Source organism: Moschus berezovskii, chromosome 27 (assembly GCF_049115385.1).
Source record: "Moschus berezovskii isolate FMDL1 chromosome 27, NW_MosBer_1.0, whole genome shotgun sequence".
Lineage (NCBI taxonomy): Eukaryota > Metazoa > Chordata > Mammalia > Artiodactyla > Moschidae > Moschus > Moschus berezovskii.
Window position 1 is genome coordinate 15,027,462 of NC_142486.1, and position 61,261 is coordinate 15,088,722.

A 61,261-nucleotide genomic window follows, 5' to 3' on the forward strand; every position below is an offset into this window, starting at 1 on the left:
CCAGGGGCCTTCTTCACTGGGAGTGAGGAGTCTTAGCCGCTGGACCACCAGGGAAGTCCCTCAAGCTTGACTGTTAACTTTGTCAAAAATGTGGTCACCCCATATTATAATCCCTTTCTACTTAAACTAAAAGAAATCATATCATTTGCAACTAAGAACTCCAATTTATACCATTGTCACTGCAGCAGGGTCTATGTATCAAAATATTAGAAACCACCTAAATGCTTATCAACAGAGAATCTGGTTAACTGAGTTACTATACAGCAAAATTTCGCAGTCTCAGCACTATTGGCAATTGAGGCCAGATAATTCTTTATTGTGGGGACTGTCCTGATATTGTTTCAGTTCAGTTCAGTTCAGTCACTCAGTCGTGTCCAACTCCTTGTGACCCCATGGACTGCAGCACACCAGGCTTCTCTGTCCATCGCCAACTCCCAGAGCTTGCTCAAACTCAGATCCATCGAGTCGGTGATGCCATCCAACCATCTTATCCTCTGTTGTCCTCTTCTCCTGCCTTCAACCTTTTCCAGCATCAGTGTATTTTCCCATGAGTCAGTTCTTTGCATCAGGTGGCCAGAGTATTGGAGTTTCAGCTTCAGCATCAGTCCTTCCAATGAATGTTCAGGACTGATTTCCTTTAGGATGGACTGGTTGGACCTCCTTGCAGTCCAAGGGACTCTCAAGAGCCTTCTTCAACACCACAGTTCAAAAGCATCAATTTTTCAGCTCTCAGCTTTCTTTATAGTTCAACTCTTATATCCATAACTACTGGAAAAACCATAGCTTTGACTCGATGAACCTTTGTCGGCAAAGTAATGTCTCTGATTTTTAATATTGTTTGTTGTTGTTTACTGTGTATTGTTTATTGTTGTTTAAATCCTAAGTCATGTCCAACTCTAGCCTGCCAGGCTCCTCTGTCCATGGGATTTCCCAGGCAACAATACTGCAGTGGTTTGCCATTTCCTTCTCCAAAGGATCTTCCCAACCCAGGGATCAAACCAGGGTCTCCTGCATTGCAGGCAGACTCTTTAGCATCTGAACTACCAGGGAAGTCCTGTGTTTGGTATGATATTTAGCAGCATTCCTGGCCTTTACCCACATTGGATGCTTGTAAAAACCCCAGCCCTAATAACCAAAGTCTTCTCTTGACTGGAGAGGGTGGGATACAAAGTCACCTTAGATTGGGAACCGCTGTGATATAGCTATACCATGAGATTAAGAGAAGGAGGTGAGGGACTTCTCTGCTGGTCCAGTGGTTAAGATTCCATGCTTCCATTGCAGGGGGCGCAGGTTCAATCACTAGTCAGGAACTAAGGTCCTGCATGCCTCGCATTGTGGTATGGCCAAAAATTAAAAACAAGAAAGAAAGATGGATCTAAGTGTACAGACACCACACCTTGAGACTTTTTTTTTTAATGAGGTGGATTTAACCCACAGATATAAAGACTATTTAATCTCTATTATTAACGGGAAGGGAGGAGCAAGTACTAAACAATATATGTGTAATATATTTAGGTTTTAAAGTAAGGGGGAAGCATTACTGATTTACATGTTTGTTTATGCATAAAATATCTCTGGAAGAAGAAAAACTAACTAGTAACAGTGGTTATTTCTGGCAAAAGAATATGTGAAACCTGAGATTGAATGTATGAGGAAAACTCACTTTTCCCTGGATCTTCCTTTGCCTTTTAATTAAACATTTTTTTATTTATTTATTTGGCTGCACAAAGTCTTAGTTAGGGCATGTGGGATCTAGTTCCCTGACCAGGGGTGAAACCCAGGCCTCCTGTCTTAGGAGCACAGAGTCTCAGCCTCTGGACCATCAGGGAAACGTATATTGACCAAAAAAGAGATTGACTCTTACAAAGTGACACAGCAGTAGGTGGTAAGAGGATATTTATTGTAGGGTGGGACCAGTGGTGGGTAGTAAAAGGGTGTTATAGGAGGATTAGTTTGGCAGTGGTGTGGAATGGATAGGCCTTCCATGATGACTTTTCAATTGGGAGTTTACCAGATGAACAAGGCATTTATCAGCCCAAGAATGACAGGAACAGAGGAAGGGGGAGGAGCCAACTTGACTGAGAGCCTGTCTTCTGGGCACTGTGGCTGGGTCCCTGACTATAGGGCCCCAGCAGAAGAGCAGGCAACATCTGTCTTCTTAGCGACTTTGACAGGCATGGAGTGGGGCTGTGGGCCAAACCCCGGCACCTCTCACGTGCAGTGCATCATTGTGTGAGTTGAGAAGGCATCCCTTCCTCCAGGCCAGTACAGGCCATTCCGGGTCCAAGGCTTAGGGAGTAAAGCAGGAGCTGAACTTCACTCAGGGTGGGACAAAATCCTCACCAGCCTAAGCAGAAACCCTGAGGTGTGAGAAGACCCCACTACTTCCTATAACTCACGAATGAAAGAAAGCGACCTGGTAAGTCTAATGTCAATATCAAATGATATTTCCACCTGCAAATCACCTGTACCTTGGCCTAGAACACAATTGCATGAATAAATGTCCTTTTTCTCTCTCATATGTCCTTCAAGATGCCTAGCTTCAAGGCTTTCCTGGTGGTCCCGTGGCTAAAACTCCAGGCTTCCAGTGCAGGGAGCCTGAGTTCCATTCCTGATCAGGGGCCTAGCTCCCACATGCTGCCATGAAGATCGAAGATCCCACATGCCACAACTAAGAAATAAGAAATAATTGCTTTATTGTTTCCTTGGGCAATGTCCAGGATAGGGAGTGTCTCTGTTGGCTACTCTGGTTTTGTATCTCCATAGGAAGTTGTCACGGTTGTTCAGTTGTTATTGTTCAGTCGCTAAGTCATGTCTGACTCTTCGCAACCAGCTAGAAAAGGGCCACATGGTTCACTGGCTATGAGCAAGAATGGCAGAAGGCCTCTGAGGAGGCAGAGCCAGGAGACAGAAAGAGCACAGGGTGAGGAGTTTGGTGGTTATGGTGGCATGAAAGGGCACCACTGTCCCATTGAAGTGGTACATCCATTTCCAAATGGGTTAGAGGTCCCTGGGGAACAAACTGGCCAAACCCAAATACTGGTCCCCGGTTCATGAAAATGAAACCTGAAAGGCTCTGGTGGCATTTCCGCACCATTGCCTGTCAGGAGGGTCTCTCGCTCTGAAGACAAAGGAGAAAAGAGAAGGGCCAAGAAAAGGCAGCAGTACAGGGGCTTCCGGAGAAATAAGCAGAAACTCTAAAGAAACATGTTTTTGCTTGACTTGTTTGTGCAAAGACCTGAACCCTGACATGCCAAATATAATTTTTTCCGATTGATTTGCATGTTTTGACAGGAAGTAAATACAAGTAAAAGTTCTCCCTACTTTCTTTGTAGGGCAACTAAAATGAAAACTACACATATAAAAATATATCTCTAATGAATGTGCAAAGGAACTATCTAGAGCCTTAAGATCCGCTTCTGTACTTTTAAATTTTCTAGGCCATATTTTAAGAAGGAAAGCGAATCAGTGAGATATTCTGCACTATTATTTTTTTCATCCTGTAACCCTAGTGGGTTACCACTAGAACCTAGGCAAACTGCACTTACCAAGAATCTACAAACCATCGGACACACACACACACACCTAGAAGGGCCTCTGTTATAATTTCCACAAGGAATTCTATTTCCTACTAAACAGCTTTTCTTTAAAATTCTTCTTAAGAATTTTGTTCTAAGGCTCTCTCCTCTTAGCTGTCTAGAAACCAGAGAACTTAGCATCTCCTTTCTTCAGTGAAAGCTTCATATGAAATAACTTAGGAAAGTCTTACTTTAAAAAAAAAAAAATGTGGGGACTTCCTGGTAGTCCAGTGGCTAAGACTCTTTGTTCCTATGCAGGAAGCCCAGGTTCAATCACTGGTCAGGGAACTAGACCCTACATGCCTCCACTGAGGCCCAGCCTAGCCAAATAAATACATATCTATTTTTAAAGTGTGAAAAAAAACATGGCATAATAGATTTGCTTCTCATTTCAGGGGGTTTCCGTTTTTAACATTATCTGTTTATTCTTTGGCTGCATCAGGTCTCAGGTGCGGTAGGTAGGCAAGCTCTTCGTTGGGGCGCTTGGGCTCAGTTAGTTGTGGCACAGGCTCAGTCCCCACCTCCATCCCCCCGCCCAGCACATGGGATCTTAGTTCCTCCACCAGGGATCGAGCTTGCATCCCTTGCATTGGGAGGCAGTTCTTCACCACTGGACCCCAGGGAAGTCCCTCAAGGGTTTTCTTACCTGCTGATCCTTACTGAAATAAGACATTTCTATGGGTAATTTTTTTTTAATTTTTGGACTTTACATTTTGTTTTTTGGCTAGACCAGGTCTTCATTGTGGTGCGTGGGCTCTCTAGTTGTACAGCTTAGTTGCCCTGTGGTATGTGGGATCTTAGTTCCCTGATGGGATGGAACCTGCGCCCCCTGCATTGCAAGGTGGATTCTTAACCACTAGACCACCAGGGAAGTCCCTCTGTGGGGAAATTTGGCTTTAGCAACTTTTCAGTGGATCTGTATTTCTTCTCTGCAGTAGAAGAAACACAGCATTCCATCACCCAGAAACTAACCACCATGGTATGTAAAATTGGAGATACAAGCATGGTCACCCAACTGTATTTAATTGAGGCTTCTGTTACTTTTTTTTTTTTAACAGTTTCTCCTTTTGATCAAGTTGTTTCTCTGAATGAATTGCCAGTCTAGAGTCAGGTTTTCTAGTTTCAGCAGTTTTTATCATAAAACATCAGGAAGGACCTTTCCTGGGTGTAGTATCTCTTGTCAGAGGGTACACAGATTGGAAACCTGTTGAGGTCACATTTGGGTGACAAGAAGAGGAAGGAGGAAGAACTCTCAGACACTTTGAATCAAAGTCCACATGTCATGCCTCGGAGCAGCAGTCCACATGGCCCACAGCTGCTGAAGCCCACCCACGCTAGAACCCATGCCCCACAACAAGAGAAGCCACCGCAGTGAAGCCCGTGTGCTACAACTACAGAGCAGCCTCCGCTCACCATAAGAGAAACCCACGGCAACAAAGACCCGCAGAGCCTTCAGGGGTCTTCTCTGGTCTCTGTATGGGCCACCAAAACGTTGACCTAAAATAAACCCACTGCCAGATGTTTTTCCAGCAAAGATGGTTTTGTTTAGGATCAATGGCAAATTGCAGTTCAGGGTCGGCAACCACTGGGAGCCACATACAAGTCCCTGTACAGCAGGAGAAGGAGAACTCTTTTTCTAGAGGGGAAAAGGAAATTGGGAGGGCTGTAGCAATCAAAGAACCCAGGGCTTTTCATTGACTAAATCTTTGCCAGAAAAGAAGAAGAGTCATTCTTCTTTCTGATGGGCTCTTTCCTGTTGCAGACTCTTCTGGTCTCCCAGCTCTATTTAATTGAGGTTACTGTTTATTTTTTAAAAACCTGAAATAATGTGCTTGTTCTTTATTAATATAGTCTGAATGATTTTCTGTTCCCTACAGCTTCTCCCTTCATACACACTCTTGTTTTGTGTGTTTAGAATTCAGAAAACCCAAAGAACATACAGGAGAAACATCTGCTCTGGTATGATTACCCAAGGTCCCACCTTGCTTCATCCCTCATCTTTACAGAAGGGTCCAGTGAGCTTTTAAACTCAGACCTCCAAGTCAAGGCCTTGTTGCCATGGTTGCTTCTTGAAAATCTTGCTCTCAGCGCCTCCCCCATCATCTCCTGGCCTCCTCTCTATCCTCAAGAGTTAAACCCTGCTCAGCCACACCCATCCAGTTTGGAGAGCCCCACAGCTGCTCTCCTCAGCGGCAGAGGATTTCTCTCCCAGACCCCAACCCAGATCCTTTCCTCTCTCTCAAAAACCACCCTACATGTGGCATATAGCACATCTCACTAAAACTCTTGAATTAGGACTGCTCATTTGAGACCAAAGTACTGAGTCCTGGGACTATTTCTGTCTCCGGTACTCCTCGGCTGCTTGGGGGCTATATTGGAGGCAAGAATGGGAGACCGTGGTGGTGACTTTGTGCCAGCGTGGTCCCTGGAGGCTAGGTGACAGAGGCAGAGGTAGGGGGGTGTCTGGTAGACTGAAATGGAAAGCAGAGGGGTTATTCTTTTCTGCCACAAGGGGGAGCTTCAGGAGACTTCTTGACCATACTGTCAACTTGGCTTCTGGTACAGATGGAAGTCAACCCTGTCAGACTTGATTAATGATCTTTCAAATATTCCCACTCAGAGGAACACTCCATCCAGTAATATGGCATATACATTTTAGAACCCACCCCAAGTTATTTTGGAGCACACTCCAGAAAGTCTTATTCTTCCGAGTAGAGAGGCAATAACACAGTAACTTAGCAAGACAATGTTATAGCCAAGGGAATAGGGTTGCCAAATTTAGCAAATAAAAATTCAGGATGCCTAATTAAACCTGATTTCAGATAAACACAAATAAGAATTTCCCAATATTGTATGGGAAATAGTTTTACAAGAAATTACACGTTGATTATCTGAAATTCACATTTAACTGAACATCCTCTATTTTATCTAACAATTTCATCAGGGGTTACATCTACTTTTAACAGTTTTCCAAACTACAAAATGTTTGCAGCCTTGCTCTGTGATGGCTCCCTTCTGGTGTGCATTAGAGAAGACACCCCAGATTCTTTTTCAATTTTTGCACATCGTCTTTTCACAAGATGATGTAGCACTATCTGGCTTAGTCACATAGTGTACGTGGCCCTATCCTTAACCTGTTGAAACAATCTCCTGCTCCTTCTGCTCAGTTCAGTTCAGTCACTCAGTCGTGTTCAACTCTTTGTGACCCCATGGACTGCAGCATTCCAGGCTTCCCTATCCATCACCAACTCCCAGAGCTAGCTCAAACTCAGGTCCGTTGAGCCAGTGATGCCATCCAACCATCTCATCCTCTGTCGTCCCCTTCTCCTCCTGCCTTCAATCTTTCCCAGCATCAGTGTTTTTTCCAGTCCTTCGCATCAGATGGCCAGAGTATTGGAGTTTCAGCTTCAGCATCAGTCCTTCCAATGAATATTCAGGACTGATTTCCTTTAGAATTGACTGGTTTGATCTCCTTGCAGTCTTCTCCAACACCACAGTTCAAAAGTATCAATTCTTTGGCGCTCAGCTTTCTTCTCAGCACCTTTCAAAAGTTTGACTGAGAGAAACAATATTTTTTTAAAGATTATCTCAAGAATGTCTTCTTTTTTCTAGGTCAGTGATTATCAAGTTTTTTAGTGAGAACACCAATTCAGAAAAACAGTAACTTGTTACCAAATTTTTTAAAAAGAAGCTATCTTCTTTATCAGGAATGGAATATCAACAACTTTGTTTTAGTGTGCTTTCATTGTTTCTCCAGTCACTACAGGGCTTCATTCTTTTGGTTAAACTTTCAGAAACTACATAGTATGCCAGCTCTGGTGTATCTGATGGAATGTGCCAACTTTCACCAAAGTCCGTGGTCTAGGCAAGAATTTTTGGAGCTGACTCAGTTGTTTTTCCTTAACTGACCCTGGAATCCACCTAATTGTAAAATGTGTTTTGTCATTGTTTATTCAGGCTAAATGACCATACAGTAAAAGTGCACAAAGTGTGCTAAGTTTAAATCTCGATGAAATTCTACATTTGTATACATCTGAGTAATCACCACCGGGATCATGATATAGAACTTGCCTGCACTCCAGCAAGTACTTTTGTGCTCTTCCTGGTCAATGCTTCCACCAGAGGTCACCACTATTCTGACTTCTATAATCACTGATAAGTTGTTTTTATTCTGAAATTGCATATAATTGGATTCATACAGTATGATACTGATATTCACTGAACATAGTTTCTGTGAGATTCATTCATATGGGTCCACATACCAGTAATTCATCCTTTTTATTGCTGCATAGTATTCCATTGTATGACACTATCACAGTTGATTTACCAGTTTTCCTGTCACTGGGCATTTATTTTCGTTCTCAGGTTTTGCTCTTATGAATACAGTTTCTACAGACACTCTGCTATGCTCACGTCTCTTGGTGCACTCATCTCTTATGTTTACTTGTAGGAGTATTGTTATTGGGTCATGATAGAGGTATACGTTCAGCTTTACTGAATACTGCCAAACAATTTTCTACCCACCCTCCCCACCCCACAGCAATATATGAGAATTACACTCGGTCTGCACTTTTTTTTTTCAATTTATTTGGCTGCACCGATCTTAGTTGTGGCACATAGGATCTTCAATCTTCCTTGGGGCATGAGGGATCTTTAGTTGTGGCATGCTAACTCTTAGTTGCAGCATGTGGGATCTAGTTACCTGACCAGGGCTTGAACAGGGCCCCCTGCATTGGGAGAGTGGAGTCTTAGCCACCAGGGAACTCCCTATTTATTTAATTGAAGTTATTTTGCCTCCCAGGTAGCACAGCAGTAAAGGATCTGCCTGCCAATGCAGGAGATGCAAGATTGTTTCAGGGTTCAATCCCTGAGTGGACAAGATCCCCTGGAGTTGGAAATGGCAACCTACTCCAGTATTCTTGCCTGGAAAATTCCATGGACAGAGGAACCTGGTGGGCTACAGTCCATGGGGTCACTACTAGTTGGACACGACTGAGCGACTTCACTTTCACTTTTCACTTTCACACATCGGAGAAGGAAATGGCAACCCACTCCAGTGTTCTTGCCTGGAGAATCCCGTGGACGGAGGAGCCTGGTGGGCTGCCGTCTGTGGGGTCGCACAGAGTCGGACACGATTGAAGTGACTTAGCAGCAGCAGCAGCATATAAGTTCATTCATATCATTTTTTAATGGGTTCTGTTTTAAGTTACTAGGTTTAGGGATAGTCTATTACATACCAACAGATAACTGAAACAAAATATTTTGCCCTTTTTAAAAATGGAATTGTTTTGTTTTTTTCCTTAATGATCCTTAATTAAGGATTCTTTAAAACAAGAGTTTTTCCACTGCAAATAAGACACACAGTCATATCATAAAAATCAATAACCTTGGGACTTCCCTGGTGGTCCAATGGCTAAGACAAGCGGCCCAGGTTAAATCCCTCATCAGGGAACTAGATCCCACATGTTACAACTAAGAGTTTGCATGCTACAACTAAAGCCCCGGTGCAGTAAAAAAAATTAAAAAAAGATAAATACAGTTTCCCACAAGTGTGCATTAGCTATTTCATAAGCCATCCTCCCAACCTCCGAAATGCCTGGAATGAGTCAGTATGTTTTCATAGACTGCATGGTCAAGAAGTGCAGAATTAAGCTAATATTGTGCCATGTGAGTCTCAATTTCCCTGTTGAATATCTGGGACTTCCTAATATTTGATCTTAGAATACGTTGGAAAGACAAGTGACATAGTGGTCACCACTTCTCTGGCTGTGGCAGTCAGGATAATGGGCCCCAAAGAGGTTCATACTCTAATACCCCAGAAGCCAAATATTTTACATTACATGGCAGGAGAGGCTTTATAGATATGATTAAGAGTGAGACTTTGAGGACTTCCCTTGTGGTTCAGTGGTTAAGACTCCACACTTCCACTGCAGGGGGCACAGTTTCGATTCCTGGTTGGGGAAATTCCACATGCAATATGATATGGCCAAAAAATGAGAGAGTAGAATTGATGCTTTTGAACTGTGGTGCTGGAGAAGACTCTTGAGAGTCCCTTGGACTGCAAGGAGATCCAACCAGTCCATTCTAAAGGAGATCATTCCTGGGTGTTCATTGGAAGGACTGATGCTAAAGCTGAAACTCCAATACTCTGGCCACCTCATGTGAAGAGTTGACTCACTGGAAAAGACTCTGATGCTGGGAATGATTGGGGGCAGGAGGAGAAGGGGACGACAGAGAATGAGATGGCTGGATGGCATCACTGATTCGGTGGACATGAGTTTGAGTGAACTCCGGGAGTTGGTGATGGACAGGGAGGCCTGGTGTGCTGCGATTCATGGGGTCGCAAAGAGTTGGACACGACTGAGCGACTGAATTGACTGACTGACTGATGGCCTTTGAGACAGGGAAATGGTCTTGGATAGTGCAGGTAGGGCCAGTGTAATAACATGAATCTTTTTTTTTCTTCCAGTTTTATAATTGACATATAGCACTGTATAAATTAAAGGTGTACAGCATAATGTACACATGAAACAATTATCACAATAAGCTTAGTGAACATATCCATTGTCTCATATAGACGAAAAATTAAAGAAATAGAAAAAATACTTTTCCTTGTGATGTGAACTCAGGATTTACTCTCTCAAATTTCATATGTAACACAGGGCACTGTTAATTATATTTACCATGCTGTACATTACATCCCTTGTACTTCTTTATCTTATAAGTGGAAGTTTATACCTTTTGACTAACTTCATCCAACTCTCCCCACCTCCACCCAATCTCTGGTCACCACAAACCTGATCTCTTCTTCTATGAGAAGAAGTTTTGTTTTTGAAGTATAATTGACCTTCAACACTATTTTAGTTCTTAGTACACAGTAAGACTGGACTTCCCTGGGGACTTAGATGATAAAGAATCTGCCTAAGATGCAGGAGACCTAGGCTCAATCCCTGGGTCCGGAAGAGCCCCTGGAGGTGAGAATGACTACCCACTCCAGTAGTCTCACCTGGAGAATTGCATGGACAGAGAGCCTGGCAGGCGACAGTCCATGGGGTCACAAAGAGTCAGATATGACTTAAGTGACCAACACATTTCAGAGGCAGCCTACATGAAGTCATAAGGTACTTGTCTTTCTCTGTCTGGCTTATTTTACTAAGCAAAATGTCTTCTAGGTCCATCCATGTTGTAAATGGCAAGTTTTCATTCATTTTTATCGCTGAGTAATATTCCATTGTGTGTATATATATATATAATATATATATACATTTTCTTTATCTGTTCATCTACTGATGGGCACTTGGGTTGCTTGCATATCTTGCAGTAAATAATGCTGCAATGAACATAGAAGTGCATATATCTTTTCTTTTTTACTTGTTTATTTATTTATTTTGACTGCCCTGGGTCTTTGTTGCTGCATTCAGGCTTTCTCTAGTTGTGATATTCGGGATTCTCATTATGGTGGCTTCTCTTGTTGCAGAGCACAGGCTCTAGAGCATGGACTCAGTAGTTGCAGCGCAGGGGCTTTGTTGCCCCGAGACATGTGGAATCTTTCCAGACCCGAGGTTGAACCCATGTCCTCTCCACTGGACCACCAGGGAAGTCTGAATATACCTTTTCTAATTAGTGTTTTCACTTTCTTCGGATAGATGCCCAGGAGGAGAATTGATGGATCATATGGTAGTTCTGGGCTGCTCTGGGAGCTCAGCTGTTCTATTTTTAATTCTTTGAGGAATCTCCATACTGTTTTCTATACTGGCTGCAACAATTTGAATTCCCACCAACAGGGCACAAGGGTTCGGGTTCCCGTTTCTTTACATCCCCCGAAATCACATAAATCCTTAAACTCAGAGAACCTTTCCGGGTTTTGGCCAGAGGGAAAGATGTGAAGACAGAAAAAGGGTCAGAGAGATGCTACAGTGCTGATTCTAAAGATGGAGGAGGGGAGCCATGAGCTGTGAATACAGCCTCTGGAAGCTGGAAAAGGCAAGGAAATGGGTTTTCTCTTAGAGCCTCCGGGAAGGAACTCAGTCCTGATGACCTGGTGATTTTAGTCCAAAGAGACCCTTGTCAGACTTCTAACCCTCAAAACTGCAAGGTAGCAAATTTGTGTTGTTTTAAGCAACTAAATGTATGGAATTGTGCTACATCAGAAATAGAAAGCTAACACAATAGCTGATCTGTACTTTCCCCGTCCACCAAACACATCAGCAGTGAACCGTGTGTCCATGCGCTGCCTCTCTTACCAGAGGCATCCCCGTATAATTATTTTATTGATGATATATTTGATCACGGTGTTATTGACTGACATTCTGCAGAACTCTAAAAGTCAACCTTATGAAACTTCCTGCTGTTTTTGCCAGAATGATACTGTTGAGGGAGATTTCCTTACAGCAAAGTGTCCTCTCCATGAGGACCTACAGGAGAAATTTATATTCTGCCCTAGTTGCTTGGGTTTCCCTCTTGGTATTGGCTATTAGGAAACTTAGAGAAGTGATTCTCAAGCTAGGGCATGTTGGGGTGGAGGAACTATCAGAATCACCGGGGAAGCTTTTGCAAACTGCACTTGCACTCTCAGAAATTCTAATCTATCTCCCTAGAGAAAAATGTTCCCTCTGCTTCCCACAATATATATTGCTTTGTTGAGTTCCTGTCCTATTTAGAGAGGTAAGTTCTATTCCTCAGGCCTTTTGGGTTGGGGAAAGGGTAATAATTATTGTCTTTTGGAGGGAGTACATCCTGTGTCAGGGAATTTTAGTTCCCCGCCCAGGGATCGAACCCACACCCCCTGCATTGGAAGTGTGGAATCTTTTTTAAACACTAGACTGCCAGGGAAGTCCAAGAATTAGTCCTTTTTTATTTTAAGAATTATTGTCTTTAAGCAGCATTTCTCAAGTATTCTTGGTAACCCCTGGAGAGACCCCTAGACCCTTTCAAGGGGTGCCCAAGAGCAGAACTATTTTCATGACATAAAGTATACAGTGTAGGTTTCCAAGGGATTCTTGACAATGATAATCCAATAGACTGGATGCAGAAGCAGGTATGAGAATCCAGCTGTATTCTATTAATGGAGACACTAAAGGGAATTCCACATAGTCCAGTGGTTAGGAGTTTGCACTCTCACTGTTGAGAGCCGGGTTCCATCCCTGGTCAGCCAACTAAAATCTCACAAACTGCCCAGCGTGACACATATTAAAATCAGCTCTCATTGGCTGAGCTGTTGCCAGGCGGGGAGAAAATCTTTCTTCCTCTTGCTGTGGGGTAGAAAAGTAGTGTCATTTTCTGCTGGAGATGCAAAGTACTCTAGTGTCTCTTCTGGTTGGGACCTGTATAGACATCAAGGAGTGTGTGCATGGGGCTTCCCTCGTGGCTCAAATCATAAAGAATCTGCCTGCAATTCAGGAGACCCAAGTTCGATCCTTGGGTCGAGAAGATCACCTGGAGAAGGAAATGGCAAGTCACTCCAGTATTCCTGCCTGGGAAATCCCATGGACAGAGGAGCCTGGCAGGCTACAGTCCTTGGGGTGGCAAAAGAGCAAAAGAGTTAGACATGGCTTAGTGACTGAAAAACAATAGCAAAGTATGTGTATGAGACCTCCCCCTTCTGGCCTCCCAACTCCATTTCTGTGAGGTTTTCCATTATTAATTTTCACACCACCCCATTCACCCTCATTGCCAACATGGATTAGCTAAATTTAGCAAGATTATCAGTTGAATCCAGTCAATTGTGGGGTCTCTGTATTTGCATTTCCTCTCCCTGGTCACTTCTCATTTTCCCTAACTCTTGCCACCATGGGATTGTACCTCCCAGAAAAGCAAAAGTACTTTGGCTAGACCTCACAAAGAAAGGCAATGCCAAAGAACGCTCGAACTACCGCACAACTGTACTCATCTCACACTCCAGTAATGTTCAAAATTCTCCAAGCCAGACTTCACCAGTACGTGAACCGTGAACTTCCAGATGTTCAAGCTGGTTTTAGAAAAGGCAGAGGAACCAGAGAGCAAATTGCCAACATCCGCTGGATCATCGAAAAAGCAAGAGAGTTCCAAAAAAACATCGATTTCTACTTTATTGATTATGCCAAAGCCTTTGACTGTGTGGATCACAACAAACTGTGGAAAATTCTTCAAGAGATGGGAATACCAGGCCACCTGGCCTGCCTCTTGAGAAACCTGTATGCAGGTCAGGAAGCAACAGTTAGAACTGGACATGGAACAACAGACTGGTTCCAAATAAGAAAAGGAGTATGTCAAGGCTGTATATTGTCACCCTGCTTATTTAACTCATATTCAGAGTACATCATGAGAAACGCTGGGCTGGAAGAAGCACAAGCTGGAATCAAGATTGCTGGGAGAAATATCAATAACCTCAGATATGCAGATGACACCACCCTTATGGCAGAAAGTGAAGAAGAACTAAAGAGCCTCTTGATGAAAGTGAAAGAGGAGAGTGAAAAAGTTGGCTTAAAGCTCAACATTCAGAAAACGAAGACCATGGCATCCGGTCCCATCACTTCATGGCAAATAGATGGAAAAACAGTGGATACAGTGTCAGACTTTATTTTTCTGGGCTCCAAAATCACTGCAGATGCTGATTGCAGCCATGAAATTAAAAGACGCTTACTCCTTGGAAGGAAAGTTATGACCACTAGACAGCATATTAAAAAGCAGAGACATTACTTTGTCAACAAAGGTCTGTCTAGTCAAGGCTATGGCTTTTCCAGTGGTCATGTATGGATGTGAGAGTTGGACCATAAAGAAAGCTGAGTGCTGAAGAATTGATGCTTTTGAACTGTGGTGTTGGAGAAGACTCTTGAGAGTCCCTTGGACTGCAAGGAGATCCAACCAGTCCATTCTAAAGGAGATCAGGCCTGGGTGTTCATTGGAAGGACTGATGCTGAAGCTGAAACTCCAATACTTTGGCCACCTGATGTGAAGAGCTGACTCATTTGAAAAGACCCTGATGCTGGGAAAGATTGAGGGCAGGAGGAGAAGAGGATGGATGACAGAGGATGAGATGGTTGGATGGCATCACCGACTCAATGGCCACGAGTTTGGGTGAACTCTGGGAGTTGGTGATGGACAGGGAGGCCTGGCATGGTGTGGTTCATGGAGTCACAAAGAGTTGGACACAACTGAACGACTGAACTGAACTGAAGACCGCTGTTTTCTAGAAAAATTGGACAAATTGAGTATTTTTTTTAAATCTATTTATTTGACTGCACTGGGTCTTAGTTGGGGCACACAGCATCTTTTAGCTGCATCATGAGAATTCTTATTTGCAGCATCCACACTCAGAGTTGGGGTTATGTGGGATCTAGTTCCCTGACCAGAGTTCGACCCTGGTTGAACTTTGGGAGTGCAGAGTCTTAGCCACTGTACCACCAGGGAAGTTCCTGGACAAACGGAGTGTTGTCAGTAGTGTTATGAGTTTATATTATTGATAAGAAAATAGATGTATGTGTGTGGATACTGTTTGAGTGACCCTCCATTTCCACTCCCCATACTTCTCCATCCTTACCTGTCCCCCCAGAGGGTGACCTTTCTGGGCCACATCATGGGCTGTCTTGCACTCTGACTTCTGGTAGGTTTCAGGTAATGGGAGGAGCCGGTAGGTAACCAAAGGGTAGAAGAGTGAGATGAGGACTTTCCTTCCTCAGCTCCCTCCCTGCTGAGCCACTGGTTGATAAAGGTTTTTGTTTCCCCCCCGAGGCACTCCTATTGGCTCCTACAGCCCAGCCCTCTCTTTCCCAGCTCTAATATCTGCTCCCTCTCTCTGCCTCTTCAGGAGGGGCTGTCCAATATTGCTGGCCCCCAGGTGCTTCACCGTCCCTGATGGTTGCCCAGTTCCCTGCCTGCTGCTGCTGCTGCTAAGTCGCTTCAGTCTTGTCTGACTCTGTGCGACCCCTTAGACGGCAGCCCACCAGGCTCCCCCATCCTGGGATTCTCCAGGCAAGAACACTGGAGTGGGTTGCCACTTCCTTCTCCAATGCATGAAAGTGAAAAGGGAAAGTGAAGTCGCTCAGTCGTGTCCGACTCTTAGCGACTCCATGGACTGCAGCCTACCAGGCTCCTCCGTCCATGGGATTTTCCAGGCGAGAGTACTGGAGTGGGGTGCCATTGCCTTCTCCGAGTTCCCTGCCTATGCATCTATAAATAGTTCCTTCCTTAAACTGTCCTCCATTCCTCTTTGAAGCATCATATTTCTTAAGTCGACTCCTCCTGTACCTGGGTTGAGTGACTTTCCTAAGGTCATACGAAGTAAGTGGCACAACACCTGAGAGTAGTTGTGCTAACACAAAGAAGGGTGGAGTCTTTTTCAGGCCCTACCAGCCTGCCCAGCCCCCTCCCAGAATCCTCTGTCCTGCCCCAAGCTGCCGGAATCTGTGATCCTTTTGTTGGGATGGGATTGAATTCCCTAGGGCTCCCGTCCCAGACCTGGCCAGCAACTCCAGTAACCAGAGCTGTGTGAGAAGAAAAGGCCAAGCCATTGGGGTAGCCGCACCCCAAAGAGAGATGAAGTCTCAGGTGAGTCACGCCACTGAGGGGCCACCTTCCCTGTCCCAAGGGCCACTGCTGACCTGCAGCCCTGCCTCACCAGGGACCCAATACTTTGGCCTCCCAGCCTCTGGCCGTCTTCCCCTTCCCCGCTTGGGGGTTCTCTGCTCCTCCCTCCCCCACACAGTAGGTGTCCAGGAGCTAGGACCTCTGCCTCCCACCCCCACCCAGGGCCTCTAGAGACGTGAGATGCGCACGGGACTCAGGGTGGGGCCTTCAGGCTCCCAACTTCCTCCTTCCAGCCCCAGATCCACTCAGATTCCCAGAGATGGGCTCCAGCCAGGGAGGGCGGGGCTCTTTCTGGACCCTCAGGAGTCACGGGGTGCCGAGGCAGAGACAGAGCTATGTGGCAGGGAGTGGATCTTCACCCATCGCCGCGCCTCCAGCTGACTCAAACGGACCATGTCCCAGCACCTGCTTCTCCCACTGGTGATCCTTGGTAAGCTCATGGCTGCAAAAGGCCTGGGTCCTAGCCTCTGGGGAGCTGGAAAGCAGGATTCCAGGGGTCCACCTGGGGAGTAGGGTGTCAGAGGAGGACACCACAAGAAGATGGGAGTGAGATTTCAGGAGGGGCAGGAGGAATAGCCTATGAGAAGAGGGGGAATGGAGGTCTGGGTGCCATGGGGAGATGGCGTACGTACAAAGTTTTGGGGGAGGGGGCCGTGGAGGGCACATCGTCCTAACTGTAGTCTCCAGCCTCTTTTTGCCTCCATCTCTCCAGCCATCAGCCCCATCCCGGGAGCCTTCCAGGACTCAGGTAAGGCAGTGCAACTGGGGGAACATCACCGGCAGAGGCAGAAAAGATGGGACGGGTAGCCTGGGTGCTGGCAGGGCGGCTGGGAGAGCAAGGAACTGGGGAAGAAGAAAGCAGGAAGGTGGGGTTGGGCATTGTCAAGAGCTGGAGGTCACCAGTATGTTCCTCTCTTTACCCCTCTGACTCCCAGCTCTCAGTCCTACTCAAGAAGAACCTGAAGATCTGGGTAAGGAGTGGGGGTGGGGAGGAACCTCAGATCTTAAAGGAAGTTAAGGTTGGCTAGGCAATGAGGTTAGAGAGCATCACCAACTCAGTGGACATGAATCTGAGTAAACTCTGGGAGATAATGGAGGACAGGGGAGCCTGGAGTGCTGTGATCCATAGGGTCACAAAGAATCAGACAGGACTTAGAGACTGAACAAGGAAAGGTGATAAGAGGTGAAAGTAATCAGAAACTTAGAAGTGCAGAACTTTTGTTTGTTTCCTTCGCGGGGGACAGAGGGCGAACTAAGGGGAGTGGGCGATGGGGCTTTGTCCTGAGTTCCTGGGCCTCCGGCGTGGGGGATAGGGGCAGGTGATGACCTCCACGGTACCCCCTTGCAGACTGCGGTCGCCCCGAGCCCTCTGCCCGAATCGTGGGGGGCTCAGACTCTCAGCCGGGCACCTGGCCGTGGCAGGTGAGCCTGCATCACGGCGGGGGCCACATCTGCGGGGGCTCCCTCATCGCCCCTTCCTGGGTCCTCTCGGCTGCTCACTGTTTCGTGACGTGAGTATTCGCGCACGTCCAGTCCCTCTCCTTCAAAAAGCCAAGCCCGACCGGCAGCTGGACCCCGCGGACTCAAGGTTAACTTGGAGCCCGGCCACACCTGCCTCCCCACCCTCCTGACGCTAAGTGCTCTGCGGGGTATCCGCGTTCTGACTATCTGGGGAGGCAGCCAGCGGACTCGCCCCGTCACCCCACCAAGTATCCCAGTCTGAATTCCATCTCTCTAGTTCCCCCCACAACACCTCCAAATCGCATTCGCTCCTCCCCCTTTTATGAAGCTAGCTCAACCCCGATCGCCCCAGCCCTAAATCTAGATGGGACGCCACCCCTCCTGGAGTCTGGCTGACCCCGCCTTTTCCCTGACTCCGAGCCCCCACCCCTACTAGGGTCTGCCCGCTCCCTCGGGTCCACCTGACCCCCTTCCTGCCTCGGCGCAGGAACGGGACCTTGGAGCCCGCGGCCGAGTGGTCGGTGGTGCTGGGCGTGCACTCGCAGGACGGGCCCCTGGACGGCGCGCACGTCCGCGCGGTGGCCGCCATCCTGGTGCCGGACAACTACAGCAGCGTGGAACGGGGCGCCGACGTGGCCCTGCTGCGCCTGGCCTCGCCCGCCAGGCTGGGCCCCTCCGTGAGGCCCGTCTGCCTGCCCCGCGCCTCGCACCGCTTTGCTCACGGCACCGCCTGCTGGGCCACCGGCTGGGGGGACGTCCAGGAGGAGGGTGAGTGGAAAAACGGGGTGTCTCGGGAGGTGGGTGGTTGGGGGGGTGGAGGCTACCAGGTGGGTCCCTCCCCGGGTACTTGATGGGGCCAATTCTGCGATGATGATGTGGGAAGAAGAGCAGAGAGGAGCGGGAGGGGCCATTGATTTTGGATGTGGTGGGTTTAAATGCCATGCGCAAGGAGACAGAGATGTCCAGGACGCAGTCGCAGGGGACCTAGCCGTTATTGTTGTTCAATCGCTCAGTCGTGTCCAGCTCTTTGGGACCCCAAGGACTGCAGCACTCCAGGCTTCCCTGTCCTTCACCAACTCCTGGAGTTTGCTCAGACTCATGTGCATTCAGTCGTGCCATGGCGCATGGGGACAGACATGTCCAGGAGAGCCCCAGAGGGAACCAGGCTAAGCCCTGGGGAAGAGGGGGCTGCATCCCTGCCTCAAAGCTTTCTTCTCTGGTTCTGCCGACAGACCCCCTGCCTCTCCCCTGGGTGCTACAAGAAGTGGAGCTGAGGCTGCTGGCAGAGGCTGCCTGTCAATGTCTCTACAGCCGGCCTGGCCCCTTCAATCTCACTTTCCAGCTATTGCCGGGGATGCTCTGTGCCGGCTACCCAGAAGGCCGCAGGGACACCTGCCAGGTGAGGGGAGGTGCCTGCACCTGCCTGCAGGGCCAGGCAGAGCCCTAACCAGTAGGAAGCAGTATGAGACATAGACTAATCTTCCCTCTTTCATATTTCTGAACCTCATCCGAAAAAAGAGGGCAAGATTGCCAGCAGATGGGATCGATGTGAGGATTACAAATGGACAGAACCTGGGGCTCAACAAATGGCCACTATTATTGATGGGCATTATAGTGGATGCTTATGAGCTGTGTGGCCTTGGCCAAGTTATTTAACCTCTCTGTGCAGACTTTCTCATCAGAAAGATGGGGATGATAGCGTTACCTACTTCGTCAGAAGGTTATAATGATTAAATAAATTTGTACGTGTAAAAAGTATTTTCAGAATCCCTGGTGGCTCAGTGGTAAAGAATTCGCTTGCAGTGCAGGAGCTCACCTGCAATACAGGAGACATGGATTCGATCCCTGGGTTGGAAAGATCCCTTGGAGAAGGAAATGGCAAGCCACTTGAGAGCTGGACCCCACTTAGCAACTAAACCACCACCAAAAAGGATTTAGAACAAGGTCTGGTCCTTGCGCATGCGCGCTAAGTCGCTTAAGTCATGTCCGACTCTTTGCACCCCTATGGACTATAGCCCGCCAGGCTTCTCTGTCCGTGGGATTCTCCAGGCAATTATCCCATACCATAGCCTAGAGCCCAGCTCCTGTTACTTAATGGATACTCAACAAATAGTTCTTTTTAAAAGTGAATTAATCCTTCACAGAAGGGAATTTTCCAGATAAGGGGCTGAAGGCCAAAACATGATATATTTTAAGCATTTTCCCCAGAAATGTTCCTCAAATGGCACACATTTTTTACGGCACTCAAGCATGCATGGTGGTGATGGGAATTCAGGTTTGATGATTTTCAGGGTCCCTCCCAATTTGGGTCCCTCCCAATTATGAAAAAAGGGGTTCCATGGTATAATGGTAAGCACTCCGAACTCTGACTACAGCAATCCAAGTTCATGTCTCGGTGGGACCTTTCTGTTTGGGCTTCCTGGTAACTCAGCTGGTAAAGAATCTGCCTGTAATGCAGGAGAACCCGGCTCAATTTCTGGGTCAGGAATTCCCCTGGAGAAGGGATAGGATACCCACTCCAATATTCTTAGGCGTCCCTGGTGGCTCAGTCAGTAAAGAATCTGCCTGCAATGTGGGAGACCTGGGTTTGATCCCTGGGTCGGGAAGATTGCCTGGAGAAAGGCATGGCAACCCACTCCAGTATTCTTGCCTGGAGAATTCCATGGACAGAGGAGCCTGGTGGGCTACAGTCCATGGGGTCGAAAAGAGTCAACACGACTAGGTGACTAAGTACAGCACAGCACCCAATTATGTAAAGAATAATTGCTTTACAATATTGTGTTGGTTTCTCCCATATATTATTGAATGTTTGAAAGGTGGCTAATGTGATTGAGGAACTGAATTTTTAATTTTATTAAATGTTAACTAATTCAAATAGCCACAGGGGCTAGCACATGTATCATATTGGACGGTACAGTTCTGGATAATTCTGAGCTTTCTTTGTAACCCTCTTCAGGTCACAGAGATGCCTGACCTGGATTATAGTCATATCTTAGGGACAATGCCCCAGCAGTAAATGGTCCCAGAACCCTTGTTTTAATGTCTGTTTCTTGTAGTTCTTCCTCCTTACTTATCTAAAAACTCTCCTTTCTTGGTGCTTTTCTAACAGCCTTTTCCTCCTGAATGCTGACATCTCTGATTTACTTTTTTTTTTTTTTTTTTGGCTGTGCGGGTTCTTAGTTCACTCGGGATCTTCAATCTAGTTCCCTGTCCAGGGATTGAACCTGGGTCCCCTGCGTTGGAAGCAAGGACTCTTACTCACTGGACCACCAGGGAAGCGCCTCCAATAAGGAATTCTAACAGCTTAGAAACCAAAGACAGGATTTAGCAATTTATCGAGGAATCAGTTGGCTCTGAATGAGACTGGCAGGCGTCTCAGGCGTGGCCTTTACTGTATTAGCTTGGCACTTTTGGCTTTGGTTCCTCATCAGCCTTTCTGTTCTACAAGGCTTTCTCCTGCTCAGAGCTGTACGGATCACAGGGACAAGGCACAGCCAATATAGGTTTCCAGGTGGCTGTGTGTAGGACTAAAAAGAAGAGGTGTAGAACCTTTGTGGGGTGGCCCAGGATAAGCTGGTAGGTCCCTGGGCTGATCCAGTGACACTGAGTCATCTGTCATCAGGGAGACTCTGGGGGACCCCTGGTCTGCAAGGAAGGTGGCCGATGGTTCCAGGTGGGAATCACCAGCTTTGGCTTTGGCTGTGGACGGAGGAACCGCCCAGGAGTCTTCACTGCTGTGGCTCCCTATGAGACATGGATAAGGGAACAGGTGTCGGGCTCAGAGCCTGGGCCTGCCTTCCCCACCCAGTCCCCAGAGGCCCAGTCAGGCCTCCCCGAGCCCACGAATGAGAACTGTACCATCGCCCTGCCAGGTGAGGAAGGCAGGACCCCTAGATGTCTGCTGGATCTGGGAGATTTGAGTTCAGGTGGAAACTGCCTGGGGTTCAGGAGGCCCTCTGACTCAGGCCTCTCACCCCCCAGAGTGTGGGAAAGCCCCGAGGCCAGGGGCCTGGCCCTGGGAAGCCCAGGTGATGGTCCCAGGATCCAGACCCTGCTATGGGGCACTGGTGTCTGAAAGCTGGGTTTTGGCACCTGCCAGTTGCTTTCCAGGGTGAGTGAAAACCCAGTCTTGGGAAGATTCTTGCTAAGTCTGAGACACTATCTAACTGGCCCCAGCCATTCCCTTGGGTAGGATAGGGGTAGGGGTGTGGGGTCCCATTGGAGGTGTATGATCCAGCTCAAAAATCGGGGTCCTAGTCTCTCTGGGGCAAATAGAGGGGTAATACAAATTCGACCCAGGATTGGGCGGAGGGGTGGGGGAAGGAGTCTGAGTGCACAGTTCTCAGGTCAGGGATGCAGAATCTTGCCTGGAGACCCAGACTCTAAGCCGAGGGTGGAGGTTTAGAGCTGAGCTTGCAGGATCAAGCCCATGTCCCCAGTCTCCCCATCCCGCAGTCACATCAGCTCAGACCGCCCGCCCAGCGACCTGAACTACTGGCGCGTGCAGCTGCCCTCGCGCCCACGCGCGGAGCAGGTGGCGCGCCTCGTGCTGCACGAGAACGCCTCGTGGGACGACGCCTCGAACCTGGCGCTGCTGCAGCTGCGCGCGCCCGTGAACCTGAGCGCGGCCCCGCGGCCAGTGTGTCTACCCCACCCAGAACACTATTTCCTGCCAGGGAGCCGCTGCCGCCTGGCTCGCTGGGGCCGCGGGGGTGAGCGGGGGCCCGGGCCGGGCCGGGCAGGGCGGACCCGGGGCTGGACGCGGCGGGAGCGCTGGCTCCCTCCCTTTCTCTCGCAGAACCCGCGCCCGGAGCCAGCTCGCTGCTTGAAGCGGAGCTGTTGGGCGCCTGGTGGTGTCACTGCCTGTACCGCCGCCAGGGGGCGTCTGTGCCGCCGCCGGGAGAGCCGCCGCAGGCGCTCTGCCCCGCCTACCAGGAGGAGGAGGTGGAGGGGAGCTGCTGGGTGAGCGGCGGGGGCGGGGTCTAAGAGTTGAAGTAAGAAGGAGGGGCGGGCTGTGGGCGGGGCCTTGGGGGGGCGGGGTACCGGGAGCCGCGCTCTGGCGGAGGAGACGGGGTTAAGGCGGGGCCAGAACGCGCTGGGGGCGGAGCCTGATCCTAGAAGCCTTCTGGGGAGCGGCCAAGACCCGCCAAGAAACCGCGGGACTTTTTAAGTCCTCTTGGGTTTAAAGAGAATCCTAAAGCGAGGGCAGCCTTCTTACTCAGATTAGTGTTGGAACCTGGCTTGGAGGAGGTGGGATTTCTTATGTCCGAGTACGGGACAGTTTGGAGTCCAGGGAAGCTCCAGGACTTTTGCTGTCCCCTCATCAACTGACACACGCGCATAAAGGCTGTTAACACACACATCCTCTTGCTACAGAACTACTCTCATTGGAGCCTGCTGTGCCGGGAAGAGGGGACCTGGTTCCTGGCTGGAATCAGAGACTTGCCCAGTGACTGCCTGCGTCCCAGAGTTTTCTACCCGCTGCAGACCCACGGTCCTTGGATCAGCCATGTGACTCGGGGGGCCTACCTGGAGGACCAGCTGGCCTGGGACTGGGGTCCTGAGGGGGAGGAGACTGAGGCACAAACTTGTCCCCCTCACACAGAGAATGGTGGTGAGGAGGGGCCTTTGGGGCTTCGGGGCTCCTGGGAGTGCTTAGATCCATGGTAGGGGCTTTGAGTGGAGAAGGCAATGGCACCCACTCCAGTACTCTTGCGTGGAAAATCCCATGGGCGGAGGAGCCTGGTGGGCTGCCATCTATGGGGTCGCACAGAGTCGGACACGACTGAAGCGACGTAGCAGCAGCAGCAGCAGCAGGGGCTTTGAGGGTCAGCTGTGGAGTCCCCACTGAGGGGGTCATCTCCTCTCCCTAGCCTGTGGCTTGCGGCCAGAGCCAGCTCTGATGGGGGTCCTGTGGCCCTGGCTGGCAGAGGTGCATGTAGCTGGAGAGCGAGTCTGCGCTGGCATCCTTGTGGCCCCAGGCTGGGTCCTGGCAGCCACTCACTGTGTCCTCAGGTGGGTTTCACCCATCTTCCTGGCAATAGGGAGACATTGGGAGAGGGACCAAAGGACAGTAGTGGGCTGTTCTCCCTTTAGGGCTTTTATTGCACCAGGAAATTGGTTGAAGTGTTTTGAGACAGAAGAGAGATTTCAAAGGAGGACTAATGAAGGAGTTAGTGGAATGACCCTGGACATTCGTTCCACCCTTTCCCCTGGGCTGGGAAGGAATTATGAGCAATGAGGGGATCGGGAAGTGACCCTGGACCTTGTTTCTGCAGGCCAGGCTCTACAACGGTGCCTTATATTGAAGTGTACCTGGGCCGGGCGGGGGCCAGCCCCCTCCCCCAGAGCCACCAGGTGTCCAGGTTGGTCATCAGCATCCGCTTGCCCCGGCACCTGGGACTGCGGCCCCCCCTGGCCCTCCTGGAGCTGAGCTCCCGAGTGGAGCCCTCCCCATCAGCCTTGCCCATCTGCCTTCACCCAGGGGGTACCCCCCTGGGGGCCAGTTGCTGGGTACTGGGCTGGAAGCACCCCCAGGATCGAGGTGAGAGCCCTGGGTCCTGGGGACGAGAAGGGACAGGATGCCAGAATGCCTGGGACAACCTTCCTTCCTGTCTCTAGTCCCTGTGGCTGCTGCTGTCTCCATCTTGACCTCGCGACTCTGTCACTGCCTCTATCAAGGCCTTCTGCCTCCTGGAACTCTGTGTGTCCTGTATGCAGAGGGGCAAGAGGACAGGTGTGAGGTACGGGGCCTGGATATCCTGGCCTGGTCAGGGCAGAGGCGGTGCTGGGCAGCTGGACGCCAGGGGGAGAGCAGGGTGGGGATTCTTAGGTGCTGGGTTTCAGATAGGAAGATGCAGTGCTTTCTGACTGGACCTCAGGAGAGACCAGGGACCAAGATGCCTGAGGATGGAGACGAACAGTGGTTTGTGACTGGGTCCTAGGACGCGCAGGGGACCGGAAGGAAGAGTAAGGGCCCCTGTTGGTCTTGGCCCTGATGTTGCAGGTGACCTCAGCACCTCCGCTCCTATGCCAGACTGAGGGAGGCTCCTGGGTCCTCGTGGGCATGGCTGTTCGAGGCAGCCAGGAGCTGTTTGCTGCCACTGGCCCTGAAGAGGCCTGGATCTCCCAGACGGTGGGGGAGGCACCTTTTCTACCCCCCAGCAGCTTCCCCCACTGGCTCCCTGAAGGCAGCGACCTCTGTCCCCCTGACATGGCCAGGGCCTCAGGTTCCCCGCGGGCTGCTCTTTTCCTGCTGCTTCTGACCCCCCTGATCCAGGGCTGAGGGCACTCCCCGACACCCGGCCCCGGGGCCCTAGGCTACCTCCCCTTCACCTCCCCCACCCCCTTCCACCCTCCACTTCCCTCCCGCCCAGTGAGGCTGGAATGTAGCCCAACCGGCTCCGGTTCCCTTACCCAGAACCTCTGGAGCACTCCACCCACCTAGACTGCAGCGGCTTCGGATAATTGGACCTCAGTGCCCAGCTATTTTGGGCTCTGGCATTCTTGAGGGCAGCGGGAGCCAGCGGACAATAAACATGTAAACACAGACACGTGGCCTTGTGGCACGGCTGGAGGCAGGCCGAGGGGGCCAAGGGGGGCCCCAGGGCTGGGCCTTTCCTCCTAGGCCTCTGTGAGTCAGGCTGTGGGCAACCAGGAAATGTGTCTTTGATAAGGTGGCAGCTGTCCTTCATTCCTGCCCCAGGGCAGGGAGGTTGGGTGGCCAGCTGGGTGTGTGTCATGTCCCCAGTGGAATCAGCATCCCCAACACCTGCTGGCCACCTCAGCCTTGGCCCTGCTGCCCCTCCCCCTCGAAAGCAAGAAGGACTGAGGGTGAGGGTCAGCGGGAGAGCCCAGGCGTCTGGGAGTCCCAGGTCTGTCTGTCATATTCTGCACCCACAGGGAGCCTCCCCCATATACACACCCTGATGAATGGTGTCCCAGAGTGTACGCCTCCGGTGTCCTCGAATACACACCACACTTGTACCCTTCAAGGGCTCACCACATCCTGCCCAAAGCCCCCAGGGTCTGGACCCCATCATGAGTCCCTCATCTGTACATCTCACAGCCTCATCCCATCACTAACCAGTGTGTGTGTGTGTGTGTTAGTCGCTCAGTCGTGTCTGACACTGCGACTCCATGGACTGTAGCCCACCAGGCTCCTCTGTCTGTGGGATTCTCCAGGCAAGAATATTGGAGTGGGTTACCATTTCCTCCTCCAGGAGACTCTTCCCAACCCAGGGATCCAACCCCAGTCTCCCAAATTGCAGGTAGATTCTTTAAGATCTTAATCCACCAGGGAAGCCACAGCCAGTGTACCTCCCTGTATTCATTCAACCATGTTTCCTGCTAACTACTGACTCCTGGCTAAGTCCAGCTAACTCAGGACTCTGCGCTTCCACTGCAAGGGGTGTGGGTTCCATCCCTGGTCAGGGAACTATGACCCCAGCATTGCATGGAGCAACATGGCTGGGGCCTTGACAAGCCCACAAAATGCTCCCAGCATGGCAGGGAACACATGGCCTGGGGGTCAGAAGAAAGCCCCAGAGGAGATGATGTTCTAGCCCAGAATAAAAGCAAAGGAAGACCCATATGGGGCAGGAGGGTTGCTTGGGGTGGAAACCAGCCGCTAAGGGTAGCAATGGATGCTGCCCCCAATGAGGGCACCTCTGCGGCTGGAGTCACCATTCACAGTAAAGGGTATATGAGCTGAGTCACTCATATGCAGCAGAGGGTTGACTGGGCAGAGGGTAGGGGGAGACCTATAGGAAAGCTGGAAGTTCTTGAAAGATTGAGGGACTGACCAGATGGACAGAGGATCTTCTTTTCTTTTTGGCTGTGCCAGCTCTTAGTTGCAGCACACACTCTTCGCTGTGGTCCGTGGACCTCTCTAGTTATGGCGCACAGACTGGTCGAGGGTCCAGTAGTGGGGGCGCCTGGGCTTAGTTACCCCCATGCCACGCAGTATCTCAATTCCCTGGCCAGGGATTAAACCTGCACCCCTTCACTGGAAGGTAGATTTTTCCAGTGGTTAACTGGACCACTAAGAAAGTCCCTGGACAGAAGTTCTTAAAGTACATGGCTTTTTTTTTTTTTTTTTTTTTGCCATGCTACCTAGCATTCAGGGATCTTAGTTCCCTGACCAGGGATCACCTGACCATGACCACCTCCTGCAGTAGAAGTGCAGAGTCCTGACCACTGGACCACCAGGGAATTCTGGCGCCTGGCTTATCTTTAGCTGCCAGATCCCAAGGAGAATACTCCCCTGAATCTGTCTCCACAGGGACATACACCCCTATCTGTTCCCCATACCCAGTCGGTCATATGCCATCCTCCATAAGCATTTATTACGCCCCATTCTCTACCCAAACCCACCCATCATGGCCAGCGTCTTGCCTTCTCCACCTCAGCTTAGACTCCTTCCCAAGTCAGTCTCATCTCCTTTCCCAGTCGAGGAATTCCCTGCCCTCCAGCCTGGGCCCTAAAGTCCTGGCTCAGAGAGCCAGATGCCTAGTCTCAGGAAAGGAAAGTGGGCAAGTGGGGCTCTCTTTTTCTAAAACTTGAAGTCAACACACATTCCCAGTTGCCCAAATTTCTACAGTTACAGAGGAAGCACTTGACTCCCCAGACCAGGCAGATGGGCCCCCCTGCACCCTCCATGAGAGGACCCTTCACCTGGACCACCCTTCCCCATCTTTGCCTCTTAGCACCTTTTCAAAACGCTTTGAGGTTTCACTTCGAAAGGCACCTTCTTGAGGAGCCCTTCTTGGCCACCCTAGGTTGGGCTCCTGTCAATGGCCTCCAGAAACGCCCCCCCCCCAGCCACCCCATGCTTCTTCCTCCATCTCCAGCCTCGCTTGAAGTTATTCTGTAATTGCTTGTATCATCCTGTGATTCAGGTCTGTCACCTCAACTTCACCACAAGCTCAGGGAAGGCAGGATGGTGTCCACTTTGTCTCCTGTACCTGGAACATATTAGGCTCTCAATAAATATGTATGGAATGATGAGCATCCCCAGACACATCACCACACCTCACCACATGCAGATGAGGTTGCAGGCTCCACAGCAGGGACTGAAGGAGCCCTAGCCCCGGGGCAGAGCCGGGCGTCCTGGGGCTCAGACACCAGGCTTCAGGAGGGAAGGAGGGAGCAGCGGCCGGCCGGAAGATAACAGAGGCCAGGCCGGGCCCTGAGGGGGCATAACAGGTATGGGAGATCTGAGAGACCTGGGCCCAAGAGCAGTTGGGTCAGGAATCCAGACATCCAGGTTTCCAGCCCTGCCTGGGGCTGCTTAAACAACAGCCCCCCCACCTTCCCGCCTACCACACACACAGCCTAGGGGTCACCCACACACAAACACACAGAGCCTAGTCTGGTGAGAGAGGCTGGTGGAGCTGAGCGGAGAGGCGGGGCCAGGGGCGGGGCAGACAGGTAGGTGCCCTTTCCTGGAGCTGCCACTCCGGAAGGAAGGTCGGTGCGTACTCACGGCGATCTGGAGACCGGTCCTCACTGCCCGGCTGCAGAGACCCCAGCATTTCCCTTGCGCTCGCTTCCTACCTTGGAAGCCAGCCTTGGACACCTGCTTCTCCTACCTTCCGTGATCCCGACACCTGGAGCTTGCCTTTGACCCCCTACCTCTTGCCTTTGAGGTCCCTTCCCTTGGGTGCCCAGGGCACCTGGTCCTGGGCCATGGCCCAGAAGTCGGGCCTGGGGCCAAGGTGGCTGGAGGCTGTGGCCACTGTGCTTTTGCTTGGATTATTCCGGAATGGGATAGGTGAGTGTGGGCGTGAGCGGAGAGCATGGGGCAGGCGAGGGTGGGAAGGGGAGGAGGGGAGTGCCCTGGGGCCAAGGGTATAACCCTTTCCGGGGGTACGTCCCTTATTCTGGGCTCAAGAACCCCCGTTTTCAGTGTTGCTGGCTCTTGGCCTGTCTCCTCAGCTTTGGTCTCCTGGGGCTGGGGTGGGGGGTGGGGAAGCCTCCAGGAGAAGCAGCAGATTGGGGGGTGGGGGACCTGGGGGCTGAATTCTAGAGGGTTCCCTGCTTACCCCTCCCTCTTTCTCTGTCCCTCCAGGAGCCGTTGGAGCCGAAGGTGAGGCTCATCTGGGAGGAATGGGGGAGGGGAAGGTGAGGGGTGGGGCCAGGGGTTCAAATTTCCATGGAGCATTGGAGCACCTGACCCTCTCTGCAAAGCTGTTGCGTCCACTCCCGTTGTCTTATTTAGGTCCCTGGTAGCACTTGCGGCGGGGACGATAGCCTCAGTCTTTAAGACAGTGAGGGACAGCTAAGTGACTTGCCCAACGGCACACAGCCAGTGAGTGCAGCACTGGGATTTGAAGTCAGGTTTGAGCCCAAAGGTGGGTTGTTTTGAGGGGAACAAACCAAGGGTCAGTCTCTTTGGCAGTCCCTGCTTCACCATGTACCGGCTATGTCTCACGCAGCCAGTCCCTTCACCTCTAAAATGAAGTTGAAGGAATTCCCTGGCGGTCCAGTGGTTAGGACGCTGTGGTTTCACCGTCAAGGGCCCGGTTTGATCCCTGGTTGGGGAACTAGGATCCACAGACCATGCAGTGCAGGCCAAAATCAAATGAAGTCAATTCTGTCTACCTCCTGGGGCTGCTTGAGGAGTCAGGAAGGTAAAGGAAGTGAAAGCCCCTTCAGGGCCTGGCATTGTTTGAACTGTTGGTCTCTAAATGGTAGCTATTGTCCTTTTTACGAGGAGAGGGGGAGGAGCCTGACTGGGTGGTTTTCCCTGCACCTGAGAAGGTGACTTTGCGAAGGGCATTTGGGTCCTGCTCCAAACAGTGGCCTTCACAGGGGTGGGGCTGTCCTGGAAATGAAATGAGACGCTCACACCCTGGGATCCAGGCTGTTCTGTTCATTTGTTCAACACATCCACGACTTCATTTGTGTGCCCAGCCCTGTGCCCAGCACTGGGGATGTGTGAGTCTGCCCTCGTCTCTGCCCCTAGGGAACGCCCAAGTTGGTTGGTTGAAGTAGACAGAATGCGAACAGCCCTGTCCGGGAAGCATAGACCCTGGGAGCTCTGAGGCATCACCTGTCTCAGCCAGCAGGGTGACGGCAGACCAGAGGGGCTGGTGTTTGAACCACCTCTATAGGCAAATAGAAGTTTTTGTTGTTGTTGTATTCAGTTGCTAAGTTTTGTCCAACTCGTTACAACCCCATGGACTGCAGCACACCCAGCTCCTCTATCTACTGTCTCCCAGAATTGGCTCAAATTCACATCCATTGAGTCGGTGATACTGTCTAACCATCTCATCCTCTGCTGCCCCCTTCTCCTTTTGCCTTCAGTCTTTCCCAGCGTCAGGGTCTTTTCCAGTGAGTCAGCTTTTCCCATCAGGAGGCCAAAGTATCACCATTTCACATTTCAAATAGAAGTGGGGACAAGGAAGACTGCCCTAGGTGGAGTGATCTGGGTAAACAAAGGTCTAGAGGTCTAGTGTGTGGCCCGAAGTGACAGTGAGTGTCCAGACAGGTGGCTGGAGTGGATGGCAGCACCATGAGAGGTCTGGAATCTCTCTTAAGGGCAGAATGGAGCCAGGGAAAGATTTAAGCAGGTTGTGAACTGGCCAGATAGGTAAGATCAGATGGAAGGCAGGAAGCCGCGAGAGGACAGAAGCTGGGTGAGACCTTTAGCAAGCCACTGGGTCGAGGACAGCAGGTACTGGTGAGCTGGGGGATGGGGACAAAGCCTGGCTGGCTTCTGTGAACTCAGCCCTGAAGCTCCAAACCAGACTTCCTGGGCTGTGTCGGGTGAGGAAGTGGTCTGGTGGCTCCAGAGGCCCTGACCCTCCCATTCCTCTCCCGGCAGCCTCTTGTGGTGTGGTCCCTCAGGGACGTATCACAGGTGGTAACACTGCAGCTCGCGGCCAGTGGCCCTGGCAGGTCAGCATCAACCACCACGGCACCCACGTGTGTGGCGGCTCTCTCGTGTCCGATCAGTGGGTGCTGTCAGCTGCTCACTGCTTCCCAAGGTACCCATGGGGTGGGGGGCAGGGTGGGGAAGTGGGGTGGGGGTCAAGATTCAAGGATCAGTGTAAGTCAAAGACTGGGGGTTCTTGGGTTGGATCTAGGGGTTATCAATAAAGCCTGTTAAGGACCTGTCAGGAATGAAGGCCAGAGGCCACAGGTCACAGGTCAAGGGATAAACCGAGAATGCAGAGTGGGACCCAAAAGGTCAGCTGCTCTGCCTTCACCCCTCTGCCTGCAGTGACAACAAGATAGAAGAATACGAGGTCAAGCTGGGCACCCACCAGCTGGACTACTACAGCAGTGAAACCCAGGTCCGCGGGGTGGCCCAGGTCATTTCCCACGAGAAATATTCCCACGAGGGCTCCATGGGGGACATCGCACTCCTCCAGCTCAGCAGCTCCGTCACTTTCTCCCGCTACATCCGGCCCATCTGCCTCCCCGCAGCCAACGCCTCCTTCCCCAATGGCCTCCAGTGCATTGTCACTGGCTGGGGCCATGTGGCCCCCTCAGGTGAGGGATGGGGCTAACGTCTAGAGACACAGAGGGGAGCTGACTCAGGCTAGGAGACCCTGGGTAAGCATCTTTCGCCCCCCACAGTGAGCCTCCCGAACCCCCGGCCACTGCAGCAACTTGACGTACCGCTGATCAGTCGTGAGACCTGTAACTGCCTGTACAATATCAATGCCAAGCCCGGGGAGCCCCACCTAATTGACCAGGACATGCTGTGTGCTGGCTACGTGAATGGGAGCAAGGACGCCTGCCAGGTAAATGCAGGGAGTCCGGGTGAACGGGGGAAGACAGGTGTGTCTTGGGAGATGAGGGCTTGAGGGGGCTTGGCCTGGATGGTTGGAGGCCTGGGGTCCCGTCCTAACAGCCGTTGTGTGGATTTTCTTCTCAGGGTGACTCTGGGGGCCCACTTTCCTGCCCAGTGGCAGGCCGCTGGTACCTGGCAGGCATCGTAAGCTGGGGTGATGCCTGTGGGGCCCCTAACAGGCCCGGTGTTTATACCCTGACCTCCGTTTATGCCTCCTGGATTCACTACAAAGTGGCGGAGCTCCAGCCTCAGGTGGTGCCCCAAATGGAGGAGTCCCAGCCCGATGGCCACCTCTGCAGCCACTACAAGGGTTTCAACTCTGCCCCAGCACAGGGCTTGGCGGGACCCATCCTTCTGCTGCCACTTGGCCTGACCCTGGGCCTCCTCTGCCTGCTGCATGACGACTGAGCTACTCATGCCTGGGAGCTACTTTGCTTCCAAGACCTCCACATCACACCCAAGGACGGATGCTGATCCCATACTAGGCCCCACCGGGGACACTCTGGGCCCCGGGCCTGACTTGAGTCACTCCCTCCTCCCAGGACCCTGTGGGACTTCAAGGCACCATCCTGAACTCTGAGCCCACTCTTCTGGATCGTTCTTTGGGACGGTAACCTCCACTGCAGGAGTTTATTGCCTGTGGTACTGGCTAGAACCTCTGGTCACTTCCATCTGCTGTTCACAAGCCTATCTGCTGGGCTCCTATGGAGCCCCTAAGGACCCTCTGCTATGAAAATGGGCTCCCCACCCATTTCTAGAAGACTGGCCAACTGACGGCTACTGAACAAGGACTGGCTCAGCACCTCACCTGCTCTGTCTGATGAGCCCCATCACTTCACCCTCTTCCTGTCTTCTGGGCCAGAGCTGCCTCTGAAGTTTGTCAGTCACTTAGTCGTGTCCGACTCTTTGCGGCTCCATTGACTGTAGCCCGTCAGGTTCCTCTGTCCATGGGATTCCCCAGGTAAGAACACAGGAGTGAGTGGCCATTTCCCTTCTCCAGGGGATCTTCCTGACCAGGAATCAAACCCTGATCTCCTGCACTGCAGGTGGATTCTTTACCATCTGAGCCACCAGGGAAGCCTGGGGCTGCCTCTGGGCAGCAGGTTTTCAAGGACAAAAAAGGCCCCAATCTTGCCTCATTGGCTGCCGTGCCCCGCCTTGAGCCCTGACTCCTGGACTCCGGAGGACTGAGCCCCCACCGGAACTGGGCTCCAACAAGCACCTGGGGTGGGGGGTCAGAAGGAGTAAAATATTCTGAGCACAACCGGCTGTGTGTGTGTGTGTGTGAAACATGAAATGAATGAAGCCCATCAGCCCTGGGACACCGGCAGCACTTACTTTATTTAAAAAAGTGATGAAACAGGTCTGTACATATTTACAGGCTGGGAGGCAAGGAGGCACGGGTTCAGGAGCAGAGGCACAGGCCACTCACTTCTTGGAGAGTTTGACCTGCTTGTGCTTGGGGGGTGCCCACTTGAGGCAGACAGAGTCCACTGTGGGGACAAAAGACGGATGAGAGGCAGGATGGCCCCCCCACACCCCCCTCCCCGGTCACCCTGGCTGCTCTGCCCTGGACCCAGGCCAGGTTTCACCAGATGGGAACACGGGTAGACTGATTCCTGGGGTGGGGGGGGAGGGAAGCCCAGGAATGAGTGGCCTGCCGCAGGCTTGGTTCTGGGAGCTGGTCAGACTGGTTTGGGATCAGGTGACAGCAAAAAGGAGGCCTTGGCTCCTGGAGGTCCTTACACCTATCCCCCATGGCTCACACACACACACCCCTAGGGCAGCCCCTTTACCCACCTGTGATGGGTGGTTTCTTATACTGAGCGCTTTTGAGGTGTTCTTCCACGAGCTTGGGTGTGACACAGATCACGTGCTGGCCCTTCCAGTACTTGACCATGTTGAGGGACTGGAGGGTGCTGATGATGTCATTCTGAGTGATGCTCGTCATCTGGCTGCACAAACAGATTAGAGCAAATGCTGGAGAGAGGTCGACTTGAGGGGTTTGGCTGGGAGGGGCCAAGGAGAGGGGATCACGGGCAGTCGGAGGAGAGTCCTTCCCTTTGGGAGGACTTACCTAAGGTCCTTGATGGACAGGGTGCCCCGGAAGTCTCGCAAGATCTCCAGCAAGACCCAGGACCAGTAGCTGCGGTAACTAAGCTTGCCCAAGTCAGACAGTGGCTTCTCAGGGGAGCCGACCGTGCTCTCCAGCTTCGAGAGCTCATAGCCTGGTGGTGGTGGAAACGAGGAAACTGAGGACCCACCCTGCCCCGGCACCCCTCATCATCGTCGCCCTTCCTGCAGGAACCACTCACTGAAAGCAATGAGGAACTTCCCGTAGCCACGGCGCTGGTAGGGGGGCAGCGTCAGGATGCAGGCCACGTTGTTCCCATCTGGGGACTCCTTCTCCTGCGGGGGTGGGTGGTCAGGGTCTCTGGGGAGACTCAGCCCCTACTCGGGTTCATCCACCCCCCGCCCCCTCAACCTGGGCTTCCCAGCACCTTTGAGAAGTAGCCGACAATGTGGGCCCCCTGCCTGTCCACTTCGGTCAAGATGTAAAAGACGAACGGCTCCACATCAAAGTACAGCGTCTTATGGTCCAGGAAGAGCTTGGCCAGCAGACACAGGTTCTGACAGTAAATCTGAAAGGTAGGGGGTGGGTGGAAGCAGGCTCAGCGGGCAGGCAGAACGCCCCCACCTAGCTCCATCAAGGTCTGGGCAGGTGCTGTCACCCTGCCTGTTGCAAGTGCCAGGCTCCGGAGAGTAGCCAGTGCCAGCCCGGTGAGAAGTGGGATCTTCACCAGAATGGCCGTGTTTAGCACTGCAAGGAGTCTTAGAGTCACTTTCTGATGGACAGGGAAATGGAAAATCAGATAGGTACGAGCACTCAAGGAGGTCACAGCAGAGCCGGGCTAATCATGGCTACTGCTGCTGAGCGCTCAAGAGGAGTTTGATCTTTAGAGACACAGACTCTTCTATTTCAGCTCAGGAAACAGGCTCAGAGGAGACAGTGGCTCACCCAAGGTCCCCTGGCTGGTGAGCGCCAGGGCGGAACTCAAGCTGGTGTGTGAGTTCTGTCTGCTCAGAGCCGTGCCCTCAGACCTAGCACATGGTGAAGGGTGAACCGGGGGGTTGGTAAATGTCTGCAGATGAGCAACCCTTGAGCCTGACTCCACAGCCCAAGCTATCTACCCCCTCAGCCGTGCCAGGCCAGAGACCAATGTCAGGAGGGCAAGTGGGACCTTGAGGCTGGCTGCATGGCAGACATCAAGGACACCTTTTACCACCACTCTCATTTGACCCAACAGTTGTGTGAGCCCAGAACTGCTGACCCATTTTGCTTAGGAGGAAACTGAGGATCTGTAAGGGTGAGGGACTGCCTGAGGCCTCAACGCTGGACAAGGTGGAGCTGGAAAGAACATCCACGTCTCTGCTCTGTCTCTTTCTGCCCTCCAACCCCACCCCCGACCCCAATGATATTCAGGAAGGCAGAGCAGGGGGCTCACGTGAGGCTATTTAGCAAGCTATTCATCACAAGGCTGGCAAAAGCCCATGTTTACTAAGGCCCTGCTCAATTCCAAGAACTGGGCTAAGGACTTTACTTTGCTGTTTCATTTATTCCATTAACAAGTCTTGTAGGTAAATATTAGCATGACTCCTGTCTTAAAGAGGAGAAGACAAGAACAGAAGACCTTAAGTAACTTGTCCAAGGTCAGCAAGGAAGTGACAGGGCGATTTGAAGCCCGGAGCCACTCAGAAGCCAGCCCCCTGCATCTTACACTCCGCTGTCCTTGCACAAGAATTGGGGACCCTCGGTGAGACCCTCCTAGACTGACCAGGCAAAGGCCAAGTTGTCCATGACAGCAAAGCAGGCCCCAGAGACCATATACTGCCCCACTGAAGTCCTTCAGGAACAAGGAACTTGGCATCAGAGCCACAGAGCTCTCGGGCAGGAAACCTCACACAGAGCAGTTCCCATCCAGGAAAAACAAACACCATTTCTTCAGGCAGAAAGAGAAAGCAGGTTTGAACAATACCCTGAGGCTGGACAATCTCCACTCTGGGTTCCAGAAGCACCTGAGCCTAAGCCACCCCCAGCTACCCTCTTAGAAGCCAAATCCCTCAGGGACAGAAGGGAAACCCAGAAGCTGAGGGTGGCACCATAGGGAGCTTACTTTGCACAGAACACGGCTGGGTGCCAGGCTGAGCACAAGCCCACAGGCCTCTTCTCACGCTAAGGCTGGCCTCTGCCCTTTATCGATGGTGAGGATCATCAGCAAGTGCCTAGCGCGTCCCCCATTTCCATGGTAACTCTGCCCAAGGGCTCACCTTGTGGTCTTTGCCATCCACTTCATACACAGAGATGTTGCTCTTGCGGTAGATCTCCTTTCCCGGGGGTTGCCGCCACTGGCACTGGCCCTGGGTGGTGGGGGGAGAGGGAGGAGGCACAGATGTGGAGTCCCGAGGTTCCCTGCTGGGCGCCCCATCCCACCCTGGGTGGCTTACAGCAGGCCTAAGCTTCTCTCCACTTCCCCAGTTGGAGACTCTGGGGCTCCACCCTTTACCTGTAACAGGTAAACCACCCAACCATCTGAGGAGACGAGTCCTGTTTTACAGATGGAGAAACTGAGGCACAGTAACAGGCCAGGTAACTGGCATGAACATCACACAGCAGGATAATTACAAGTCCAGCTCAGCCTGGCGCTGGAGGGCCAGCACCCATGACAAGGTTGTTTCCTAAACCACACACATTTGCCTAAGAATTCACCCTGTGGGAAACACACCACCACGCCAGCCCGGTGGCTCCTGTGTATGGCCAAGCATTCCAACCGTCCAGGTGTCGTGATCCCATGGCTCGGGGCTGTGCTGACTTCCTCTTTTGCACAGAAAAACCTGGCACTGGACTGGCCTTGATAAATATGTGGTGAGGGCCAGGGACCCCAGAAGGTCCCCATTCCACATAAAAGGAACCTGACATCTGGGGAGGCTCCAGCCAAGGCATAGTCAGGCCTGGAAGCCAGGTCTCTCCACCTGGGCCAGCTTTTCCTTGGCTCTACAGCTCTGGACCCGTCTCTCCTGCCCCAGGCCGCTGTCTCAGATGGCCCTCAGCCTCGACACTCACCCTCTGTGCGCACCAGACCCAGCCCAGCCTCACCAAGTGGAAGCGGTAGCTCTTCTCGTATTTCATATACTTGAGACAATACTCGCAGAGCCAGAGCTTGGGCTGTTTCCCATAGTCTTCAGGGAATGGGGAGAAGTACCAGGCGTCGATTTCGTAGTTCCCAATGTGAATCTTGTCCACGTACTTCACCTTGGTGATCTGTGGGCGAGGTGGGAGTGGAGGGAAGGAGGGCTTGGTCGGGGCAAGAGAAGCAACAGGGAAGGGGCACCTCCACTTAGGACCCCTCCCCCTACTTACTGCCTCATGTTCCTTCTCCAAGGCTGCTGTTGTGGGATCCATCTCTGCATAGGTCTGAGTGAGAAAGAGCAGTGGACGGAGGTGAATTGAAGGGGTCAGGACACCCCTTCTGTTTTCCAGACCTCATCCCTTAAACTACAATAATAATTCGAGATCAAGCAAGCTTATTTTACCTGGTTTTGAAGCTGGCTGGTCCAAGTTCCTCTCCCATGTGCCCACCCACCCATACATCCCAGAGCCCCTCGATGCTCAAGTCTGGACTGTTTGCCTGATGAACAGGGCTAGGATCAGAAGGCCTGGCTCCACTCCTTAGGTTGCTAAGAGCTCTGGTGTTTACAATTGGATCAATCCAGTTCTGCCATAGTTGTTGGGAGACAGAGGAAATAATAGGTCTGGTCTTCTGCGCCCATATCAGGAACCCGTAGGGACACCCCAATGTGCCTGGACCTCTTTCCTGCAAATGGGACTACTCCCAGAGGCCCCTCCCACAGGCACAGTGAGCCCTAGGTATCCAGAAAGGAAGTTGGCCTTTCCTCCTGCAAACCTGTTCATCCTCCTGGGTTCCTCAACTCACTGGGAAGCATCACCCTTGGGCCAACTGCTCCAGACCAATAATGAGCCTGCTCACAAGGCTCCTCCTCCTCTCTCAGCCTGGCATTCAAATAATGGCCACATCCTGTCAGCTTTACCTCTTTGTCATCTCTGGAATTGGTTCCTTCTGCCCCACCCCGAATAGCCACTGCTACCATGTCAGGTCTGGACAGCTGCTGACAAGGCCTCTGGGGATTGCCAGCCCTCTGTCTCAGCTCAACTCTGCTCTGCTGTCAACACTCCTGTTTCTGGTCTTCATGCCTTTGTGCATGCAGTTCCTCCCAGCCTCCATGTCCTTCCCTCTTCTACAGCTGCCAGAAATGCTTACTCAGCCCGGTACCGAGCACGAGCCAGGCGAGTGCCTGACGAGGCAGAGCTTGGCGAGCGATCACGTGTCATTGTTTTTACTGTGCTCTTTCTGTCTCTGAAGACCCAGCACCCTTCCCAACCCCATCCAGGAGGCCTGACTGGATTCTTCTGAGCCAGAATACATTCCTTTCCAGTCAGGAATGCCTTGCTCAACAACAGTACCCACCGTCTCCCCTGATTTGGTTTCCCTATTTTCCAAGTCTTTGGAAGGCAGGGCTATAACTCATGTGGCAATCACAGCCTGCCCAGGTTCTAGGCCAGAGGCTGCAGAGGAAACCAAGGCCAGCCTGACAAGTGACCCAGGAAGGCCTGTGACCCACACCAGAGAAGACGGCAGCTTTGCCCTGTGGTTCCAAAGGGAGACAGGGGCCAGTGTCTTACCCAGAACCCTTTCCACCAAGCACTTCGCCGGATGGCCTCATTTAACCCTTTGGCAATGTGGAGACACAATGTTCTTACTTCTACTTTACAGAGAAGTAAACAGGGAGAAGTGAGATCATTCACCCTTGGGGACTAGCCAGCTGCCATTTATTCCAAGTACCAAGTGCTCACATCACAGGCATTACTCAGCACGAGTCTGAGATGAGAGTGCTCACTATTCACACCGCACAGAAGAAACTGAGGCATGGAGAAGTGGGCTCACAGAACCGGGACCCAGCAGAGTGGGGCATGGGCCTCCAGTCTGTCCAACACCAAAGCTAAACCCCTGCAAAGATAAGGGAAGGGAGCTTTTCCTCCTCATGTGCCTCTTTAAAACACATCTCCCAATTCACAAATCAGTCCTCCTCTGCAAATGGGTTAAAGAACTACAAAAACACTACTTTTCATAAATGCTGTAATTTATTTAGAATTAAACATTAATGAGGCCCTGGAGAACCTTGCTGATCGTTAACTCACTGATTATTCATTCTTTGAGTAACTTGCTGGTTATTCATTCTTTGACCACCACTGGTCCACGGTCATCCACCATGCTGACTGCCAGCTTAGAAGGACATCTTTGAGACTTAATTTACCAGGGCAACCTGGCTGGGGAACTGAGCAAACCTTAGACCATGCTGTAGGATAAAGTAGCCACTAGCCACAAGCAGCTACTTAAATTTAAATTCATTACATTCAAAATAAAATTCAGCTCTCAGTACATTTCAAGTACTCAATAGCCACACGTGGATAGTGGCTACTGTATCAGACAACACAGACACAGCACATTTCCATTTCCATCACAGGATGTTCAGTAGGACAGTGCTGCCTTAGATGGTGCTTTAGAGATATCTTTCAGGTTTTCTTCTCATCACATGGCTTGTGGAATCTTAGTTCCCCGACCAGGGGCTGAATCTGGGCCATGGCAGTGAAGACGCCGAGTCCTAACCACTGGACCACCAGGAATCCCTGGTGAGAGATCTTTCTAATTCAAAGCATTTAACAAAAAAATTTTTTTTTTTAAATGACAGCACTGTTAACCAGTTGGCAGTCTGTGTATACACACATGTATATTTGTATGTGAAATAAGAGCTTCTCAACTTACCTTTATTAAAGGACAATATACTCTGATAGTTTGTACCTTGTCTTCTTCCATTTTTTAAATTTAAATGACCACAACCCACTGAACTCATCTGGCAATCTACTAATAGCTGTGTCCCACAGCGTGCAAACCATTGCTGCAAAACCCACAATGAGTGCTCAGCATGCAAGTGCACTGGGTGAAAATAACGAAAACCTGGGTGCCTCAAGAGCTCCATAAAGTCTCCTCTCATCTGCACGCTCCATTTCACAGATCCAGAAACTGAGGCTCAGAGCAGGAGAAAAGAAACCCCCCAGGGGCAGGCTGGCTTCAAGAAAAGAACCCAAACTTTGTTTCTATTTTTTTAGCCCAGAGGCATGGGTGATCTTAGTTCCCCAACCAGGGACTGAACTCACACCCCCTGCACTGGAACGACAGAGTCTTAACCACTGGACCACTAGAAAAGTCCCCAAACCCAAGGTTTGGAAATAAATGACAGGAGTTTCTAGGATATTTCCAAGTCAAGGCTAAGGGCTTGTGCCCCAAAGTAGAACAATCCAGTTGGCAAATCTAATTCCTGACTGGGTTCCTAAAACTACCTGCACCTCCCTTATAAACCGGGGATATAAAGCTTACCTCACAGAGTTGCTGTGAAATTTAAATGAGATCATGCTCTAGAATACTTAGCCTAATACTGTGGCTCACAAGCCAATAAATGTGCCATTATTACTCTAATTTCAATCCACCCTTTTATATACTAGCTGTGTGACCTTGGGCAAGTTACTTAACCTCTCTGAGTCTGCTTCCTGCTTTCCTCAAAAAGAATTAATTAGCTCTGTGGCATTAAGTTGTTACAGAGGACCTGATGAGCTTATTCAGGCACAGCACTCAGCACACAGGTTGGCAATTGCAAGTACCCCCAAATCACTCATTCTCTTCCTTCCCTTGGAACTTTCAGGTCCGTTTGTCAATGTGGCACAGCCAAAAGGGGCATAAAAGCTGCAAGAGGCCTGAGTTCCAGTCCCAGCTGTGTCAGTTCCTTGCCACAAGACTACGGCCAAGTTCTCACCCTCTCTTAGCCTCAGTCTTCTCATCTGTGAAGAATACCTGGGAGGAGGTAGATAGTCCCCCATATACTGCAGGAGCTTAAGCAATGGGAGCTGCTGTGGGTGTGGCACCAGGACCCAAGAAGTCCAGAGAGGATGCTGAGCCTCCTGGGGCCCCTGGGAAGGGGAGGGACCTGGGGAAGGGGCGGGCCCAGGAGAAGGGGAGGGACCCGGGGAAGGAGAGGGCACTGGGGAAGGGAAGGGATCTGGACCTTCTGCACGTGGTTGATCTCATCATGCTTGCGTTTTTGGTTGCGAGTGATCTTGCGCTCCGGCTGCTCCGCCAACTCGCTCAGGTACTTCTCTGAGTTCTTCTGCACAGCATCTTTCACTGTTTTGGTCAGCGCCAGCCGGTTCTTGTCGACCCATTCATCCAATCGCCGGTTAACTGTGAGGATGGGTCATGAGGGAGCTGCCCTTTCACATTCTCCCCCAACCCCGCACCCCGACCTGAATACCCTAAGTCACTCACAGCCCACGTAGTGTACATAGAATTCCTCTCGGCCTTCTTGATCGTTCACTCGAGACTGGATCACTTCAGCAGAATCTGTGAAGGAAAAAGGATAGGATCACCGAGAAAGAAAACGGGAATGGAACAAGTGACAATGAGGAGTAGGTTGCCAGTTTCTGAGGCCAGATTCCGAAGCTACCCTCATCTGCTCACCTCTGCCACTCCCTTCAATCACTGTCCTGAGGTGGGCCAGATTGGGGCTCTTATTCTTATACGAGAGACAAGGAAACTGAGGCTTACCTACGCTCACCTATTTGAAAAGTAATAAACACTAATATTTAACCGAATTCAAGTCTGGCTCCAAATTCAAGGTCTGTATTACTATACTCAGTCGTTCATTTGTTCAGAAGCCACGAGAGCTAGTTGTGGACTCACACAGCCCCACTTCCTAGCTGTATTTAACTGAACAAGTTATTTTGGCTTTCTGAGCCTCAGTACTTTCATCTGTAAATAAGGATAACAGCGCCCCCCTCAAATGGTGATAAGCTTTCGGTACAGCACCAAATAGCAGACCATTCAACAAATGAGTAAGGCAACCACTGTAAGTCTGGCCCTGAGCTGGGTTGCTGCTGGGTACAGAAGATACACTGATGAATCATGAGCGGTCCTGCCCTCCAGAAGTTCACATTTTGATAGAAGACAGACAATGACAATACAATGATACATATACCGTAGCTCAGGTATGAAGAAAATGTTGCAGGAATATACAGAAGGGAACGACTCACTCTGCCTGAAGGGAGTCAAGAATGACATCACAGGGGATATGAAGCTAAAAGGATGAGTGGGGCTAGCCAGCGGTAAAAGGCTTATGGTCTTAAGAGCGTGGTCTGGTCTGTCAATGGCCTTTGCTAGGGGTGCTAAAAAACAGCAAAGTGACAAAAATGAAGGCCATTCTAAGGTATTTGGGGGTTACTCTGGAAATGATGCAAAAAAATAGAAGGGAAGGGAAGCTCGTTTTTGTGTTCCGGGAGGTCCTCTTCGCTGGCGGCTGTAGGGGATGGATAGAATGGGAAGTTACAGACACAAGGGAGACCAGTGAGGAAGCAGGTTAACAAAAAAAGGGAATGAAGCCTAACACTGGGCAAGAAAGTGGAATGGGAGCTCTAAAACATAGAAGGAAGAATTTGGCTAAAGCCCAGCCGGTGGGGATTGTAGGCGGCGCCGGGGCAAGTCCCAAAGACCGAATTCTAACCCCCTTAGGCCCCGCCCCCTGGCCTGGGCCCCGCCCTCACGCCAGGTGCTATCGGGCCGCCGGCACAGGTATGTTTCTCCGATCTCCACGGTGACTTCCGGCTCGCCGCGCGCCGGGGTCGGCGGAGAGATGCGGCCTGGGGACGGAGCGGTCCCCTCGACCGCCGCATTCTCCCCGGGTCCGGGCTCGCCCTCCCCCGCGACCCCTGAAGTCGCCGCCGCAACGGCCGCAGCTGCTCCCTGTGCCGCCATCGCTGTAGTGGAAGTGACGCCAGAATATAGCGCCGCATAGCGCCTTTAGATCCGGGTCAGCGACGCAGGGCGGAGTCCGCAGCAAGCTGGAGGGCGGGGCCTGTGACGTGGCAGGAGCTCGTTGGCTAGTGTGACTGGCTCCGCAGCGCCGGGCCAGATTGACGTTGACTGTGCTGGTTACCCTGGAGTTGTTTTCCGTTTGGAATTATGGCTGCACCCTAGAGTTAAAAGAGAGGAGAAAGGCTTTCCTGATGTGATGTCTCAGCTCTGTCTTTTGGTGCCTGAGACTTCTGGTGCCTGAGGAAGCCAAGATGTGCCAGTTATCGGGCGGCTCTGCCCCCAGTTTGCCGGGGCGGAGCTAGAGCAGCCTCTCTGGACGCCTGGCTTTAAGGCGATGAGCCTGGGGTTAACACCCATCCCATGCACTTCCACCAGCCAAATACTGGTCTCCCGTTTTTAAAGACTGAAGAAACTGCGCTCCTTGTTCAGGATGGGAAAAGGAGATCGGATTGGGGAAACAGGTCCAATAAATCACTCGCACAGAATCAAGCCTTTGTAAAGAAATGACCAAGTTCCCTAAACAGAAACTAGCCAAAGGCCCTGGACATAATGGAGAGCATCTTGGGCTTAATGAGTGAGGAATCCTGGGTTCTGACCCTACACTGGGAGTGTCCATTCCCAGAATGTCGTTAAATGTTACACTGTATAAGCCATATAACCATAAAGATTGAACCATATATTCATCTCTTACGTATTTATAAAACAAGTGCGTGTTGCACAATGCCATACAGAGTCGGTGCTCAATAAACATTCCCTTTGGCCACTCTGAGTCATACCTGACTTGTAATTTGGCTATTGGGCTTAGAAACAATTCTAAGAGGAGTGGAATGCTCAAGGCCTAAGGATGAGGTTATAGATCACGAAACATCTAAGTACCTGTGAGCAATGGCAGTGGGAAGAGCTGGTAACTTGTCTTTGGGGAAGTAAAGGAGTTTGGAGGGAGTGGTAAATGCCCTGTCTGGCAGCATATGAAACAGAAGAAATAAGTCAGGCAAGAAAAAAATTTAAAATTAACACTGTAGTACTTGTTCCTTCTCCACCCACCCCTAGAACTATGTTGATGATTCACACAGTTCCCACAGAATCATTTTTTGTTGCTTCCTTATGCTCATGATTACCTTTGATGTGCTTTCAGAAGCCAGCACCAGAAGCTTGTTTGTTGAAAAGTCTCTCAAGTTAATGGAACTGTTTTGCTTTGAAAGAGCTGAAAATGGAAGTTCTCAGTCTGGGAGTTTTAAGTACCTGCCCAATCAAATATGGACAATAAACAAATGATCATCCAGCAGAGGAGTCCATCAATGGCTGTGCCGCTTACCTCTCTTGCCTGGCCTCTTGCCCTTCCCTTTCCTGCCTCCCCTACTCCCTTCTGGAAGCACTTTCTCAACAAATCACTTGGATACAAATCTTTTTAAGATGTGCTTCTAAGGAATCCAGGGCTTCCCTGGTGGCTCAGCTGGTAAAGAATCCACCTGCAATGCAGGAGACATGGGTTCGATCCCTGGGTTGGAAAGATCCCCTGAAGAAGGGAAAGGCTACCCACTCCAGTATTCTGGCCTGGAGAATTCCATGGACTACACAGTCCATGAGGTTGCAAAGAGTTGGACACGACTGAACAACTCACTCTAGGGAATCCAACCTCCCTTCCTAGCTTCAAACCCTTCCATGGATCCCTGCTACCTCCAGGATAAAACTCACACTTCTTGGGCTGCAATTTCAAGGTCTTTCACCCTGACTACCACCTACCTCTCCAGCCTCCCCCTCCTCCTCCCCCAGCACTGCAACAGCAAGATTTTCAGCCTTGCAAATCACTAGGGTTTCCCACCACTAGAAACAATTTCTGTCTCCTCTCAGTCCCCCACTTCCATCACCAGTCTCACCAAGCAGGCTTTAGGCCTTCTTCCTTCCTGGCAAGATGGGTGGGAGGGGGGTCACCACCACCTGCTCCCTGGAGCTCTTTGCCCTCCCTACCCGGGCCCCACTGTCCTCTGGCCTGCCAGGGCACAATCCTGTGTGTTCTCAGTAGCAGGCACAGCTGGCAGACAGTATTTTTAACCTTCCTTACTCAGGTTTAGGAATCAGGTGGCTCGGAAGAGTGCCCAGTCGGGTCACCTTCACCTCTATAACCTGTGACTGCTGGGAAGAATCCGAATTGAGGCCTGAAGCTGGGCCAACCTGGGCCTTTCATATTATCTGGGAGGCAGAAACATTAGGGAAATGAAATGAATGAGAGGTCTTTGCACAAACTGCCCGACTCATCCCCACTCCCGTTAAATTTACTGTGCAGGAGACCCAGGGCCAGTTCTATTCCTGGTCTGCCAGGCAGTGAAGATGGTTAAGAGACCAGGACATGAACTAGTTAAACCCAGGATCCAGGGGACCTGAAAAAGGGCAGAAACAAAGGCTCATCTGCCCTCCCCACACACGGGGCCTGAGAGGGCATTCAAAATGTGAACTTTAATAACAAACAGCAGGTCAAAGTGGGATTCCCCAGGAACGAGAATGATGGAGCTGGTGCGGGAGACCTCGAGGGTCCCCACTTCCTCCCCTCTAAGGCCTGGAGGCAGGGAAGCAGTGGACCCTATGGAAGAGGGCCAGTGCCTGGCTCCATGTAAGTCCACCTGTTTGGGGCCCTAAGACCCAAGATGCAGCAGTGTGGAGCAGGGTGGTACCCTGCCGGGTCCAGGAGGTCCTGGCAGGGAGTATGGCCCAGCCTGGGCAGGCCAGTCGGCCTAGGGCTGCGAGGTCAGATGCGGAAGCTTTCTTCCCGGCCATCGATGTGACGGAGCCGCAGGTAGACATCTGTGCCAATGCCCTGCAGTGACTGCAGCCGAAGGGAACCACCGAGGTACTCTGCGTAGGCCCGCGACGTGGGCAGCCCGAAGCCAAAGCTGGGGGTGGGCAGGGGGACAGGACACGGGCTTCAGAGGCTTGAGTTTCCTGGGCCCCCCCACCCCTCCGTTCTGGCCAGATGGGGCCTCACCCGTGCATGGGTCCCGACTGGCCAGCACTGTGCATGTCCAGGTGGCCGAAGAGGGGGCTGATCCGGGGGTCTTGGGTGCTGGCCTCAGCTGTAGTGAAGTGGTAGTCCATCACCCGATCCAGGTCTTTGTGAGCAATTCCCCCGCCCCGGTCTGAAATCCTGGCGGGATGACAGTAACGGGGGTTTGGCTCAGCTTTGGTGAGGGTTCACTACCTCCCAAGCAGACAGTGAGTGCTAAGGCAGCCTTTCTGTCCCTTCCACCCACCCAAACATGGAATGTGGTCACCCAGACTCTTGGGCCTTGCTTTTTGTAAGCTACTTTTCTCCATCCTCGCTTCTGCCACTGACTCCTTAAACCTTCTCACAGGACTTGACATTGATTCTCCGCCCAGCACCGTATTTCTGACTCTTTCCCTGCTCTGGGCCCCTCAGTTTCTGACAAAGACAGGCCCCTGGGGCCTGCAGTTGGCCCCAAATCCACTCATGTCCAGCCAATGGCAATCTCAGCACCAGAGGAAATACTAAGTCTCACTAAGCGTGAGGTCATTCAGCAGATCAGGAACAGTGCCCAGAAACCCGCATCCATACCACCCAACTCGCACCCAAGGCAAACCTGATGACGAGATCGATATCATTGTTGGCGATGGTGATGATGACATCTGGGACATTGTAGGGAGTGTCGAGGTGACTCTCCATTGTGGCTCTGTGCAAGGGGCCAAATACCAGTAGGTGGTGGTACCCCCGCCTCACCTCAGTTCCCATCTGCCCCCTTCCAATACATCCAGCGGCCCACCTCATGGCGTTCTTGAGCAGCTCAGGTAGGATGTAGTCCAGTGGCATCGGGATGAAGGGGAAACGGGCAGCCACGTGTCCATTGATGCGGACTCGGGGTGCATTGCCATACTTGTGCTCACACAGGCGTCTGTGGATAGGAGCAAGTGTTCAGACTCCAACCAGTGGGTCTCAACTGGAGCTGATTCTGTCCCCACCCTCCTAAGGACATTTTGCAATTACTAGAAACATTTTTGTTTGCCACAACTGGGTCGCATTACTGGCATCAAGTGAGTAGAAGCCAGGGATCCTTCTGAACATCCTCACAAGCACAGGCCAACCCCTTACAGAAAAGAAAGATCTGGCCCAAAACATGAATAGTACCACAGCTGAAAAATCCTGCCCTGGACCACATCCTGGGCAAGTGCTCAGACCCAGACCTTCTCTGCCTGATGATGTCCACTTCCTTAACCATTCTAGCCTCACCTGGCAAAGTCCACCCACTTTTCAATAATCTTCTTCGGTGACAGGCGAGTGCAGATGATGCCAACAAAGTCGGGCTGGTAGGAGAAAGAAGGTCAGGACCAGAGATCACCTCTATCCACACCTTGGGCAACAAAAGCTTGTAAAGTCTAGACTACAGAAGCAGCCCCAGGGCTCTCCCCAGGCCCGCAGACCAGGTCCCCAGTCCAAGGGGGCTCCTGGCTCAGTTCCCTCTGGTCCACTTGACATTCTTAGGTCCCGGCGCCCCACCTTGTCCTCATGTAGCGCCAGATGATGGGTGGCCAACATACGGATCCCAAGCCTTGAAGTCAACGTCTTGTCTAAGAAGTAGCGGACGAGCTTCTCATCCTATAAAGAGCAGGACCTCAGAAACCCTGTACCTTTCCCCGGCCCCCCACCAGGTTTGGGCTCCCATTGCGCTGCCCTGACCTCTATGTGCTTCCGGCTCTCACGCAGGCCTTCTGCTAAGAGGGTCACCACATCCTTATGGTCATCCAACAGCTGTCGCACCAGTTGGCAGTATTGGGCCTCATCCGCCTGGTCCTTGATCTGCAAGCCACAGAGTCGTGAGCGTGGATGGTCCAGCCCTGACCTCTCAGCCCCACACCCTGCCCTGGCCCAGCCCTCACCGGAGGGAAGTCTGTCAGCTTCTGGAAGGCACGGATGTACAGCTCGTGCTGCAAGAAAGAGGTGTGGGAATTCACAAGGATGCTCTGGGCACAGGTAGAGAACAGTCAGCCACGACCACCTATGCGGACTGCCATCCACCCCAGTTCATTGGGTTCCGACCCCATCATGGTCTTTCAACTCTCCATTAAAGCTTGGGGCTGAGCCCTCTAGGACTCAGAAAACTTTAGGCAGGTAGGTCTCTACCACTCTGGTTCCCTCTCCCCATCTGCCCCATGGGTGGTGGGCACACTGATTTAAGGTCCTCTCTATGCCCCCTTGAGGCCACCTTACCACGTGCAGTATGGTGGGGTTGCAGCCAATGATGAAAGGAAGGCTGCGGAAGCCCTTGATGCGGTGAGCGATTCTCACTGGCAACTCCTGCTGCAAGTAGCGGGCACTTTTCTAGAAGAAAGAGAAGAGGGAAGTTAAGGCCAGGGGCTGGGGGCCTGGGTCAGAGCTCCAGGGCCCAAGAGCAAAACAAGAGGCAGGAATCTTACCAGAAGGTGACTGCCATCCTGAGAGCGGCCTGAATAGAGCATCATGGTTGGAGTGAGACGGACTGAGGGCTGGAGGGGCAGAGGGCCTTTGAGCATAGTACCTCTAACACCCTGCCCCCGGCCATATTAGCTTCACCCCTTCCCTGGACCCCCACTCCAGCTCCAGACCCAGGCCTCACCACCCTAGCTGCACACCTTCTCCGCTGCCACGTCAATGGCTGACTGGTTGTAAAAGGAGGTGACGGTCTTAGAGCGCTCCCGTGCCATCTCCACGTGGTGGGTATCAGTGGCTGATGTGGAGCGGGGCCGGAGCGAGAGTGCGGGTCCCAAGAGAGGCCGGAGGGGTGGCCCGCCCCGGGGTCCGCTACCCAGCACCGAAGCCAGTATCATCGTTCTGTTCCTTTGAACTGGGCTGGGTGGCCACTTGGGCTGAAAACCCGATAGACGGAGGCGACCCCAAAACTGGGCAAGGGTGTGGGTGGGCAGGGGCTCTTCTGTGACTTCAGGGGTGAGCGCCGGTTGAGGATGCTGACCAGCTCAGCCTCCGGGGAGCAGCTCCCATCTACCAAGGAGGGGAAAGGGGGAGTTGTACGGATCTGAATCCAGAGGTGCCATCTCTCTAGGTGAGCACAGGTATATTCAGATTTGACTATCTCTGCCCAACCCCTTCAACCACCTCCCCAAAGACACACACACAGGGAAAGCCTGGATCACCTTGCTTTCTGGAGTTACTATTCTTCAATCTAAGGCTCTATCTGGTAGCTTGGAGGGGAGGGGATACTTAGACCAGTCCAGCCCGGAAACCTTGCCCCTGATCTCTCGGATCCGCTGCACCCTCGTTCAGGGGGCGGGGCTGACCCCTAATCCGGCGCCTTCAGACCCCGGCCGGGGTCTGGCCTGCATACGTGTGGCACGAAGAATTGTGCACCGAGGGTCGGCTGCGTGGAAGCAGCGGCTCGGGAGCCCCAGTCTGGGTCCCTCCCTCCGCAGCGTCACTTGGTTCGGCCCGGATCTCCCCCATATGGTAGATGCTGGCCCCACCCCCACCCCCGCCCTCCACGCGCGCTCCAACGATCCAGCGCAAAGGCGGAGGCTGTGGTCGAGTGATGCGAAGCCTTAGTGGACATGGTCTGCGAGGGTCGCTCCCCTTACCGCTGGGCCAGAGCCAGGGCCGGGGTCCGAGCGGAACAGCCCAACAGTCGACGGGGCCGGGCGAGCCTAGCCGCCTGCGCCCTCAGCCGCCGTGACGTCGCGTGGGCTATGGGCTCCCGGTGCCTCCTGGGAGTTGTAGTTTGGAGCAGAGGACTCGCACCCACGCGCCCAGCCCATAGCGGTTATGTCCCGCTCCTAGACCCCCCAGATAACCCCAGAGTTACCTGGTCTCTCTGGGAAGCAGGCCCTCGGGAAAGAAATGGGACAGGGCGAGAATACCCTGAGATGCAACGTGCACAGACCACACGCTATCTGGATTCCCCCTCTGAGGTCTGGTCCTTCTCCTCAGGGTCTTGACTCATTTGTGGAAAACCAGAGTGCCTGGTTCAAAACCCAGCTCAGTCACTCACAATCTGGGGCAAGTTACTCAAACTAATCAATACTTCAATTCCTGTCTTGGTAAAATGAGGTTTTATTAACGTTGGGGTTGTGTGGTTACATGAATTGATACATGTAAAGCACCTAGAATAGTTCTGGGCATGGAATTAACACTGTATTAACTATTGTTATTAATATTATTAATATCAGCAACAAACACTGATTAGGTGACATTTCTGTGCTAGGAGAGATTTGGTCTTGAATTAATGGACCTTTCTCGACCCTGTAAAGGAAGACAGACAATTGATGGACAGAAGATAGACAGTTGATACACATGCAGTGTGAGTAGGACTCAGCCATGCCTGGAAGCTGGAATGGGAAGGGCATATCATGACAGAGAAGAGCCTGGAGCCATGTGGAGTCTGGGAGGAGAGGGGATGAATGAGGTGACCAGATCTGTATTTGTCCTGAGAAGAGAAGTTGCTCAGTCGTCTCCAACTCTTTGCGACCCCATGGACTGTAGCCCGCCAGGTTCCTCTGTCTATGGGATTCTCCAGGCAAGAATACTGGAATGGGTTGCCATTTCCTTCTCCAGGGGGTCTTCTTGACCCAGAGATCAAACCCGGGTCCACCGCACTGCAGGCAGACTCCCATCTGAGCCACCAGGGAACGGCTAGAAGTCATTGAGGGATTTTAATGGAATAGATCTGCGCCTTAGAACCCTTCGGCTACAGTGATTAGGATGTGAGACCAAATGCAGAGAGATTAATGAAAAGACAGGTTTTTTTCCAAGCAGGAGATGATGGGAGAGAGACTTTTCAGTGTTTGTGTGTACTTGAACTGACTGGATTCTAAATATTTTAAAATTTTAAAGAAGCAAGTAAAGTGGGAGATGTCTCTGCAGCTATCTTTTTTTTTTTTTCCTTTTCGACCTACCGCTTGTGGAATCTTGGTTCCGGGACCAAGGATTAAACCTGGGCCCTCTGCAGTGAAAGCTGGACCCTTTACCACCAGCTGGCCTGCCTGAGGAACTAGCTGGAAAGTCTGCACAGATCATGAGGAAGGGGCTCCCTGAGTCTCTGGATTTCCTCTTCGACCCTCATCCCCACACCATTCCCACTCTCTTTTCCCGCATCCTGGCGCTATCCTGGAGTGAAGCCGGAGGAGGCTGGAGGCAGGCAGGGCTTGAGCCAGCGGAAGAAGGGAGAGGGGAGGATGCTCCCGGTGGGAGGCCGGCGTGCCCATAGAGGCAAAGAAGTGCTTGCAGTGTGCCAGAGCTCTGCGCTCACGTGGCCGCGGCGAGGCCGGGAATGAGGGAGACGGCTGCAGTCACAGAGGCTGCAGACATCCGGGAAGGGCCTCACCTCGTTTGACCCTGCACGCTGGCCCAGAGCCCGGCTGGGACTCGCTGCTGCCTCCCGGCGGTGGAGGTTGGACATGCACCACCACGAGTGCCACCGCCAGTCAGGCCCTTGTTTAAGAGATTAACATGTGTTTCTTTCATCTTCATAACAGTACCTCTGAGCTAAGTACTATTAATATCCTCATTTTTCACAGGACGGGATAGAGGCCCAGAAAGATTATATGGGAGATTTCCCTGATGGTCAGTGGTTAAGACTACTTGCTCCAGATGCATGGGGCCCAGGTTCAATCCCTGGTCAGAGAAAGAGATCCCGCATGCCAGCAAGGAAGATTCCACCGTGCCCCAACTAAGACCCGGTGCAGCCAAATAAAATTTTTTTAAAGAGATTAAATGACTTGTCCCCTCCTTCCTCTCTGTCCTTACCTCACATTACACTGGCCCACCTATTTCCCCCTAAACACACTTAGGCACATTCAGGAGCTGTTTCCTCTGTTTAGAACACCCTTCCCCTCCACATAGCTTACTCCCTCATCTCCTCTAAGCTTTTGCCCAAATGTCAGCTGAACGAAGCCCAACTTGATAATCCAATTTAAAATTGCAATCGCCCCCATTCCACTCTGGTTAGTATGGCTTCCCGGGTGGGGCTAGTGGTAAAGAGCCTGCCTGCCAATGCAGGAGACCTAAGAGACGTGGGATTGATCTCTGGGTTGAGAAGATCGCCTACAGAAGGAAATGACAACCCACTCCAGTATCCTTGCCTGGAAAATCCCATGGACAAAGGAGCCTGGAGGACTACAGTCTATAAGGTCCCACAGAGTCGGACACGACTAAGCAACTTAGCAGCAGTAGCAGCCATTCCCCTCACTGCTTTACTCATTTATTTATTTGACCGGACTTCAAGGCTTTTGGGCTCTTAGTTCTGGGACCAGGGACTGAACCCTGACCCCCTTCAGTGAAAAATGCTGAGTTCTAACCACTGGACTGCCTGGGAATTTCTTCTGCTCTACTCTTTATTGCAGCCATAGCATTTATCACCAACAACATATTATATGAATTTCTTATATTCATTACTCATTTTTTTCCCCTAAAATGTAAGACCAATGTATGAATATTTATCTGCTATACTGATTTATCTTGTGCCTCTAACACAGTCTCTGGCATGTAACAGGTGCTCAATAAACATTTGTTAAATCAATGAAAGAAATACTGGGCTTTCTTCTCTGAGTTGTTGAAAGGCAGAGTGACAAAGCTACATCTTTATTTCTTATTTTTATTTTTAAAGGATCACTTTGATTGTTGCATGGAGAATGTATGTTGGGGTGAGGGACAAATATGTCTGAGAGACCAGAGAGAAGGCTACTGCATTTATCTAGGTAGGAGCTGATGATGGTTGGGTCAAGGTAGTGGTCTGCATAAATCACCGGGAGTGAGAGAGACGTCCAGGAGGAGTGGTTTGGGTGGATTGGGGCGGGGGGGCAAGGTTAAAATGGGAAACCCCAGAGAAGAGCCAGATTTGGAGAAGGTCAGTTTGCTCTTTGTAAACCATTCAGATTTTATTTATCTTTTTAAACTAATTTTTATTGGAGTATAATTGCTTTACAATGTTGTTAGTTTCTACTATACAGCAAAGTAAATCAGCAATATGTATACATACATCTCCTTTTTTGGGGATTTCCTTCCCATTTAGGTCACCATAGAGCACTGAATAGAATTCTCTGAACTATACAGTAGGTTCTCATGAATTCTCTATGTTATGTGCATGAGTGTTCAGTCATGTCCAACTCTTTGTGACCCCATGGTCTGCAGCCCGTCAGTCATCTGTCCGTGGGATTTCCCAGGCAAGAATACTGGAGAGGGTTGCCATTTCCTCCTCCAGTGGATCTTCCCAACCCAGGTATCAAACTCGGATCTCCCATGTCTCCTGCATTGAGGGGGATTCTTTACCACTGAGCCACCTGGGACTCTATATTATACACAGTATCAGTAGTGTGGGGCTTCCCTTGTGGCTCAGTTGGTAAAGAATCTATCTGCAATGCAGGAGACCTGGGTTCGATCTCTGGATCAGGAAGACCCCCTGGAGAAGGAAATGGCAACCCACTCCAGTATTCTTGCCTGGAGAATTCCATGGACAGAGGAGCTGGGCAGGCTACAGTCCATGGGATCTCAAAGAGTCGGACACGACTGTGTGACTAACTTTCACTTTTTCATCAGTACTGTATATAGTCAATCCCCAAGTCCCAATTCAACCCACCACACCCGCTTTCCCCTCTTGGTGTTCATATGCTTATTCTCTATATCTGTGTCTCTATTTCTGTTTTGGGGGGGGGGGGTTGTTGGAATTTTTTGAGCTATGCTAAGTCTTCATGATGGCACATGGGCTTTTTGTTACACTGACTTCTCCTGTTGCAGGGTTTGGGCTCTTCATTTGAGGCATTAGGGCTTAGTTGCCCCATGGCATGTGGAATCTTAGTTCCCTGACTAGGGATCAACCTGGGTCCCCTACCTTGGAAGACAGATTCTTAAACTCTAAACCACTATATCTGTTATGCAAATAAGATCATCTATACCATTTTCTAGTTTCCACACATATACATTAATAAATGATAATGTTTTACTCTTTCTGACTTACTTCACTCTGTGAGAGTCTCTAGATCCATCCATGTCCCCACAAATGACCCAATATAATTTCTTTTTATAGCTGAGTAACATAGGAGCTCAGTTTTGAGTGTGTTGCACTGCATCGGATTGACCTGTGAGAATATCCGGATGGTGAGGTCCTAGAAGTGTTTCTACTATGGGGTTTGGAGCCCAGGAGCAAGATCTGGGCTCAGACAGAGCTCAGAAGCTGTAATCTGTATGGAGTAAGAGACAACGTGGGTGGGAAAAAAGTTGCCTCATGTGGCAGTTTGTATTTCCCAAAGATGCTGCACCCCACACGCCCACGTGAATTAATTATATATTTATTTATGGCTGCACTGGGTCTTCACTGCTGTGCTCGGGCTTCCTCTAGTTGAGGTGAGCAGAGGCTACTCTTTGTTTCAGTGTTCTGGCTTCTCACTGCTGTGGCTTCTCTTGTTGCAGAGTGTGGGCTCTAGGGTGTGTGGGCTTCAGTAGTTGCAGCACGTGGGTTCTAGAGTTCAGGCTTAGTAGTTGTGGTGCCTGGCTTAGTTGCTCCACGGTATGTAGAATCTTCCCAGACCAGGGGTCAAACCTGTGTCCCTGGCATTGGCAGGTGGATTCCCATCTACTGCATCACCAGGAAAGTCTCTGAACTTCTTAGTTTATGATTTTGACACTTCTCCTATCAAGAGGTGAAGTTCTGATTTCCTTCCCATTGGTTCTAAGCAGATTTGTGATTACAGTGGAAGGGATACTAAATGATGATGTATGAAGCTAGATCATAAAAGATGATACAGTTGGTTCCCTGGAGAACTTTTACTGGAGACCTAAGTCGTCACATAAACATCTGATTGCCCTGTATTTTTTAATTATTTATTTGTTTGTAGTTATTATTTTGGCCACGTAGGACCCTAGTTCCTCAACCAGGGATCGAACCCATGCCCCCTGCATTGGAAGCACAGAGTCCTAACCATTGGACTACCACAGGAGTCCCTGATTGCCCTGTATTAATTATCTGTTGTTGTGTGACAAATTACCCTCACAATATAGCAGTTCAAAACAATACATATTTATTATCTCACACAGTTTCTTTGGGTCAGCTAGAAGCAGCTGAGCTAAGTGGTTCTGGTTCAGGGTTGCTTATGCAGTTGTGGTCAAGATGTTGCCCTGTGGTCCAGTGGTTAGGACACTGCGCTTTCACTGGCAAGGACTTAGTTTCAATCCCTGGTCAGGGTACTAAGACCCAAAGGCTGCATGGTATGGCCATAAAAAAAAAAAAAGATGTTGCCTGAAACTACAGTCATGCGAAATCTTGACTAATGCTGGAGAATCCACTTCCAGGGTGACTCTCTCACATGCCTGGCAAGTTAGTGCTGGGTGTTAATAGGAAGTCGCAGTTTCTCACGAAGTGGACCCCTCCCTCGGGTTGCTTGGGTGTCTTCATAACATGGCAGCTGACTTCACACAGAGTCAGTGATCTAAGAGGGAGCAAGATGGAAGCCACAATATCCTAATGACAGCCTCCAGACTCATAAACCATCATGTCTGCATTATCCCATTGGGCCAGGTCAGCCCTATTTAGGGTGGGAAGAAATTACACAATGGTATGTATACCAGGAGGTGGAAATCATGGAAGACAGTTTTGGAAACTGGTTGCTGTGGCCTGGAGTCTGCCATGCTGTGAGGAAGCCCAAACTAACCCCTATGGAGGAGTGGCTACATGGATTCACAGGGAGTCCCTGAGGCTACATGAAGGGGAGGGGGCGTAATTCTTCAGTGGCTCAGTGCTAAAGAATCCCCCTTCCAGTGCAGGGGACACAGGCCAGGAAGATCGATCCCACATGCCACAGAGCAACTAAGACCATGTGCCACAACTACTGAGCCTGTGCTCTAGAGCCCACGCATCACAGTTACTGAAGCCTGTGAGCCAGGGCCCATGCAACAAGAGAAGCCACCATAATGAGAACCCCTCACACTGCAACTGGAGAGTAGCCTCCATTCGCCGCAACTAGAGAAAAGCCCACTTGCAGCAACAAAGACCCAGCACAGCCAAAAAAAAGAAGAGAGAGAGAAGCCAAGTTATCAGCCTCCCATTGCTCCAATATTAGTCATCATATGACTGCAGTTATGTGAGCCAGTACTGCCCAGGCAAAGTTCTCATATCTAATTCCTAACCCCTGAAAACTGAGAGAAAATAAAAAGGTTGTTTCTCTTCAGTCATTATTTTTGTGGTGGTTTGTTGAACAGCAGTAAGCCCTCAATGAGTCCCACCTCTCTGTATTTATATCCCTCTGGAGTCTCTTCCCACACTGAACAGGGCTGACCTGACCCAATAAGATAAGTGACAACTTGTGACTTTCAAGGCTGAGTCATAAAGATACTGTGGTTTCCACCTTACTCCCTCTTAGATCGCTCATTTGGGAAGAAGTCAGCCATAAATAACAGGAACATGCCAGAAAACTGTGGAAAGAGCTGCGAAACGGGCCTGTCACAGTGCTCTGTACTGGATTCCTATTGCTGCTATAACAAAGTACCACAAACTTAGTAGCTTAAAACTACATGAACTTATTATCTTATAGTCCTGGAGTTCAGAAGTCTGGCATGGGTCCCACTGAGCTAAAATCAGGATGGCAATAGTTCCTTTCTGGGGAAGTCCCTGGAGGTCCAGTGATTAGGACTTTGCCAGTGGTTAGGACTCTGCACTTTCACTTTGGGAGCAGGGGTTTGGTCCCTGGTTAGGGAACTAGGATCCTGCAAGCCATGTTGTGAAGCCAAAAAACAAAACAAAAACTACCTCTCTGCAGGCTCTAGAGGAGAATCCATTGCTTTAACTTTTCCTGCTGCTAGAGACCACCCACATTCCCTAGTTCATGACCCCTTTCCTCCATGTTCAAAGCCAGCAACATTGCATCTCTTTTTGCTTTTCTTCAGTAGTCACACCTCCTTCTGACTCTTCTGCTGCTCTCACTTTTAAGGACCCTTGTGATGACATTGGACCCATAGGATAATCTGTTTTAAAATCAGCAGATTAGTAGCCTTCATTCCATCTGCAACCTTAATTCCCATTTGCCTTGTAAACTAACATGTCCACAGGTCCCAGGAATTAAGGCACTGATATCTTTGGGAACCTGGAGAAGGGAATGGCAACCCATTCCAATATTCTTGCCTGGAGAATTCCATGGACAGAAGAGCCTGAAGAGCTACAGTCCATGGGGTCACATAGAGTCAGACATGATTGAGCAACTAATACACACACACCACACATACACACACACACACATCTTTGAGAGCCATTATTCCACTGACCACATTGTCTGGAAGAAGAGAAGTGGGCTTGAGAAGCAGCAGCCAGGGAGGTAGGAGGGCCATTTAGAAGACTGAAATAAAACAAAAGCCAGAGGAAGACAGGGTTCCCAGGAAGGATTAATACTGTTGGGAAGTCAAGCATGGTAAGAACTGAAAAATATTCGTTGAATTTAGCTTTCTGGTGATACCAGTTAACGGGAGTATTGGGGGCAGGAGCTAGTTTATGTTGTGTTGGGCAGCAAGGAAGATGTAAGGAAGTAAAGACTGAGAGTGTAAAATCTTCTGAAAAAAACAAAACACTAAAAACTTGATTGTAAAGGGGTATTTATTGCAGCTTCTAAAATGGGGGGAAAGTTTCAATACAAATGGAAGGAAAGGGAGCTATAGGTGAGGGGTGTATGTGTGTGTGTGTGTGTGTGTTTATGCTCTCAGTAGTGTCCAATTCTTTATGACCTGGTAGCCCCCTGCTGCTGCTGCTAAGTCTCTAGGCTCCTCTACACATGGAATTTTCCAGGTAAGGATACTGGAACAGGCTGCCATTTCCTACTCCAGAGGATCTTCCCGACCCAGGGATGGAATCCGCGTCTCTTGCACCTCCTGCATCGGCAGGCAGATTGTTTACCACTACGCCACCGGGAAAACCTATCCCGGGTGAGATGGCTCGTCAATAAATGCTGTGTGTGAAAGGGAGAGGTCAGCAAGCCCATCAAAGGCTTCGAATGAAGGGACTGTTGGGTTGATCTAGGCTCAGGTTTCGCCAGGTGGCGCCACAATAGAACAGAGGTTAGAATACTGCCCAGGATATGGCGAAGCTGATGGAGCTGGGAATGTAGGAGAGAGACGTAGATATCGGCCAGCAGGAGGCGCTGGTGCAGCAGGAGGGAATGGTTGGGCAAACTAGGCGGATTGGAGGCTATACTGTCTGAGATAATTTTAGGGAAAACGCTTGGATCTTGATCAGATCGCAGTATGCCCTGGATTCCCTGATCCGCTGGTCTCTAGTTCCAGGATTCTCCAAAGTTAAAACAGGGCTTGGACTAGATTAAACGCTATATATTGTTAGCCCGATTAATATAACTTGTAAAACTCCGGAGATTCCATCATAGTTGAGGCACTGCAGCCGCCTGGACTACAATTCCCATCATGCCTGGCAGGCCGTCAAATCCATAAATACCCATGTCTCATAATCGGTTTTCCAGTCCCAGCATTCCTGAACTGTTTTCCTACCGCGGCAGCGCGCTTGCCAAATCATAGGAACAACCAATTAGATCAGGCAGTGCGAGACCAGCAGGCCAATCGTTCAGCCAGAGGGGCGGGAGCAGGCGTGGTCAAATCCGGCCCCGCCCCTGCCCCGTGGCCGGTTTGTTTCCGGCTCAGGCTTCGGGCGGGACTAGAAGACATGGGCGCTACCTGGCGGAGTCCGGGGTGGGTGCGGCTCGCGCTCTGCCTCGCAGGCTTAGTGCTTTCTCTCTACGCGCTGCACGTGAAGGCGGCGCGCGCCCGGGACCGGGATTACCGCGCGCTCTGCGACGTGGGCACCGCCATCAGCTGTTCGCGCGTCTTCTCCTCCAGGTGCACCGGGAGTGGAGGGCTTGGGGGACCGCTGCTCGTGGGAGCGGTGCATGGGGTCCAGGTGTGCATGGCAGCCAGGCTGCCAGATCAATCGGGGGTTGGGGTTCCCGGGGAGCGGACGCGCGGGACCAGGCTGCTCAGGGGAGCGTTGCCTGGAGAAACGAGTGTGTCCGAGATAGGAGTGTGGGGCTAAGGGGGCAGATAGTGCTAGGGACTGGGGTTATTCGAGGGAATGCATGTGAATCCTGATGACAGGGAATAACAGTGACCGGGCAGGACACAGGGAGATGGGGTCGAGTGAAGGAACTGATTATGGTCTTAAGGATGGGCATGCCTGGCGACAAGGTGGCTAGGTCCGGTTATGCTTGAGAATACAGTTTGTGGGATGACCTGAGACAGAGAAGGGAGAGGGTGGCGGGGGCGCTGGAGATTTAGGGGTTCGAGGCAGAGAGATTCTGTCCTGGTTTCCCAGTCTCTGGTAACTCTGTAAAATAAGATGAAGGGTTATACGCACCTTACCATCATAGGATTTATTGAAAGTCTAGGATAAGAAGAAGAGCCTATGGGAGAGCCATGGCCAGGCCTGACCTGGGGATGGGGGAGGATAGGGGCAGTGACATGGAATCCTGCCTTGGCCAAAGAAAGGCTATGCTCAGAGGTCACTGACCCTTGGACTCATGTAGGGATTGGGGGAAGGGTGAGATGGGGAAGGACAACCCAGCTGGCTTCTTGGAAATAACCCTTCCAGGATAGGGCTCAGGGCACTGGGTTGACACTCCTAACTTAGGCCCTCCCCTCCACCAGGTGGGGCCGTGGCTTCGGACTGGTGGAACACGTGCTGGGCAAAGACAGCGTCCTCAATCAATCCAACAGCATATTTGGTTGCATCTTCTACACACTGCAGTTGTTGTTAGGTGAGTGGCCTCCCCCTTTTGTGACAGCCCCCTTCCCCTCTTGGCCAGCCCAGCCTGAACTCTTGCAGTCTTGGTGACCCAGACATCTGATGGCCAACTAACTGCGCATCACTGAGCACCAAGGAGGTGGGAACTTACAGGAGTCTTTACTGTCAGAACCAGAGAGCCCTTAGAGACTTCCCAGGAGCCCGGTTTTCTAGAAGACTCCCTTCTGGGGGAAACCCAAGGGTTGTTGTCTCTCATCTCACGTAGAGCTCAGCAGGAAAATTCATTATTTTGGTTCCAGGGATCATTGAACACATAGGAGAACCAGGGTCTTGGTGGGGCCTGTCTGAGCTGCTCATTTTAGAGGCTCTTTCCCCAATAGCCCCTGCTGTCTGGGCAGCACCATGGAGTCATGGCATGTTCTAGTAGTGGCCAGTTCCCAAAGCCTACATCTGCCCCTTTTCTGCCTTACAGGTTGCCTGCAGGGCCGCTGGGCATCTGTTCTGCTGCGGCTGAGTTCCTTGGTGTCTCTAGCTGGTTCTGTGTACCTGGCCTGGATCCTGTTCTTCGTGCTCTATGATTTCTGCATTGTTTGCATCACTACTTATGCCATCAATGTGGGCCTGACGGTGCTCAGTTTCCAGGAGGTCCAGGGACCCCAGGGCAAAGTCAAGGGGCACTGAGCCCTCACCCCAAGCCAGAGTGACCTTTGCCCAAGAAGGCCACATCTGGGTCCTTGGAAGAGTCTGCAAGTTGCCCCCACCATACTCCCACACAGGACAATGGACCAAACATGCCACACTGTTTGCTCTGCCTTAGTGCCTCTGTTTCTGTTCCCAAAGGCTGATTTCCAAAGCTCCTGCTGTTGCTCAAGGAGGAAAGGTTCGGAGCAATAAAATTTCTTAAATAAATTGGCCAAATCTGAGCCATCTGTCTGCCAGGGACCTTAGTGTTGGGCTTCCCCTGATCTTTCCTCCTCTGGGACTGGAAGATATGAGTCAGAGGGAGAGTGGAGGGCCTGCCTGGGAAGGGTGGTTAGTCCCTTCTCCAGTATGTGGAGTCAGCAAAACCTGGGGCGCCATCAGCCCCCACCCCCAGGAAACAGGCTGGCAGCTTGTGCCTGCTACCCACAGAAGCCAGGCCTCATCTTCTTGGGCAGCCAGGTATGTGCTTGCAAGGGTGAGCTGACTTTCTGGTTCTGTGCAGACGTGCCTGGAAGTTCTTCCTGTAGACTAACCTTAACCCCTCCAGCTGCCTTATCTACTACTAGAAGCCAGTCTTAATAGCCCTGAAAGGACAGGGACAGGCTGTGTTTTTGTTTTTCCTAATGTATACTAAGTACTTATCCACATGCAAAGCACTGTTTAAGAACATGACATCTGTCAACTCATTTAATCCCTATAGCAATTGTATGAGGTAGGTATTATTACAGTCATCCCTTGGTATCCATAGGAGACTGGTTCCAAGACCCACCCCACTTCCCAAACCAAAATCCAAGGATGCTCAAGTTCCTTATATTAAATGGCATAGGGAATTCCCCAGCGGTCCAGTGGTTAGGACACCACGCCTTCACTGCTGTGGGCCAGGGTTCAATCTTTAGTCAGGCAACTAACTAAGATCCAACAAGCCATACAGTACACAAAAAAATAAAATGGTGTAGTATTTGCACATAACATATACACATCTTCCCATATACTTTAATATATACTTTTAAGTCATCTCTAGATTACTTATAACATCTAATGTAATGTAAATAGTTGTAAATACATTGTAAATGCTAGGTTACTAGTTACTAGAAGTAAACTCAAGTTCTGTTTTTTGGAACTTTCTGGATTTTTTTTTTTTTTTGATCTGCAGTCGATTGACTCTGCAGATGTGGAACCTGTGGATACAGAGAGCTGACTGTATGTCTTGAGGAGGAGACTTGGGGTTCAGAGAGGCTAAGTAATTTGCCTAAGATCACACAGCTAGTTTGGGCGAGGGGTTAGGAAGCCCTCAGGATTTGAATCTACCAGAGCCATATAGCTCCAGTGTCTGTGTTCTTAACCCAAGCCACAGCTGCCTCTTGAGTTGGGGGTCACAGTTCCTGAAGAGTCTGGGCTGGCCTGAGTTAGAAGTCAGAAAGAGAAAAAGGATGCACCCTGAGT

The 61,261-nt window shown here is 51.0% G+C and overlaps 5 protein-coding genes across 7 annotated transcripts; 3 read left to right on the plus strand and 2 right to left on the minus strand.

The window, feature by feature from the left end:
* The first annotated feature begins 16,535 nt into the window (after positions 1-16,535).
* Positions 16,536-25,628, plus strand: PRSS36 (serine protease 36). The gene is made up of 15 exons (XM_055408824.2): positions 16,536-16,572; positions 16,855-16,890; positions 17,078-17,113; positions 17,491-17,653; positions 18,091-18,371; positions 18,836-19,002; positions 21,226-21,475; positions 21,585-21,714; positions 22,059-22,315; positions 22,402-22,565; positions 22,980-23,217; positions 23,477-23,618; positions 23,882-24,147; positions 24,225-24,346; positions 24,610-25,628. The coding sequence occupies exons 1-15, from the start codon at positions 16,536-16,538 to the stop codon at positions 24,886-24,888; spliced, it is 2,568 nt and encodes an 855-aa protein (XP_055264799.2). The 3' UTR covers positions 24,889-25,628.
* Positions 25,629-28,033: 2,405 nt separating this feature from the next.
* Positions 28,034-32,671, plus strand: PRSS8 (serine protease 8). 2 transcript variants are annotated; one of them, XM_088833322.1, is made up of 6 exons: positions 28,034-28,377; positions 28,675-28,691; positions 30,429-30,595; positions 30,832-31,103; positions 31,191-31,357; positions 31,492-32,671. In XM_088833322.1, the coding sequence occupies exons 1-6, from the start codon at positions 28,293-28,295 to the stop codon at positions 31,813-31,815; spliced, it is 1,032 nt and encodes a 343-aa protein (XP_088689448.1). In that variant the 5' UTR covers positions 28,034-28,292; the 3' UTR covers positions 31,816-32,671. The 2 variants fall into 2 exon arrangements, with proteins under 2 accessions (XP_088689448.1, XP_088689449.1); XM_088833323.1 differs by having other exon boundaries at positions 28,035-28,377; positions 28,675-28,692; positions 30,433-30,595.
* Positions 32,672-32,729: 58 nt separating this feature from the next.
* On the minus strand, positions 32,730-44,151 carry KAT8 (lysine acetyltransferase 8). The gene is made up of 12 exons (XM_055409917.2): positions 43,523-44,151; positions 42,134-42,562; positions 40,863-40,937; positions 40,603-40,778; positions 36,827-36,880; positions 36,563-36,727; positions 35,737-35,826; positions 33,909-34,049; positions 33,723-33,816; positions 33,485-33,635; positions 33,208-33,362; positions 32,730-32,900 (listed from the first exon to the last, which is right to left on the minus strand). The coding sequence occupies exons 2-12, from the start codon at positions 42,342-42,344 to the stop codon at positions 32,836-32,838; spliced, it is 1,377 nt and encodes a 458-aa protein (XP_055265892.1). The 5' UTR covers positions 42,345-42,562; positions 43,523-44,151; the 3' UTR covers positions 32,730-32,835.
* An 850-nt stretch (positions 44,152-45,001) lies between these two features.
* Positions 45,002-49,084, minus strand: BCKDK (branched chain keto acid dehydrogenase kinase). The gene is made up of 12 exons (XM_055409918.2): positions 48,978-49,084; positions 48,021-48,387; positions 47,826-47,894; positions 47,620-47,730; positions 47,289-47,336; positions 47,089-47,208; positions 46,909-47,007; positions 46,642-46,715; positions 46,178-46,306; positions 45,998-46,087; positions 45,385-45,543; positions 45,002-45,292 (listed from the first exon to the last, which is right to left on the minus strand). Exons 2-12 carry the CDS (start codon positions 48,213-48,215, stop codon positions 45,148-45,150), a joined length of 1,239 nt encoding a protein of 412 aa, XP_055265893.2. The 5' UTR covers positions 48,216-48,387; positions 48,978-49,084; the 3' UTR covers positions 45,002-45,147.
* An 8,900-nt stretch (positions 49,085-57,984) lies between these two features.
* Positions 57,985-60,025, plus strand: VKORC1 (vitamin K epoxide reductase complex subunit 1). 2 transcript variants are annotated; one of them, XM_055409914.2, is made up of 3 exons: positions 57,994-58,215; positions 59,020-59,129; positions 59,589-60,025. In XM_055409914.2, exons 1-3 carry the CDS (start codon positions 58,043-58,045, stop codon positions 59,795-59,797), a joined length of 492 nt encoding a protein of 163 aa, XP_055265889.1. In that variant the 5' UTR covers positions 57,994-58,042; the 3' UTR covers positions 59,798-60,025. The 2 variants fall into 2 exon arrangements, with proteins under 2 accessions (XP_088689365.1, XP_055265889.1); XM_088833239.1 differs by lacking the exon at positions 59,020-59,129 and having other exon boundaries at positions 57,985-58,215.
* The last annotated feature ends 1,236 nt before the right edge of the window (positions 60,026-61,261 follow it).

Bases quoted from the DNA above. Each gene is read 5' to 3' on its own strand.
- BCKDK (XM_055409918.2), bottom strand. From the start codon at position 48,215: ATGATACTGGCTTCGGTGCTGGGTAGCGGACCCCGGGGCGGGCCACCC. The intron at 47,731-47,825 runs GTAAGATTCCTG...TCTTTCTTCTAG, and splicing joins AGGATGGCAGTCACCTTCTG to AAAAGTGCCCGCTACTTGCA. The intron at 45,293-45,384 runs GTGAGGCCCCAT...GCCCACCCCCAG, and splicing joins CAGTCGGGACCCATGCACGG to CTTTGGCTTCGGGCTGCCCA.
- VKORC1 (XM_055409914.2), top strand. From the start codon at position 58,043: ATGGGCGCTACCTGGCGGAGTCCGGGGTGGGTGCGGCTCGCGCTCTGC. The intron at 58,216-59,019 runs GTGCACCGGGAG...CCCCTCCACCAG, and splicing joins TCGCGCGTCTTCTCCTCCAG to GTGGGGCCGTGGCTTCGGAC. The intron at 59,130-59,588 runs GTGAGTGGCCTC...TCTGCCTTACAG, and splicing joins CACACTGCAGTTGTTGTTAG to GTTGCCTGCAGGGCCGCTGG.
- PRSS8 (XM_088833322.1), top strand. From the start codon at position 28,293: ATGGCCCAGAAGTCGGGCCTGGGGCCAAGGTGGCTGGAGGCTGTGGCC. The intron at 30,596-30,831 runs GTACCCATGGGG...CTCTGCCTGCAG, and splicing joins GCTGCTCACTGCTTCCCAAG to TGACAACAAGATAGAAGAAT. The intron at 31,358-31,491 runs GTAAATGCAGGG...TTTTCTTCTCAG, and splicing joins GGAGCAAGGACGCCTGCCAG to GGTGACTCTGGGGGCCCACT.
- KAT8 (XM_055409917.2), bottom strand. From the start codon at position 42,344: ATGGCGGCACAGGGAGCAGCTGCGGCCGTTGCGGCGGCGACTTCAGGG. The intron at 35,827-36,562 runs GTGAGGCTGGGC...CCCACCACCCAG, and splicing joins AGAGCTACCGCTTCCACTTG to GGCCAGTGCCAGTGGCGGCA. The intron at 33,817-33,908 runs GTGCTGGGAAGC...CCACCCCCGCAG, and splicing joins TTGTCGGCTACTTCTCAAAG to GAGAAGGAGTCCCCAGATGG.
- PRSS36 (XM_055408824.2), top strand. From the start codon at position 16,536: ATGTCCCAGCACCTGCTTCTCCCACTGGTGATCCTTG. The intron at 23,218-23,476 runs GTGAGGAGGGGC...TCCTCTCCCTAG, and splicing joins CCCTCACACAGAGAATGGTG to CCTGTGGCTTGCGGCCAGAG. The intron at 24,347-24,609 runs GTACGGGGCCTG...CTGATGTTGCAG, and splicing joins GGCAAGAGGACAGGTGTGAG to GTGACCTCAGCACCTCCGCT.